The sequence below is a fragment of the Gopherus evgoodei genome, chromosome 2, assembly GCF_007399415.2.
Source record: "Gopherus evgoodei ecotype Sinaloan lineage chromosome 2, rGopEvg1_v1.p, whole genome shotgun sequence".
In the NCBI taxonomy this organism is placed as follows: Eukaryota; Metazoa; Chordata; order Testudines; family Testudinidae; genus Gopherus; species Gopherus evgoodei.
In genome coordinates this window covers 226745147-226813714 of record NC_044323.1, presented here as the reverse complement: position 1 = coordinate 226813714, position 68568 = coordinate 226745147, and the positions used below count along the sequence as shown (strand labels likewise).

The 68568-nt window shown below is 42.2% G+C and overlaps 2 protein-coding genes across 2 annotated transcripts; both read right to left on the bottom strand.

Moving 5' to 3' along the window:
* Nucleotides 1-25637: 25637 nt before the first annotated feature.
* On the bottom strand, nucleotides 25638-27985 carry LOC115645190 (transcription factor SOX-17-like). Its single transcript, XM_030549567.1, has 2 exons — nucleotides 27479-27985; nucleotides 25638-26910 (listed from the first exon to the last, which is right to left on the bottom strand). The coding sequence occupies exons 1-2, from the start codon at nucleotides 27774-27776 to the stop codon at nucleotides 26009-26011; spliced, it is 1200 nt and encodes a 399-aa protein (XP_030405427.1). The 5' UTR covers nucleotides 27777-27985; the 3' UTR covers nucleotides 25638-26008.
* Nucleotides 27986-38332: 10347 nt separating this feature from the next.
* Nucleotides 38333-40761, bottom strand: LOC115645189 (transcription factor SOX-17-like). Its single transcript, XM_030549566.1, has 2 exons — nucleotides 40264-40761; nucleotides 38333-39587 (listed from the first exon to the last, which is right to left on the bottom strand). Exons 1-2 carry the CDS (start codon nucleotides 40559-40561, stop codon nucleotides 38686-38688), a joined length of 1200 nt encoding a protein of 399 aa, XP_030405426.1. The 5' UTR covers nucleotides 40562-40761; the 3' UTR covers nucleotides 38333-38685.
* Nucleotides 40762-68568: the final 27807 nt, after the last annotated feature.

Genomic DNA, 68568 nt, shown 5'->3' with positions numbered 1-68568 from the left:
GGGTGTAACAATTGCAGCGCTGGTGATGCAGCGCTGCTCGTCAAGTGTGGCTACCAAAAGTGCTGTTATTGGCCTCCAGGGTATTAGGAGGTATCCCAGAATTCCTGTCCACAACAAACCGGAAGAATGGCTGAACTCCAAGCTCCCGAGCTCCCCGGAGCTACTTATCTAAAAAACAAACACAGCTGCTCTTTGCTCCAGCGAGCGAAGGCAGGGGAATTGCTTTGGAATGTTCACAGCTGTTTGCTTGAGGGGAGAGGGGAGTCCATGTTGAGCCGCTGCTTATGTGGTCTGAAGGCTATTTAGGAGGGCATACTTTGCATTTAGTGAATAAGAGAGGGATGGGGGAAGGGGTCAAAACTTTTAAAATGATTGAAGGTAAGTGCTGTGTATCTTCCAGTCCCTAGAACTTGCAAGGCAGGGAGCTGAGAACAGTGTCAGCTCCAAAAATCCACTCTCTCTGTCTCCCCCATGCTCCCTGTCACACTCCACCCCACCCCTGTTCTGAAAAGCACGTTGCAGCCACTTGAATGCTGGGATAGCAGCCCACAATGCACCATTCCCAACAGCGCTGCAAATGCTGCAAATGTGGCCACACTGCAGCGCTGGTAGCTGTCAGTGTGGCCACACTGCAGCGCTTTCCCTACACAGCTGTACGAAGACAGCTGTAACTCCCAGCGCTGTACAACTGTAAGTGTAGCCATACCCTCAATGAATTCTTTGCTTCAGTATTCATGACTGAGGATGTTAGGGAGATTCCCAAACCAAAGCTGTCCTTTGTAAGTGACAAATCTGAGGAATTGTCACAGATTGAAGTGTCACTAGAGGAGGTTTTGAAATTAATTGATAAACTTAACAGTAACAAGTCACAGGAACCAGATGGCATTCACCCAAGAGTTCTGAAAGAATTCAAATGTGAAATTGCGGAACTATTAACTATGGTTTGTAACCTGTCCTTTAAATCAGCTTCTGTACCCAACAACTGGAAGATAGCTAATGTAAAGTCAATATTTTAAAAGGGCTCTAGAGGTGATCCTGGCAATTACAGACTGGTAAGTCTAACGTCAGTACTGGGCAAATTAGTTGAAACAATAGTAAAGAATAAAATTGTCAGACACATAGAAGAAAATAAATTGTTGGGCAAAAGTCAACATGGTTTCTGTAAAGGGAAATCGTGTCTTACTAGTCTATTAGAGTTCTTTGAAGGGGTCAACAAATGTGGACAAGGGAAATCCAGTGGATATAGTGTACTTAGATTTCCAGAAAGCCTTTGACAAGGAAGGTCTCTCACCAAAGGCTCTTACATAAATTATGTTGTCGTGGGATAAGAGGGAAGATCCTTTCATGGATTGAGAACTGGTTAAAAGACAGGGAATAAATGGTAAATTTTCAGAATGGAGAGGGTAACTAGTGATGTTCCCCAAAGGTCAGTCCTAGGACCAATCCTATTCAACTTATTCATAAATGATCTGGAGAAAGGGGTAAAAAGTGAGGTGGCAAAGTTTGCAGATGATACTAAATTGCTCAAGATACTGTACATATTCATAAGCTGAATATTTTTGGTAAAAAAGTGATGCATCAAAGAGCGGGGGTTGCTTTATAAACGGGTCTACACCAAAATTTGATGATTTTAAACTCTATGGAATCATTGAATTGAATATCTAATACATTGTCATTTTGTTTACCTGGTGTGTCTGCAGGCATGGAGCCCCCCAGCTCCCAGTGGCCATGCTTTGCCATTCCCAGCCAATGGGAGCTGCGGGAAGCGATGCGCCAATTCTCGCAGCTCCCATTAGCTGGGAACGGCAAAGCACGGCCACTGGGAACTGGGGGGCTCCATGCCTGTGAACTCTCCAGATAAACAAAACGTCCAGGCCTGCTAGAGGCTTACCCTAACGGGCCAGGAGCCAAAGTTTACCAACCCCTGAAATATAGGGTCAGCTTATGAAAGGGTCATACAGTTTTTGCTATTTTTACCTAACCATCTTGGGGGGTCGTCTTATAAACAATCGGGCTAATGAACGAGTATATATGGTAGTTAAGACCAAAGCAGACTGTGAAGAACTTCAAAAAGATCTCACAAAACTAAGTGATTGGGCAACAAAAAGGCAAATGAAATTTAATGTGGATAAATGTAAAGTAATGCACATTGGAAAAATAACCCCAAATATACAAACAATATGATGGGGGCTAATTTAGCTACAACTAATCAGGAAAGAGATCTTGGAGTCATCGTGGATAGATTTCTGAAGACGTCCACGCAGTGTGCAGCAGCAGTCAAAAAAGCAAACAAGATATTGGGAATCATTCAAAAAGAGATAGAGAATAAAATAGAGAATATCTTATTGCCCATATATAAATCCATGGTTTGCCCACATCTTGAATACTGCATACAGATGTGGTCTCCTCATCTCAAAAAAGATATACTGGCATTAGAAAAGGTTCAGAGAAGGGCAACGAAAATGATTAGGGGGTTGGAACAGGTCCCATATGAGGAGAGATTAAAGAGGCTAAGACTTTTCAGCTTGGAAAACAGGAGACTAAGGAGGGATATGACAGAGGTATATAAAATCATGAGTGGTGTGGAGAAAGTGAATAAGGAAAAGTTATTTACTTGTTCCCATAATATAAGAACTAGGGGCCACCAAATGAAATGAATGGGCAGCAGGTTTAAAACAAATAAAAGGAAGTCCTTCTTCACACAGTGCACAGTCAACTTGTGGAATTCCTTGCCTCAGGAGGTTGTGAAGGCTAGGACTATAACAGGGTTTAAAAGAGAACTAGATAAATTCATGGAGGTTAAATCCATTAATGGCTATTAGCCAGGATGGGGTAAGGAATGGTGTCCCAAGCCTCTGTTGGTCAGAGGGTGGAGATGGATGGCAGGAGAGAGATCACTTGATCATTACCTGTTAGGTTCACTCCCTCTGGGAAACCTGGCATTGGTCACTGTCAGTAGACAGGATACTGGGCTGGATGGACCTTTGGTCTAACCCAGTACAGCCATTCTTATGTTCTTATGTCAGCAGCTCTTATAGCTCTCAGCGCTTTTGAAAATTACCTCACTTAGGGGTATGTAAATATAGACTTAAGGGCCTAACAGTAAGCTATTATTATTGAAAATCTTGACCAGTCTTATGGAGTTTACATATTGTTTATTGGTGAGATATTGCTAACAATTAAAATAAGAAGGTACAACCCAAAGGCTATTAATACCACGGCTGCTGTATGACTGTCAAAAAATGTGTCCAAACGGACACATGAATGAGTGGCCATACCCCATGCACTCCCTCCAGGCTTGGGGTCAACCCAGGCAACCTGCCTCAGTTTCTTCCTCAAGGGGCTTCTTTAACTCCACACCCTGTTTGTCCATTCACAACACCCCTTCCCGGCATCTGGGTTTATTCAGATAAAAATAAACTCAAAAATAAAACTCAAAGTCCCAAAATAAAGTCTATTCATTTTACCCTCTTGTGTCACTCCCAGTTCTTTCCTGTCTATAGTCTGCTGGAGCCTGCTCTCTTTGCAGTCTCTTATCTCCTTGAGCACTTTCCCCTTCACTGCAGCCTCCTCCTGCTCTTTATAGGGAAATCACCTGATCCATACGCAAGTGTGGCTCCTTAGTAATCAGGATTGGTTGGCCCCAGGCTTCCAGCCTTTGAGAGGCAAGCTACCCTGTTACAGGACACATTTTTTACTGACAAAATTCGTAATGTTCTGTGAGTGCTTTCAGGAAGCAGAAGGTGCATGGATTTGAAGCATTCTGTTTCCTTTCCTCAAATCTTTGTTTTTAAGCACAAAGACTCCTAGCCCTAGAATTACCAGTAAAGACATTGCATTTATATTTGCATTACATCACGATATCATCATTATGAGCAAATAACGGACATTTTCTATAATCATTTTTATAAACCTCTCACTTTGGATATGGAAAAAGATCCCCACACTTGTCAACTCGTGACTCAATTTCTGTCATGCCATCTACATCAGTCTCCCACAATCCTTCTCTTAAACCACTTCAATGACTCCCATACTGCACATACATTTATGTGTAGCCTCCCTATTCACAGATCTCTCTTTTCTTCCTTTCACTCCATTGACTTAACCATCTGCAACACTGCTTTAGAATTTTATCTTACATGTAACCCCCTGAACTGGTTCTTCCCTATCTGCTTCCCTTCACTTCAAGTCAGACTCTATGCCTTCTGCCTGTTTGCTTCCTTTGTTCATCTTCTTTCCCTTTGTTGTATTTCTCCCCGTGATTCATGTCTATATAATGTCTTTTATTTCTTCTAGACCCAAATGTCTGGCACTTTCTTCTCCTTTCTTTTTATATTTCTGTTTGTCATTTTAAGACCTATATCGAAACCTCTCTCTTTGCCTCTTCTGAATGCTGCTACTCCTAATGATTTGATGACTCCCCTGTTGTGTTTTTAAAAAAATAATATTTTCTTCTCACTTAAAGACGTTTTTGTCTTTACTGTTGGTTATTGTTATATTTTGTGTTAATTTTTTGTCCTTCTGTTAACCTTCTTCATTGCTTTGCACGTAGAGGGCTATTAATGCAATGTTTAAATGCAGGGTTGTTTTGCGGTGGTATATTGGGAGGGAGGGAGAATGTGTTGTACAAATGGGATTTGCCAAGCTCTGACAGCAGCAGTTAAAACTGACACTGTTTGCCTTCCTGCTGTCAAGGGTAATGCAGAGAAATTTCTGAACTGTTTCCTTTCCTCTACTTTAAAGTGAATCATGAGAACTCAAAGATTACTGATTCTGCAAAAGAAAATGAGAATTCCTGGATATAATAGTAGTTCTAATTTAGGAAACATGAAGAATCACACCAAAGTGATATGTTTATATGGAACATCACAATATTGTTATTGTTTTTCATCACTTGGCACAAGAGAAGCTTGGATTATTTCCAGAGGATACATGCACTCAACTAATTTCACATATGGGGCCAAAGTCTCAGCTGCACGAGAGCTCTGCTTGACACAGCTGAGGGAGTAGAAGTAGTCTATGCAATGTGGTTCAGGCCCAGATGGAACTCAAAAGAGCCGCAGGACTGCTCTAAATGCTGCTTGCTTTGGAGTTGTTATGATGTTGGCTGAGGAATGCCAAGTAGAGCACACTCTGGCCACAGGCTTTCCTGGTCCCAAAACATCCCCAACTTGACTCCTAGTCAAAGGGAGGAGCCCATTAGGCTGGCTGGTCCCACAGGATTCTCCAGTTGCCCCATCGAGACAGATTCCCACCCTCTGCACCACCTAAATGGCTGGTATAGCTCGGAATGGGGGGAAAGACTCATGCATAGGCTACAACAGGGATAGGCAACCTATGGCACGCATGCCGAAGGCGGCACGCAAGCTAATTTTCAGTGGCACTCACACTGCCCAGGTGCTGGCCACCGGTCCGGGGGCTCTGCATTTTAATTTAATTTTAAATGAAGCTCCTTAAACATTTAAAAAACCTTATTTACTTTACATACAACAATAGTTTAGTTATATATTATAGACTTATAGAAAGAGACCTTCTAAAAACATTAAAATTTATTACCGGCACACGAAACCTTAAATTAGAATGAATAAATGAAGACTCGGCACACCACTTCTGAAAGGCTGCCGACCCCTGGGCTACAATATGACCAGCTGAAAGGCTTTAAGGAGTATTTCAAATTATGTTAACTAATTAAATTTAACTTAATTCCATTTTAAAAGCACCTTTTTTTAGCCTATTGCTAGTCTAGCCTGGTCTGGTAGGCCCAGGGACAGTAGTGGAAACAATAATATAGCAAAAGCAGAGAAACTTACAGGTCTCTGCAATTTTAGCCAAGGTTAACTTGAAAACCCCTATAATGCCACTAATGCAAGAAAAAGTGTATCTGCAGTGATTTCATGGTTCCCATTAATCCAACTTTTCATGTGGGCCAGTATTAGTATCCTTTACCTAGACTAAAAGATACATTTACCTCATTAGCTAGTGGTAAACATTTCTCCAAGATCAACCTAGCCCAAGCCTACCAGTAAATGGAGATTGAAGACAGTGACAAAAAGTTCTTATGATTAACACACATAAAGGCTTATTTCAATAAAACAGGATAGTTTTTGGAACAGCATCTACACTCAGTGTTCAGCAGAGAGTGAGGGACCAGGTATCAAAGGATATTCTTGGCACTTGGTGTTACTTGGACAATATACTGGTCCCAGAAGCTGACATTATGACCCTTGGGAACCTCTATAAGACATTTGCAAAGCTGTCTAAGTATGGGCTTAGTGCCTGCAAGGAAATATTTGAATTTTTTCAAAAACTCAATGTGTTGTGGCCATACCATTGACAAAGATGGCTTGTGTAAATCACAAGACAAAATTTAAGTGATCCTTAAGGCACCCTAAACACAAAATATGATAGTTATGTTCTTTTTCTGGGGATGGTCATTTATTACCAGAGGTTTTTGCCTAATATAGCAACAGAGTTACATCCTCTAAAAAAAGCAAAAGCAAAAACAAAACAAAAACAATGGACAAACATGGTGTTGGTCCACACACTATATCAGGGGTAGGCTTTTGAGGAGGCAAAGAATCTTATAGCATCTGAAAAGGTCCTTACATAACACAATGCATCATTGCATATAAAGTTTGCTTGTGACATTTCCACATGTGGAATAGAAGCAGTAGCATCGCATGCAGTGGAAGATCTTACTGAAAGGCCTACTGCTTTGCTTCTAGATCTTTTACTTCAGCAAAATTTAACCACATTTAAATTGATAGAGAAGCTCTAAGTGTGGTCAGATTAGTTTTATATATATATATATATATATATCACCAGTATATCACCAGATATATATATATATATACATATCACCAGTATCTATGTGAGAAATGATTTACGCTGGATACAGATCATCAACCTCTAGTTTCAATTTTTAACCCAAAGAGGGGAGCATCAGTAGAGGTGACACCACAATTAGTCATTCTTCTTATTATACTGAGTTCAAAAGTACCAACCAGCATGTAAATACAAATGACTTGTCATGCTTGCCATTGGAAGGCACAGGTAGGAATACTGAAGTGGAACCAGAGACAGTCAATATGTTCTATATGGCACAAATTGAACCAGTGACAAGTGTCATGGTTTGACATAAAGCTAATGACAATCCAGTGTTGGCTGAAGTGTATGACATTACATAGAATGGATGGATAGAATCAAACAAACATCTCTTTCCAGTTTTCTTTCAGCAAAAAGGACAGCTAAGTGTAAAACAAGGCTGTGTGATCATGTGTGAGTTTTTCCTCCAAAACTCAGCTCACAAGTATTCAAGAATTGTATGAAGGCCATTTGGAAACTATAAAAATGAAATTTCTTGCCAGGAGTTCTGTTCTGCGACCAGGGATTGATATACAAATAAAGAAAATGGCAAAACATCAGGGTTGTCATCAAACACAACACTTGCCTAAACAAGCTCCTTTGCATCCTTGGAGTGCCCAGCTACACTGTGGCTGTGATCCACACAGACTACACTTGTAATGTCCAAGAGTCAGGCAGGTCAAAGCGCAGTCTCAAACAGCGGTCAGAGCTCAAGCAAGAGGTCCAATTGACAGGACAGCTAATCCAAGGAAAAGGTGCAGCAAGGCTAGGTTAAATGGGTCCAAGTAGCAACTAGCAGGCAATAGCTTGTTCCTCAGACAAGGCCAGAACTGAAGCAGAAAGTTTATATATAATCACCAGCCAGTCAGGGCCAAGACCATGTGGCCAATGAGGAAGCAGTTCGTGGATCTCTGGATGCTAGCCCACCCAAGTCTGTGAATTCCCAGGTAAGCTGATGTGTTGGTGTGGCATGATAGCCAAGGTTGTTTCCTAAACACTTGGGAAGCCTGTGTTTGAGGCCGGGGGCTGATAATACTGGACCATTTACAGGAGATATGTTTTTAATTGCAGTAAATGCCCATTTTAAGTTACCTGAAGTATTCTGTATGAATTCAACTAGTTCAGCACAGATGTTGGAAGAGTTAAGACTAAAGCTAAGAGACTATTCAGTGGCCAAACAGAAAAATAGAATAAAAAAATTATTTCAAACGGAAACTGAATGTTTTGGTTTTTCTCACTAAAACGAAAATCCCAAAAATGTTGTTCAGATCAAAATAAATATTTTGAATGTGGATTCAAATTGACATGTTGTTTCAAAAATGTCACTTCAAAATGAAATGTCTCATTTCTGGGGAAAAAAATAGCGGGGGGGACAGGGGGATTGCGAAAACTGAATTCACAAATTATAGACTCATAGACTTTAGGGTCAGAAGGGACCAATATGATCATCTAGTCTGACCTCCTGCACAAAGCAGGCCACAGAACCCTGTCCATCCACTTCTATAACAAACCCCTAACCTATGTCCGAGTTATTGAAGTCTTCAAATTGTGGTTTGAAGACCTCAAGCTGCAGAGAATCCACCAGCAAGTGACCCATGCCCCACGCTGCAGAGAAAGGCGAAAAACCTCCAGGGCCTCTGCCAATCTGCCCTGGAGGAAAATTCCTTCCCGACCCCAAATATGGCGATCAGCTAAACCCTGAGCATGTGGGCAAGACTCACCAGCCAGCACTCAGGAAAGAATTGTTTCAGAGCCCCAAAAATGCATTATTCAGAAAATTTACTAGTTGCTTGATAAAGCTTCACCCAGATCTAGATAAGACAATTGCTTTCAAGGAGTCCCTGAAGGGATTGTAAGTGACATTAGACCTCAATTCACATCCGAAGTTTCAATTGTCTGTCAAAAGAAATGATATTCAACCTATCACATCAGCTGTCTACCATCCTGCCAGAACAGAGTAGTAGATTGAATGTCCGGATAAATCTAACATGTGATTTGTGCTATGGCTCATACTAGATAATTTATTACACAAGATTGAGAATTTTCTATTGATTTATAGAAATGAAGCCCATGCTACTACAGCAATGTTGTTTATGGGATGCCTGGACTTGCCAAACCCTGATCCACAAAGGAATGTTCTTAAGAAATATTGTGATCAAATAGCCACAAATAGTCACACCTAGCTGCACAGCTTTCACCTGGGTGAAAGCGTCTTACAGTCAGAGACTACCAAGGTAATTTGTGAGTGATTACATCACAGACTGAACCTCTGTCTTATCAGATAGAAATGGCACCAAACATCTTATGGAGAAGACACATAAATCAGCTTTTAAGTACAAGTCCATCAAGACTTCAACACCAATATGACACTTACTGAAAAAAACAACCCTACAGTCCAGCCATAGACAGCAACTTGTGATAGTAACAGTGAGCCTCCCGTCCCTATTTCCACTACAAGTGATCCAACAGAGGAGCAGGAAAACATTGCTATTTCTGCTACACCAGAAAGTAGAGAACTGTTCCAGGTACTATTGAGATGCCTATAAGACATTATCCAGAGAGAAGTTGTAAATCACTGCTGAGACTTAATTTGTAGCATGCTGTATATTTAGTGATAGTAGTTTTGATAACATGGGATTTGTCACTTTTTATGTCCTTTACATTTAAGTGGGAGATGTATGTAGTGCAAAGAAATTGGTAGCATCATTTTAAATAGTTTGTGAATCATGATCTACGTTTTGAAAGCTGCCAGAACCCAACCAGCACAGCAATATGTATATTATCGGGCCTTACACATTGTATATGTTCAGTAAACACAATGACATGGACCCCCACTGAGACATGTGGTTCCTTCATATTATATTTGTTGTGTAAAGAATAAAAGACACAACAAATGAGTTGTGAATGTTACACTCCCAGACCAGAGACAGTTTTATAACTAGGGTTTTATTAAAATTAATATATAAAAAAACAGATACCACTTGCACAAGTCTCATTGCTGCTCTGTTCTTTCAGAGTACATACAGCTCTGCTGCTGCAATCTGAGCTGTCCCCTTTTTGACCTCCTCAGCACACTTTCAATCCTTAAAAGGACATAGCACAGGTAAAGCTAATCCTGACATTGCTTTATGAGTACTACACAACTCCCCTTATAAATGTAATATCATCTTGACATTTCTGGTGACAAGATTTAACATACAGACCATCCATTTGGCTTATTATCAGTAGTTCATGAATTCCACAAGATCATAACTCTCATTCTCATTGAGGCTTTGGGGCTCTCCTCTTTCACAAGTTGCGGTATCAATGACTGAAACTTCTGCATCTCTCTTCAGTTATTTCACATTAAGCAGAAAGTTTCTGTGGCAATTATAGTTCCAGTATACACTATCCAACTGAAAAGCCAGTTCTGACCAGTTTAAATTCCCAAACACATTAATGTCTTGTGAAATAACAGTTCCTAGATCATCAGTGGTATAATCATGTAACTCCAAGTCACTGAGCAAGCAATTTAGAAAAAAAAATCTACTAAATTAACATAATTACAAACTATCCAGAATTATATAATGCTTAATTTAAAGCAACATCCAATATCACTTTGTTTACTCATATTACAACGATCTTGGATAGAATGCAGGATGAGGTACAGAAATAAGTACTGAATATGGAATGTGACAAACATGAGGACAACCCCATGGTTCATTCACCAGTCTCATGGTTGGATTTAGACACCAATAAGTAGGTGTCCATAATATTCATATGCTAATGTCTATGCAGTTCACCCCTCTCTATTCACACAACCTTGCATGTCCAAAGATTGCTCTGGTGATCCGTCCTCTTGTGCACTACTGGTTTCAGGCTACTTGATCACTTTTTGGCATTATGACTTGCAATGGTTTGTGTTAATATCACATCAGTCTGATCAGCAGTTTCCAAGTTTATAGATCAACATCATCCTCATTTCCCAGATGTGGTTACAATATTCCTGCCTCTAGATTCAGGGTCTCTGTGCCATGGGCAGCATGTGATACCAGCATACAATATAGTTCATCTTCACTCTCACTGTCAGAATAATGGGAGTCTGAATTCCTGTCCTCATTTTGATCTCTTATTATGCTAGTTTGTCTTGTTCCCTATGTCATCTGCTGTGGTGGTTTAAAGGGTGGTGTTATATCCAAGGGTCAAAAGTCACAAAGTAAAAGATTGCAATCAAGAACTGTAATACAGCCTTTTTCATCTTCTGCTTTTACATCATAGACTGAACTTTCTCCTTTTCTTTTAAGTATTAAATGAATTTTATCTTCCCAATAACATCTTAATTTGCTTGGTCTGCCTCTCTGAAAGATTCTGGACCAGTACTATGTCATCGGGTATGAGAGCAACACCAGGCACTTTCTGATCATAAAAAGAACAGGAGTACTTATGGCACCTTAGAGACTAACAAATTTATTTCAGCATGAGCTTTCGTGAGCTACAGCTCACTTCTTCGGATGCATAGAATGGAATACACAGACAGGAGATATTTATACATACAGAGAACATGAAAAGGTGGAAGTATGCATACCAACAGAAAGAATCTAATCAACTGAGACGAGCTATCATCAACAGGAGAAAAAAAAACTTTTGAAGTGATAATTAAGATGACCCATAGAAGGTGTGAGGAGAACTTAACATAGGGAAATAGACTCAGTTAGTGTAATGACCCAACCATTCCCAGTCTCTGTTTAAGCCTGAGTTAATTGTATCTAATCTGCATATTAATTTGAGTTCAGCAGTCTCTCTTTGGAGTCTGTTTTTGAAGTTTTTTTGTTGCAAAATTGCCACCTTCAAGTCTGTCACTGAGTCGTTAGAGAAGTTGAAGTGTTCTCCCACTGGTTTTTGAATGTTATGATTCCTGATGTCAGATCTGTGTCCATTTATTCTTTTGTGTGGAGACTGTCCAGATTGGCCAATGTACATTGCAGAGGGGCATTGCTGGCACATGATGGCATATATCGCATTGGTAGATGTGCAGGTGAACAAGCCCTGTATGGCGTGGCTGATGTGATTAGGTCCTATAATGGTGTCACTTGAATAGATATGTGGACAGAGCTGGCATCGGGCTTTGTTGCAAGGATAGGTTCCTGGGTTAGTGTTTATGTTGTATGGTGTGCGGTTGCTGGTGAGTATTTGCTTTAGGTTGGAAGGTTGTCTATAAGCGAGGACTGGCCTGTCTCCCAAGATCTTTGAGAGTGAGGGATCATCTTTGGACAGGCTGTAGATCTTTGATGATACGCTGGAGAGCTTTTAGTTGGGGGCTGTAGGTGATGGCTAGTGGTGATTCTTTCCATGAGCAGCAGATTTCTGAGGACATTTTGATGCCAGTTCATATGCTTCTTTCACCTGCAGTTTCCATTTCTCTCTGTCCCCAGGTGCAGATTCATAGTTTACAGGTAAACCAAATGCAATGTCAATGGGCAAATTTGTTGATTTTCTATATAATGATTATAAGGGTGAGAATCCTATAGTCTCATTTCATATATAGTTATAGGCTTACATGACCTTATTAAGGGAGTACTACCATTTTTTTCCATCTGGAAAGATTCTGAACATAGTCAGCAGAGTGTGGCTAAGTCTTTCTACTTGACCATTGCCCTCTGGGTGATACAGGATTATGAGATGTTTCAATTTTACCACAGTGCTGCAAACTTCTGAATATATTATTTTCAGACTCTGCCCTTTGGTCATGACAAATCCTTTTGGGAAAACAAACTTTTAAAACAAAGTCATTGAAGATCTTGTCTGCCACAATCTTGCCTTAGTCATAGGGTACGGTAGGCTTAGGTAAACATACCAAAGTGATCCACTAGGACTAAAATGTATTCATATCCTCCTTGGCTTCTTTCTAGATGCAAGAAGTCTATTGATACAAGCTAGAATGGCTCTGTTATAATTATATATATTATTTAGTGGACCTCAGATAGGTTGGTTGTGTTTCTTTTGCTTGAAACATGTACAGAGCCTAGCGACATAATGTTTGAAGTTTCTCTTCATCTGCAGTCAATAAAACTGATTTCTTACAAGACTGTTTACTCACTCAGCTCCAAATGTCCAATCTCTTCATATATGTCTTGCTATACTTGCCTTTTGTATTGTTCAGCTAATAGCAGTTGATTTCATAACTCAATTTTCTGACAAAGTATTCCACCTTTATCCATATGCAGCCACATTCACACACCAGGGTGGAGATCTTACCACATCTTCCTGTGTTCTCTCGGTTATTAAATTTGTACCCCAAGGACTTGAAAAAAGGGAGAATTTTAACAATAACTGTATCTTCCTTCTGAGCTGCCAAAATGTCTTCTTGAGGAATCTCTTCTGTGCATTCTGTCATATATTTTTACATATTGAAGAGTATCCTGAATAAACTATCTGCCTCAACATTAGATTTCCCTGGACAATATTTAACTTTGAAGTTAAAGTCAGCCGCAACCCACCAGTCTGCTGTGATGTTCAGAGAGGAAAACACGTTAATGGGTTGTTATCACTATATACCATGAAGGATTGTGAGCAATAGACGTAGTTATAGAATTTTTTAGTTACAGCCTCTTTCAACATTAGAAACTCCTGCTTTTCTGAATGAAGGAGATAATTCATCTCAGCTGCAGTTGGTGTTCTTGACCCACAACTGATAACTCTAAATTTGCCTTCCTGACACTGGTATAAAACTGTGCTTATACCCTTATTGGAAGCATCTATATGATAGATAAAGGGTAAAGCAAAAATCAGCATAGGCTATTATTGGTGGCTGTATTAGGCAATCAGCTGGTTTAAAACTGTTTGGTGTTGCTCAGTTGAGGTAATTGGCAGTTAGGAGGGTATCCATCCACATCATTTCCCTTGACTTTTGGCTTTCCTCTTTTTCCGAGTCCAATGGAACAGGCAAATCTTACAGTGGCTTTGCTATTGGAGAAAAGTATTGAATGCACCTTCAATAGTAAATAGGAGGCATAGCAGCTTACAGAGTTCCCCTATGGTGTTTAATGGTTCATCTACCATGAACAAGAAAAGCCAATATGTCAGCTGGATTCATTTTATAACCTTCAGCAGACACTCAAGTAATGTACCTCTGTCTTAAAGAGATCACATTTAGAAGCTTTCATTTTAATATCATGCTTCTGTAACTGTTGCAACATTCTTCTTATATTCTCCATGTGTTCTTCAAAGATGCCACTGTACATAAAGACATCATCCAGACATGGAATGCACACCTCATCCCTATGTTCCGCAAGGCACTTTTCTATACTTCACTGGAAGTCAGCAAGTGTATTTGTTAACCCAAATGGGATTCTAACCCATTCATGTAGACTCCATGAAGTAATGAAGGTTGTGATATGATGACTTTCTTCAGTCATGAAATCTTGGTTTTGGGTCTTCTCTTGATCTAAGACTGAGAACCAAGATTTACCTCCTCATCCGTTCAGAACATCTTGGATTTGAGGAATGGAAATCTGTCTGGCATGGCTTTTCTGTTAAGTTCCTGATTGTCTACAAAAAGTCTTAAACTACCATCCTCTTTCTAGACACATACCACTCGTGACAAGTACCATGACTATAATCAGGCCCCTGTTTAGGGGATTTTTAAGCCATTCCTTTATTTCTTTACATAGTTAATGGGGCACTGAGAAGTCAGTCTTCTAGTTGTTGGTTGTGTACATCTGCAAACTAGAGATCTTCCTTGTGTCTCCATCATTTCTGGATAAAGCTTTGGACTCTTCTTTTTGCCTCTGCTGGGCCATTTTCCTTTGAATCTCTGACAAATGGCTCATGTTCACTGCTGGTTCAAACAGATCTAGGTCATCCCCTCAGTTTGAAGCTGTTCTCTTTACTGGCTTAGTCCTGGATCCTTGGTACTCCCAGCTCTGTCTTTTGACACTGATGCTGCCTATAACTATTTCATATGATGAATACCCCCTGGGAATTTCAGATTTAATCTGCTGTAAATTTCCTAGCACAGTTTGTCCTTTCAAAATGATGGTACATTTTGATGGGTTATTGACACGGATATGGATCTGGAAAGATTATTTTTGAGGTATTTTATGTCCAAACCTTCAGGCCAGTGAACAGCAGCATCTTGTTCAAACACTGCTGTCCAACTTTCAATATCTAGGCCTGTATGAGCCCAACAGTTTAAATTAGTGTTTTTTCCTTTGGGGATAATTACATCCCTTCTCTTCATTTTAAGAATGCACAGATTGTCTGAATTGCTGTTTTGATGAAGTTCACAAGCGTTTCCACTTTTGCCATACCGCCATAAGGAAATATACATTTCATATTGCTAATGAGGCTAGGTGCTGGTGCCTCATCAGGTGAATTACAGCAGTGATTTTTTACTATCTCCTCAATTGTAGCCAATGATCAAGTTCTCTAATTTGTGTGGAGTGACCAGCAACAAAACATTTAAGATGTCATCATATTTGCTTAATTGAAACTGGACTTCAATCCTTCCTTTATAAGGGGTTTGAGGTCCATTGATAGCTTTCAACTCCCATCTTCTCTTTCCAGTAGCTCTTCAAACTTTCTAAAGTATGTCCTTGAGCCCACATCCAGACTAACCCGCAGCATCGGCGGGTTAAAATCGATTGCTCGGGGATCGATATATCGCGTCTAGTCTGGACGCGGTGTATCGATCCCCGAGCGCGCTTACATCGATTCCGGAACTCCATCAACCCGAACGGAGTTCCAGAATCGACACGGAGAGCCGCGGACATCGATGCCGCGCCGTCCAGACGGGTGAGTACCTCGATTTTAGAAATTTGACTTCAGCTACGTTATTCCCGAAGCTGAAGTTGCGTATCTAAAATTGATTTTAATACCTAGTCTGGACGTGGCCTGAGAGATTATTTTCCACTCACTGACTCAAACCAGGCACACCTGTGCACGTGTCCTACAGGGCTTGCGTTTTGTTGATTAAACACATCACACATCTCTTTCCAAATAAATTAGCTACTCTGGTTTGCTACTTAGGTATAAGATGGCAAATGCAGGCTGCTTCTGGTAAATCAGATGCAGTGACAGCTTTGTGTCTGCTCTCTTGTGATTTTCCTGCATTACTTCCTGGCACATCTGAAACTGTGGTCAAGTATTGCTTCTGCCAGATAGCCTGCAGCTAGCACATTCCTTTCTCTAGCATTGCCCAGGGGTGCTTTTGTTACGTCTGGACATCTTGCTTTAATATGTTAATTTTGGCTTTCACACCTTTGATTTCATTAATACTAGCCTTTAGTTCCCTGATTTCATTCATCAATGAGTCAACTTTTGTTTCTTACTTTAGTGTGCAACTTCTCCAATAAGGCCTCACCTGCAACCTGATTATCTTTTAAATAAGGTTGCATCACAGCCTGAATATTATCATTCTGCAGTCCTGTTAGGATTGAATGGAGAAACTTGCTTTGTACCAAGGCAGGATCAAGGGTCATATCTCATAGCTCAGAGTCAACTTCTTGTGAGGCAAACAATATCTTCTGTCTCAAATCAAATGTTCAGACTAGGAAATCCTGAGGTGCCTCTTTTGGCTCTCGTGCTGCTCTTGAGAGCTGCAGATAAAGTTCAGTTGCATATTTTTCCTGGTAACAAAACCATAACATGCTCCTCAGTTTTGCAGGCTCAGATTAGATTTTCCCACCAAGTAGCTCCTGAGGCTCAGTCATGGGCAAACTGCTTTGATTACAGCTTGGGTTTATCTTGCCTCTTTCAAATCCCGCTTTCAATTTGATAAATCAAACTGCTTAGGCTTAACCAATCTTTTTGCAGAGAGTTCTCTCTCTGTCCTGTCATTTTAAAGTCTTCTTTTAAAATGAGTTCTATTTTCTGGAGTGGTGTGATGATTTTATACTGGGGTTTATCTTTAAATTTCTTTCATGCTTTCCTAAAACGATATGTCAAGAAATTTTAATTTGTCAGCATATTGTTTCTGAATTGTCTCTACTTTGTTTCAGCTGACTCCTCTTTTTCTGTAGGAATTAGAGGCAAAATCTTATCTTTTAATGCTAGCAGCGTAGACAATCCCTGATCTTCTAACTCATCACTATTTAAATAGCTTCTTATCCATTTGATTAAAGCAATTATTATTATTGTTATTGATTTTCCTTCAATTTGTCCCAAATATGCCCAGACAGTAACAGGTATCAAAGCTCCCCTTCCTTCAGGTGAATGGTCTTTAATTCTCTCCCAGCCATCCTGCTTGCAAACAATTCAGTCTTCCCTGGCTCCTTTTCCTGGAACAGTCTGCAGTCACTTCTAGGTAGGTTTGTCTCACAGAGAGGTCAGATCATTGTAATTGAGCCTCTCCTGCCTGTGCTCACCAAATGTTATACTCCCAAGAGCAGGGACAATTTTCAAACTGAGATTTTATTAAAATTAATATAAATCACCCCAAACACAACTTGCACAACCCCCACTGCTACTCGGTCCATGCCTTTAAGTGTACATAGAACTCTGCTGCTGCACCCAGAGCTTCCCCCCTTAACCCCTTTGCAGACCTTCAATTCCTAAAAGGGCAGAGCACAGGTAAATCTCACCATGACATTCCCTTATGAGTGCTACATGAACTCTACTTTCTCCAGACTCCATCATTATGAAGGGTGAACTTTGAAGTGTAACTGGGGCCATTGGGCTTCTTTTACACTGGGAACATTTACAAAAATTAATTCACTTCAGCTACACTGGTGGTAGAGCCAGTGAGAGCTGCAGTGTAGAGAAAACTCCCAGAGTCAGATCTGTTCTTCTATGACACTCATCACTGTAGTACCTCACAACCATTAAAATACTTTATCCTCACCCATCTGATATAAGGTTCTGTTATGTGGGATGGGGAACCAAGTAGATTAAGTGACTAGCACAAGGACACACAGGAAGTTTGTGGCTGAGCTACAAATGCAACCAGGATCTTCTAAGTCCTATCCCAATGCCCTATCCACCAGACCATCCTTTCTACCTCTTTCCCTTACTACCATTTCAACTATGCTTGCTCTTCACCAGCAGTGATGAAAACTGATCTGACTGCTGAAGCCTCATTTACACTAAAGCTCCCATCAGTTCTAACACTGTAAACATGTTGCATACTGATTGGTGTTGTAAATTTCCCCGCAGTAGGCATGAGCTTTAAATGCTAACTTGCACAGGCAGTTTCTTTTTCTCTCCTTTCCCCCCATTTTCTAAAAAAAAAAAATAAAAATAAAAAGCCAAATCAACAATAATATCTGAGTAAAGGAGAAAAACACCAACATGAATACAGAGCTAAAGTTACACGCATAAAAATAAGTCAGGGAATAAAAAAGTTTATTTATAGGCATCCATCACACCTCTATCTGGTAGTAACATTAACTAGCTCATCCTGCACATATAAAATATTATCAATAGCCAGTTAAGCTACTAAATATCTGACTTCAATGGAGTAACAACAGGTGAGGATCTGATTCCATATGTCCATGCTGGACAAGTTTACTTTTGCAAGCCCTGACTCTTCTGTATTTTAAAATATAATTTTATGGTTGTAGTACATGGATTTCCATTTATAACATATATAAATCTTGTTCCAATATTGTGAAAACCTTATTCTTTCTGCTTTCCAGGGCTTGGAAATTTCAAAAGAAAACCTTTCAAGAAGTGGCAGAATGGATGGTGCCCCAGAAATTAGGGTGATTTTCAATGTTTGAAGTGTGAGGATGATTTGGGAAGACAAAATTCATTTTCCCAACTCCTCCAAGGTAAAAGGCTGCAGAACACTCCCGTACACAAACACACCATATTGCTGCGTTGCCATTCCAGCCTATTGTCTGGAATTTCTGGTAGCTACCCTCCATGCCAGTTGTATACATGTAAGGGACACTGTATCTGCCCATGAATTAGCAGGTAGCCATTTTTTAACTAAAATCAGAAATGATAATACCACCATGGCATTTCAGGGGCATTTAAATTTATAATCATTAAAGATCCCATTGTACATCTCACATAAAGGTGAAACTCACTGCCCTTTCATGCAGAAACTAAGAGGGCTTGAGGAAATGATGTAATGGCTCTTTTGTGGACACTACTTCAGTCTCTGGCTTAGAATGATGGTGCTCCTCCTTTGCATCTTTGATGGTTGTGGGGTGGGGGATCCAGATTTTGGATTTGAGTAAGCACAGAAACAGTAGTTTTGTCCCCTCAACATAGAACGGCCCTCTCCTCCCTTGTGTAGCAGTTATGCATGTGTCTCTCCCATCCCCCTTTCCAAGAGTAATTGCAGTGAAAATAAGGTGGGAATTTCAATCAAGAGTAGAGGTGAAAGCTCTTGTGTCCTACAAATCCCTGATTAGGTGATCACATTTTACCTATCTAAATATCCCTCTGTAGCTTTAATTGGAGGACTCTCTTAATTTTCCATCACACATCAAAAATGTTTGCTGGTATTGAACTGCTGCAATATTCCAAATTAGCAGTGAGTTAAGTGGTTCTGTGTAAAAACTCTCTAAGAAGTGTATCAGATCATTCTGAAACAAAATTTCTATGTAAATACAAGATATTGTTATTAACAGTTGTTTTAATAAAATTACACTTATATATCCAATAAGTATTATATACCCTGTTCATAGGTATTATAAATGAATAAATGTTTGCCTTACTCTTGCAAAGTTCTTGTTGATTTCTGTTGCTTTCACATAAGTAAGGTGAACAGGATCTCACTCCCTGACAGAAGAATATTCTCTGAATATGCACACAATGCACACAGTCATGGAAGTTTTCTCTAATTCGTGCTAGCTTACAAAAAGCCCCAATATTCTTGTGTAAAAAATTCAAAAGGTAAAACAAAATAATGATGGCACAATATGAGTAACACTAAGGCCCAGTTTGCAAGTGAGAAATAACAATCTATATATATGAAATAAAAAATTGCATCATGCCAAACGATCAGTTCATGAATCCACAAATATTGGTTTACCTTTTTAGCTAATCAAGATGCAACCTTTAGCTGCAAAAACATATTCTAATATTCTTTATCTTTGTTTAACAGAGGAGAAAAATTTGTTTTAAACAGGATGTGTGCAGAATAAATTTTGTTTCTAAACTGCCATAACAAGAAGCTTTAAAGTAAATCAGACACTGTAAAGTAATTCCACAATGCCTTGGAAAGAGCCCAAGATTGCTGGTTCCTAAATATATTCTCTATGGGTAAATGGAGCTGCCACCCTTTACATGAACAATAACTATATTCCCTTGATAACTGCAAGGAATACTCCATGAAACAAGTTTTTACTCTGATAAGCAAAGGCGTGGAATTATATTTGACTTTCATTGAATTGTTGTTTGTTAAAGTGTTACAGAAGATGCTACACTCCTACTTCTTAAAACTATCAGTTGGGTTGTTCCTGTTTTTTAAAGCTGCAAGAACCTAGTTTCTGATAACATATATTTTTAACTTACTTTGACATTTTCCTGTGTCAGACAAAATAATATTACAAGTACTATATATACAGCTGTGATAACAAATATATGATTTTATTTTGAAAAGAGGAGTATTTGAAATCTAAGGCCTGGTCTACACTGCCTCTTAAGTTGATGGAAGTTACATTGCTCAGCTGTGTGAAAAAATCACTCCTGTAAGCAACGTAGCTTAGATTGACCTAATGTGGTGTCTATGCCGTGCTATGTAGGCGGGTAATGCTCTCCAGTGGACTTACCTTCTGCCTCTTGAGCAGGTGGTGTACTGAAGTCAACAGGAGAGTGAGTTCCCATCAACTCATCACATCTTCACCAGATCCACTAAATCAACAACGATGCATCAATTACAGTGGCATCAATTTAGCCTGCAGTATAGATAAGCTTAAGACAATGCTGACACTTTCAGTTCAAGCACCTTTACTCTAATGATTAGCTTCAGTATACGCTGTTCACATGTTCCAATAATGAATGTTGTGCTCAAATCATGGCCTTAATTTTTTTTAAGTTACTCAGGTTCTCCTCTCAGTTCTGCCACAGCCTTTGTCTGTGATCTTGGTCAAGTCCTTTAACCTTTCAATGCCTCAGTTTCCTTCTCTGACATAGCTATTATGCGACAATTCATTAATATTTTTTAAGTCCTTTGCTATCCTGAAGTGGAAAGTACTATGTAAAAATACAGTATTACTATATCCAGAAGCCACTAATAACTACACTTCAAAGCTGAATCTGATCTGAAATTCTCAATAGCTTCTTCATCATCTTATCCCATCAATCGGGATCAACAGTCTCCTTTTTCATCTCCAAGTGTTCTTGTCAAGTGTGTCTTCCATGCTGACACCAACCTTATCCATGTACTCAGCATTTCAAATCAACTTTTTCTAGGTTGTCCTTGTGGTCCTTGTCCCGTGACAACTCCTGTATTCTCTGGCCTACATATCCCACATCTTGTCATTTCACATGACCCAACCATCTCAGTTGATACTGCCTCAGCTTTTCTGTGATGAGTATTACTTGCATCATGGCACTTACTGTCTCATTGCAAAGTCTATTAACTCTTATCTGACTCAGAATGCCCCTAAGCACTGTCATTTCAGTAGTATGAAATAGTTGTGCTTCTCTCTTCCTCCCTGGCCACCATTCTGACCAATACATCATGGAAGAGTCTAATCAAGATATTTATCACTTGGCTGAAATTCTCAATATCATGTGAGAAAATAATGCAGATTTATTATTTAAAATCTCTGAGCAAATGCCTGTGAGGACACTCTTAAACTGATATTTAAAATATGTATATTGATTTAGCTTAATTTGGTAAGCGGTCTACACACAGAAGGCACACTGCCTCAACTAAATTGGTTACTAATCAATTTAATTACATGGGTCCAACACCTTTATCAGAAACCTCCTATTAATTTGATGTTTAAAATCTTCAGTAAGCTAAATTGATTTTACACAAACCTGTTCATAAGTGTACACATAAGACCACCAATTTGATTTAGAAACTAATTTAATTAAATCAATGTGTTTTCTGAGTAAACCCATCCCAAGGAATTAACTAACTAAATTAATATAAGCCATTTTTAAAAATGATTTAAGATCATCTACACAGAGGCTTGCTCAGTTTTAATTAAATTAGATTTAAATAGATTTTAGTTAAACCAGTGCTAGTTTGTAGGTAGGCAAGGCCAAAGTCATTACACTGAACTAGTACTACAAGTAGTGTAGATAGCAACACCTCTAGTTATAGTTTGTCTGGCACTCTGCATTATAAGACCCTATTTTCAGTCACTAATACTCACTTTGAAGATTTAAACAATTTGGGCTGAAATTTTCCAAGGCAGGTGCCTGCCTCAGGCTGAAGTGTTTTGGATACCTTCAGCTAAAACGGTTGAGCCATTTCCAAGAATTAAAAGCCAGGGAGTAAAACATTATTATGGCCATGTTAAAGCAACTCTTATAATCATTTTATTCTACTAGAGTCTTTGGAGCAGTGACTTTCAGTTTAGCAGGGGTAAAGCTCAGTGTCGGGGACATGCCTTTTGCTGTATCCATAAAAATTTGCTGTTTGGCCATTGTAAGTCTGGGGCGGGGGGCTTAGCTTGAACACGCTCAGTGAAGATTTGTTAGAATTTTCTGATGATTCTGTTCGTATTCAGCAAGCCCCATATCCCAGAGATGCAAGGGCTGAGCTGCGTTTTCACTGCAATTGCTCCTTCTACCATCTGGGAGCCACTGTGGCACTGAGAACTGGAACAAACAGCAGGGAGACTCTCTCTCCAGTGCTCTCAATGGTCCCCCAGCTGGCACACTGGCAGTGAGGAGGTGGGAGTACATCAGGGAAGGGAAGAGATGCAGCAGGGGGAATAGGGGTAAGAGCTTGCAGGGAGGGGAGATAGAAGCCTGTGGGGGAAAGAGAGATGGAGGGTAAGGACAGGAACAGAAGGAGGTGGGAGAATAGAAGCAGAACGTGGGCAGAACCAGAGGTAGGGGATAGAGGAAGAAGCTTGGTGGGGACATGAGAGGAGACAGGGGCAGGAGCTAAGGACCGTGGAGCATGGTGGGCAGTAGCTGTGGATGGGGGGAAGGCAATGAGATGGGTGGTATCAGATGGGATTTGAGGGGAATAGTAGCAGAAGAGAACAGAGCAAGGCTTGGGGATTGGGGAAGAAGGTTCTGTGGTCACTAGAAGATACTTCCCTGGAGAACTTGGAACTGAATCAATTATTCCAGCAACTTAACATTGCTTTGCTATTTAAGAAATTCCTGTGAACCCTAATGGCTAGTATGTGTCTCCATCCACACATATGGTGCCATGTCTACATAGTAGACGTTAACATCCTACTTCTGCAACCAGTTATTCATTACCTCAATGAGACATTCAGCAATTACTGCCTCATTCAGTGAGAAACTGAACAGTGCTCTGGGAATGAATTGGGGCTGTGTAATGAATGAAGCTATTCTCTGTCGGAATCCTATCTCATGTGTTGTAAAAGTTGGAAGTGTGATATATGAGGAGTGGGCTGCAGCAGGAGACAGGATAGCCTTGTGGTAGCCTCCTATGTGATGCTAGGCAAGCCATATAAACCAACATTTTTCACAGGTGGCCTCTATGTAGTCCTCATTTTTGGGATACCTCAGCTTAAGACAAACCTGGGATCTGGCTTGCAAAAAAGTGCTAGGTACTCACAGCTGCAACTGAAGACAATAGGAGTTCTGCTCTGAACACATAAAATGATAAGTACTCTGAAAAAAAAAAATCAGACCCCCGGCATCTCAAGTGGGATACCCAACTGGACACTTTTGGCTGTAGTCTATGCCCCCATATGTAAAATGGGATAATACCACTGCTTTACCTCATGGGTACTGTGAAGATAATTCATTGTGTGTAAAGAACTAAAATATTATGATGGGAGCACAGTAGAAAAGCCCATGAGGAAGTTAATAATTTTGTATTCATTCCAAGGCTTGGCTGGCATGCAATAAAAAAAAATGCCTGGGGCCAAACACTGAATGATGACGATAAAAAGCAATATTGAATAGATACCCATTTAATAAACACCATTCATCCTATGCACTGAATGAAGCAGGGATCCTGTGGGGAAAAAAGAGCATGTGATCATGTAGGTAAAGCACAAAGGGACTGAAAGAATTAAGATTACCTTTGCAACCTTAATTCTAGCACTTCCTACTTTTGAGTGTTTAACATCACAGTCTTAATGTTATTTAATGTAGAGGATTCATATATATAAATTTGTTTATTTAAACTGCACCTGTACCATTTACTAATGTAGCAGTAAAATTTTAAGTTTTGTGATATCTACAAGAATTTGGGAGAAGAAAAACTAATACCAAAAAAAGTGTATTATTGCATTATACCTGATCATTCTAAATTCTGTTTTACGTTGGTTTCATCACCAATGGTACCTAAGATAAACTGCCATAGTGTACCATGTTTGCCTTAGAAGAATGCATGAAAGTACATACCTAGACCACATTAATGCTCTTCATCCCTAAAATTTACCATTCCTGCTACCACTCTTGCCCTGCTCTGTTTTAGCTTGCCACTATGTTCTGGAGCATGGGTTCTGTGCTAATCTCCACTGATGTTCCATTAAAAGCTGTAGAAAGCACTTTAAAAGAATTTGATCCAGATTATGATTTCAATTAGTGCATGTATTATCTTGAATAACTCCATGGAAGTCTATGAACTAGTCAGCTCCACTGATGTCAATGAGTTTACTCAGGCTTTATGCTGGCCTAGATGAGGTCAGAATTTGGCCTCTTGAGCACAAGATACCACATAAAATTATATTCTCTGCTTAATACTCACCATCCCATGCGTATAGAGTATTTATTTGAAATTAAATTAATCTGCTTGCGTACATTAGGATATTCCCAGTGATCTGAAGTTGAGCTGCTAACACAGGCCAGAATTGTAGTTATCTTTGTTGGTAATAAGCAGTAATGGCCTTCCTAAATTGTCAGGAAAAAGGTCAGTTATCCAGTCTGAGATTCCAGCTCACCAGAAGGTAACAGTTTGTTCCATGAAGACTCATCTAGTATGTAGGTACTTGTTACGTTTGGTATTTTGTTTCCTTGATGAAATATTTCATCAGACACTCCAATCAAAATCCAAGGTCCTTTCTAGAAATGTCATTTGGCTTTGTGTTTTTACAGAGGTGATTTTGATGCATCTATTTTTTTCCTTCTGGCGGAGACGTATCTAAAGAGGAATGTTGAAGCTGAGGGGAAGTTCACATTTAAAGTTATTTGCTAGGCTGGGATTCACTTCTAGTAACAAGCACCTTACCTTGAAATCCTGTTTGTTACATTTCCTTCAGCAGCAATGGCTTCTGAGGCCCTGAGCAACTGCCATAAAAATAGAATAATCTAAACCCAGCTGAAGGATCAGCATGAATCAGGTATTATACTATGCCTGAAAAGGACCCAAGAACAACACGGAGAAAACATTAGGCCAAAGGATATTAGTTTGCTCTTCCAGACTGGTAAGAAGTACTGTTCACAGAAGTCAGTAGTGTGTCCCAAACAAAGGTACAGTAGGTCTGGTTATTTCAGCACTAAGAGTCCAAACGTGGCAAGTAAAAGCCTTGTTTCATTCCAGAGATCCTTTGCCCAAATTAAAGATGGCAGGAAATCACTCACAGGCCAAGTAATTACATTTTTTCCCCACTCCATGATTTCTCTGCTTAGAGCACGATTGACATTGCCATGGTCTAAAAAGGAATGCTACTAGTACAGAAAAACAAAAGCATAAGAAATCTCAGTGATTTATTTTCTAAAAAGTACAAAGTAAGTCAATCTTTTAAAGGAGGCATTTCTAAAAAGTTTAACTAGTAAAAACATTTTGCGCAAGAGGCACCACTTTTATCATTACTCTTACAAAAGAGACAGACATTGACATATAAAACAGATGAACCAGTTGCAGGTCAGCCAGCCATAGAAGACCCTTACCTGTATGTTATAACAACCATGTTTTATCTCAAACAGATAAGAACTTTTTGACCCAGGTTGGCTGTCCGATACCTCCAGTGAAGATTCCAATAAATTACATAAATAGGGGCAAAGCACACACCCTTTTGTACAAGGTTTCCCATCACCAGGGGGTCCGCCAAAGACTCCCAGCTACTTCGCACCGCGAGAGCGCTGGGAGTGACCGTGTCTCTTAGGCATCTGGGTAAGTGCAGTAATACACAGCAGTACTCGCATCCGAAACCACCGAGGAGATGGGCCCGTGGGCGTCCGGCGCGGCCAGGCCGGCGTCGTGGCCCGGGAAGTGGAGCCCTAGCTCGGGCTTGCAGGCGAAGTGCAGGTACTGCTCGAACTCGGTGCGATCCACGTCGCCCAGCAGCTCGTCCTGCGACAGGTGCTCCAGCGGCTCCCTGCACTGCTGCGCCTCGGGCGGCGGCGAGGGCTGGCAGGGCTGCGGCAGCAGCTGGGGAGCGCGGGCCTGGCCGGCGGGCGGGCACAGCTGCCCGTAGTAGGCGTGCAGGGGGCCCTGGCAGCCCAGCAGGCTCTGCAGGGAGCTGAGCTGCCCCAGCGGCTCGGCGCGGGGCAGGAGCCTGCGGTGCGCGGCGCTGGCCTGGCTCTCGGCCCCGTGCGCCGGGTACTCGGCCGCGGCGTAGCCGTAGGGCGCCAGCTGACACTCGTCCTGCAGGGGCGGCGTGAAAAAGGCCGGCTCGCTCTCCGCCGCGTCCAGCGGGGACGGGTCCGGGGTCGGCAGGTTGTAGCCGTCGAAAGCGGCAGCCAGGGGCTGGCAGTCCCGGTAGTGGCCCAGCGCCGGGGGCAGCGCGCTCTGCACGGCGGGGTAGCCCTGCTCCGGGTAGGGCAGCGCCAGGCTCTCCACGCACATCCTGCTGCCCTCGCTGGGCAGCCCGGCGCCCGATGCCTCCGCCAGCCCGTGCGCCAGGAAGCCGCTTTCCACGCGCTTCAGGCGCTTCACCTGCTTCCGCCGGCGCGGCCGGTACTTGTAGTTGGGATGGTCCTGCATGTGCTGCACCCGCAGCCGCTCCGCCTCCTCCACGAACGGCCGCTTCTCCGCCAGCGACAGCGCCTTCCAGGCCTTCCCTGCGGGGCGACAAACCGCGTAACCCTGCGGCTCTTCCGTGCGCCTCCCGTGCGTCCCCACCCAGCGCCCGGCCGCCTGCGCCTGGCGGCCTCCATCCCCCCAATGCGCCCCCACCCAGCACCTGGCCGCCTGCGCCCGGCCGCCTCCATCCCCCCAATGCGGCCCCCCAACGCCCGACCGGCTCCATACCCCACTACCCACCCCGTGCGCCCCCACCCAGCGCCCGGCCGCCTGCACCCCCGCACCCACCCCGGGGACCCCCCCCGTAGCCCTCGGCTGCCTCCATTTCCTCCACCCCCCGCCTCGAGCTCCCCTCGCTAACCCAGTCCCCGGGCGAGAGGCATCGGCCACTCCTCCCAAACCCTCTGCCCCCAGCGCACCAGCCCCGGCTCCAGTCCTCGCCCGCGGGGCAGGTACCAGCAGCACTCGGTAATTTTCCCTCCACGCCGCTCGCAGAGGGCAGGGACCATCCCCCACTCCGCAGCTCCGGGCCAGGCTGGGGCAGGTGGGCGGAGAACCCCCCCGGCCCGGCTCGGCTCAGGGGCCGGCTCGCTAGCGGACACTCACCCAGCATCTTGCTGAGCTCCGCGTTGTGCAGGTCCGGGTTCTGCTGCGCCAGCCGCTTGCGCTCGTCCTTGGCCCACACCATGAAGGCGTTCATGGGCCGGCGGATGCGGGACTCGCTTTTGGCCCGGCTGCTCGCAGCCCCCGCCGGGGCCGCCTCACTCTTCACCTTGGCGTCTGCCAGGGGGCTCAGGGACTCTGCCCACTGGCACGGGCCCAGGGCCGGCATCATGATGGGGAGCGAGCACCTTGCCTGCGTCTGGTCGTCGCTGCTGGCGTATCCCGCATCGGGGCTGCTCATCTCGGGGCAGCCGGGCCGGAGCCACCGGGAGGAGCCGGCCTCACCCGGACCCGCCTCCGACCCCTCCCCGGGCAACAGCTGGCAGGAAAAGAACCGTCTGCTCCGAGCAGCCCCCGCTCCCCTGGCTCGGCTGGGGCAGCAGGGACAGCTCCCCTGGCAGGCTGGGCGCGGGGACGCCGCTGATTGAAGCAGGGACTCAGTGAGGGGGGGGTGGCACAGGCTCACTGCTGGCAGCTGTCAGAGCGCGGCCCTATTTACCCAGAGCCGCGGCCAATGGCCGGGCGGGGGCGGGGTCTGGGCTGGGAAGGTGACGGGGGGCTCGATGCTCTGAGCAGGGAATGGAAGAGTCCCAGCCCCGCCCCTTCCAGTGACTCTTTACCTGTGCAGGTTACAAGACAGCGCCTGGCGGGGACGGATTTTTCTAGGATTCAGGGTACGGGGAATTGTTCGGTCAAGCAATCGTCCATGTGAGCAAATTATAAACCGATACTTAGCTGTAACCTTAACTACGGAAACACGGGAGGTGGATGTATAACGGCAAGCATATCAAGAGATCTTTTATATGAATTGTTTGTATTGGCCCTGGAGATCATCTCATACATGGACTCTCGTCTGTGTCTTAGCTTGACAAATCACCTGTTTCATGTTTGGTGTACTCTTATTAAAAACTAAGCAACACTCATTTTATTTAACGTGAAACGTGTCCCTGGTTGTGTTTTATATCGAAATGTGTATAAGTGACGTTAAAATTATACCAATTTCTGAAATAAAATATCGCATTTTCTAAAAATTGCCTTTTAATTGTTTCTTTATGAAAGATTGTTTTTAAAATATGTTATAATTAAATATATCAATGTTCCCCGAAAACATCAAGTGTCCTTAAACATTAGATTGTGAAAGATTCTTATTTAGATAAGGAAGTCTGGACAGCTCTCGGCAAATAAATTAATATTGAATGAATGAATGAATGAATCATGCTTTAGGTTAATTAAGTCCATCTGGCAAGTAAGCGCAACACTTTCCCCCCTGATAAAGTATGCAACTCTTTGTCAACTCCTCTCCACCAAATAGCTGGCAAGGGTGAAAGAGGAAATCACTGGATAATGTTAAACATATGCAGTGTTATGACTGGCTGCAGTGCCCAGAACCTTAGAGTTCAGGTGCCAAGTACCCATGATGACCAAGAGGATTGTGCATTCTTTTGTTTGTGGGGGTTTTGGTTTTTTGTTTTGTTTTGTTGTTGGGTTTTTTTTGTTTGTTTTTGGTCGTCGTCTTCTTCTCTAGAAGCAAATGTACTAATTACTTTGGCTTCTTTAGATTTCTTCCCATGCCTGCGTTTCAAATGGTAACATGCAAGCAATTTTGTGTATTTCTTATCAAATAAAGTAATTTAACCCATTAATTTAGTCCTTAACCTACCACAAAGGACCCAAACCATTAGCAAGTGAGTAGTTTAACGACAGGCTCCACAAAGAGAAACCATTCCATCGAACCGTTTGCCGGGGAAAGGGTTTGGGAATGGAATACACACTGGTCAAGAAGGATCAAGGCCAGCAGTAATTGAAAGGTGTCACTGTCGGCTTGTTTAGCAGATGTTACAGAAACCAATGCAGACCAAACCTATTCTTTTATATATATATATATATATATATATATATATATATATATATATATATAATCCTTGAACTGCAGAGTAGATTTGAACAGCGATTTAATCTCTCCACAAATCATCTATATTCTTTAGATTAACATTACTCTAAATGACTCAAATCAGGCATTTGCCCCCTTTTTATATCTTGGGGCATTGTAATCAGCAATGGATTTTTTTTATGTACAGAAAAATTCAACAGCTTGACAAGAACAAGAAAAATATTGTTATTTCACAGCTCAACATTGTCTCTACATTTTCTGTCTCTCCTGGTTTTGCAATGATTTCACAGGACGGTTATATTACATGGAATATAGAAATGAATGGTACAAGCACTCCGATTATGCTATTGATGCTGATACTCAATCCCGTGTATTTTACCTTGCCACTAAATTTTCAAAGGCGGCAGATTTTGTAGGGGCAAAACATAATTGCATCTTAGAAATGACCTGGGAGAGCTGGAGGTTTTGACATGCTGTGGGGGAGCTGGTGTGCTGTTTTTGCCCTCTAAAGGTAGATGAAGATTTTCCTAATGGGGTTGGGGTGATCCTCTTGTCTCCCCAGTTTCTGCCTGTCCTAAGAATGGGTGTAGATCTGACTTTCATCTGGGGTAGACTGAGTTTCTGCATTCCTAGATAGCAATATGTGTCTGCCTCAGTTACAAACTTTATCTTCACATTTCAACATTGTTTTGTTTAAAATTGTAAACAGAATCTGCTTCACAGTTCTGCAGTGCAAGAACTGCAGAATACTTGGGAGGCTGGCTGTATAGCCCGGGGTTCTCAAACTGGGGGTCGGGATCCCTCAGGGGGTCGCAAGGTTATTACATGGGGGGTTGCAGGCTGTCACTCTCCACTCTAAACCCTGCTTTACCACTAGCATTTATAATGGTGTTAAATATATTAAAAAGTGTTTTTAATGTATAAGGGGGGGTCGCACTCAGAGGCTTGCTGTGTGAAAGGGGTCACCAGCACAAAAATCTGAGAACTCCTGGTATAGTCCCATGGAATTTACATACACTTAGGAAACAGAAACTTTGGAGTAAAATCATAGTTGTATTTACGGGCCAGCGCATTACTTAAGTCACCTTTTGGTGACTACAGGCCAAAGCCTGTCATTCCTTCAATGTGCTCTGGGCACTGCTGGTAACAACTTCATAGGATTTGATGCTTTAGCAGGCTCCAGGTGCTGAAATCAATGCAGAGGGCGGAGCTCCTGTTCTGGATCACCACCACCCTTCCTGTATATTAGTGATATCAGAGCACCAAAATGTAGACAATAAAAAACGACACAGGATCTTATTGGGGGACGGGTAGATATGCCATATGCTGCCTCCAAAATATACAAATAAAATTAGTTATTCTATACACATTTTAGAAGTAGTATATTATAAACTTACCTTAGTCACAAGGGATGTTGTGAGGCAAAATTCATAGGCATTTGTAAGCACTTTGAGAGCCTCATATGGAAGAGCCCTGTACAGGAGCAAATAATGTATTATTAATTTAGTATAGATACTTGCCAGAAGCAAGATGACTTTATGCAGTTCCTTCCTCTAATGGCTAGGCACTAGGGAGAATGGGCCAATAACTCAATTGTACATGGATTTTGTGTGCACAGCTGAATACTTTGTCGTGTACACATTTCTGGGTTTTATTCCCACTATCAACTTTTTTCTTCTTCCTGTAAACATATGATGAAAGAGCGGCTTGGACAGCATCTATACTAACAGAAAGTCACTCATAACTTTAAATGGAAATACTGAAAATGACATGAATAGTTAAGGCACTAGACCAAGACTTAGCTCTTGGCTCAGTTCCTGGCTCTGCCATAGACTTCTTGTATGGCCTTGGTAAGTCACTTAGGCCCAAACATTTAGACAGGTGTTTAACATTAGGCACCTGTGTAGTCCCATTGACTGGAAGTTCCAGCTGCACAGTACAAATAATAGGACACAGTCCCTGTCCTGAAGAGTATTCTGTTCAAACTGACAAAATAGAAAAGAGGTGGGGGAAAGAAAGTAACATTATTTTCATTTTACAAATGGGAAACTGAGCGAAAGAGTGACTCCCCCTCCTCAATCTTGGAAGCACTTAATTATTCCTGTGGTTAACGTTAAGCTTGTATTTGTTCACAGAATTGGGGCCTCTGGTCCTGGCTCCAGTAGAATTTTCAGGAGTGTAATTACATTGAGGTAGTTGATCATTTTTCCTCCTACCATTTGTCATTGTTGTTGATTTAAATTATAAACTCTTCAAAGCAGGGACTATCTCTTGGTATGTGTCTGTATGATCCTCCTACAATGAGGCTCTGATTAATGATTATTAATGATATTTATTATGGTAGTACCTAAGGACCAACCAAGAATGGGACCCTCTTGTGCTAGGCACTGAACAAATACAAGGTAGTAGATAATCCCTTCCCCAAAGATCTTACAATCTAAATAGATGGACAGACAGGATAGGAGTTGGAGGAAGGGATAAAACACACTGTTCTGCCCCCACAGCTTGCCTCAACTGCTACTGGCCCTAACCTCCCATGCTACCCCATCCCCATACCTATTCCCTGTCCCAGCTCCTTCTGCCCTCTACACCAGCTCCTTTGATCCCCATCCATTCCCTTAACTCCTACTGCTCCCATCCCCTCAATCCTACTCCCACCCCAGCTCCTCTTGCACTTGCCCCATCCTACCCTCTGCTCAGCTCTCTGCCTTTCCTCCCTCCATCCCCCAATCCTACCCCAGCTACCTCTGTCCCTGACCTCTCAGACCTGATGCTGAGCTCAGATGCTGCCCATAGAGGGGGCGGACAAACTTTTAGGCCTGAGGGCCACATCAGTTTCCGAAATTTTATGGAGGGCCGGTTAGGGGAGTCTGTGCCTCCCCAAACAGCCAGGAGTGGCCCGGCTCCGCCCCCTATCCAACCCCCCTGCTTCTCACCCCCTAATGCTTCCACAGAACTCCTGCCTCATCCACCCCCCGCCCCCCGTTTCTTAACGGCCCCCTGAGCCCCCTACTCCTTTCCCCCCTCCCCTGACTGCCCCTGGAACTCCTGCCCCTGACTGCCCCGTGGCCCCATCCAACCCCCGCTCCTTCCTGACTGCCCCCCGACTCCTGCCCCCATTCAACCCCCCTGTTCCCCATCCTCTGACCGCCCGGACCCTTATCCATACCCCCGCCCCTGACCATCCCCCGAACACCCCTGCCCTCTATCCAAACCCCTCCCCCCCGCCCCTTACCCCGCTGCCTGGAGCACCAGTGGCTGGCGGCGGTAGAGCCGCGCCTCCCAGAGCACCGGGACAGGCAGCGGAGCCGCCCGGCTGCAGCCAGCCAGGCAACCGCGCAGCGCAGAGCACCGGGTCAGGCCGGGCTCTGTATTAGTAAAATAATAACAATTTTAAAATTGTGTTTACACTATAATAGCCCCCAGAAACTTTCAAGAGCTGAACAGACATATAGGAGGGCTTGGTCCCTGACAGAAAGAGTTTACAAGCTTAGACCTTGTCTATACGAAAAACAAAGTTGCTTTGGGTGAAATTGAATTGATTTTAAATCTACCTAGCTAAATCAGTGCAAACCCCTGCTGTGGACCCACGCAAACCAATGTAAACCTGTTTATATCAAATTAGCTTAATACAGTAAAGTCTGTAGGAATTGTGTTTAAAGGATCGGAGCCTTTAATCTATAGCCCCCATAAAATCATCTCACTGATTTATATACTCCTAAAGTGAAGACAGATCTGATTTAACTGTTCTCCCTAACATGGTTCTATAATTTAGATTGAGCCTAAATGTAACAAAATGGATAAGTCTGCGTTCAAGGTCTCATCAACACGGGAATTTTAATAAAAATGTCCCATCATTGCTAATCCCACTGCAACTACACCAATATTAGCAAAACTGGTGCAGACGGGTCTCCAGCTCCAGCAGCCATTTTCAGCACCTGGCTGATTTAATTGACCTGGTGTGGTTAGAGCCCTCTACACTAGAGATTCCACCGTTTTTACAGGGGTGCAACCTACACCTTTGTATTAGTATAACTGGACACTATTATTCTGCTGAGAGTAGCTTTTTGGGGTGAAGTTAATAAAACCCCTTCCCAGGCAACATAAATAAAACTGTAAAAAGGCTTTAAGGCTTGTGAATTTAAAGCAGAACAGCTATTCCCGATGTGCGTATAGAGTTATTCAGGAATAACTAGTTCACTTTAAATTGATACCCTATCTTAATCCACATTTGTTTCTTTATGTAGACAAGATATACTCTTGACAATTAATTCGGAGTAAAGTAGATTGTGGATTTAAAGTGGATTAGCTATTCTGAATAATTCCACGTGTGGATGTGCTTATTCTGGAATAATAGGAGTGCCCTTTTCCCGATTACTTAAAAGTGGATTAAACTAAACCAGAACCAAGCAATTTTATTCTGGGATAAGAGAGTCCACACAGGCAGTTATTCCTAAATAGTTATTCTGTAATAACTCCCTGTGTAAACAACCGTTTATACTAGACAGGAGTGTTCACACAAGGGACAATCCGGTATAACTATATTGGTTTAAATTCACACCTTAGATTATACCGCCCAAACCTTCCTATATAGACAAGGCCTAAATCGTTTGGTTTTTTCTACCGATTTATTGAAATCTGTGCAGAACTGGGAGTACACCAGCTCTAACGGGGAAATTGGTAAAAAAATGTCAAGACTCACATGCACTCAACTACATAACACGGTATGTGCTCTACTGTGCCACGGAACTAGCGTGCTGTGATTGGGAACCTCAACAAGGTAGTTTTGCATAGATAAGTAATTAATTACTTGGTGTGGGATTTTTAAATAGGAAGAAGCCCAACCTTAATAACTTTGGGGTTTAAGTGGTCTTAATTAAGTTTCGAAATCCTACGACAGAGGTCACACTTCGTTTAAATAAATGGATTTAAGAAACTGACTTGCTAACGCTATTGTTTAGCTGGAGCCTTTTTTGTTCTCCAAAGGTTAGGTTAACCTGATTGCTGTATCTTTGCAAGTGAAAATATGAAAACTTCAAATTGCTAGATCTTTTTTCCCGGGCCGGGACTTAGTTCTAATCCTGATGTTAAGGCAGTAGAGGGGCCTTTGTTTGTCTTTGGTTAGGAAGAAGGAGGAGATGGTCGGTATGAGCAGAAGACTGTGTATGCTTCAAGAGAACATTTAACATATTCTTTATGTAAATTGCTCCCCTGTCAGCAGGAGATCTGGTGTCTGACAGGATGGACCTTGAACTAAAGCAGGACTTGTCTTAGTAAATTACAAATCTGTCACAAACGCCTTCAAAGCATGATAACAAATGCTTAAGTGGTTAAATGTTAAGATCTTTCAACAAATTGTCCACGAACATTGCTCTTACCAATCAGAACTAAATTCACTTGGGCTGTTTTCCTGGGCTTTCAATAGTCACTTTCCATAAATATCCTAGAGAACATTGTGTAACATTGTCAAAAGTGGCTACGTGATTTAGGAGCCTAATTTAAGTCTAATTTCTGAAAGTCAAGGCGCAGGAACTGTTAGAAATGTTAGGCGGAGTGCAGGGGCAGTTCTCAGACATGCTATACTTTAAATTAACTTGACCAAATATTCAGAGTCAATTTTGAACTCCTAAAAGGGAGTATTTGGCGCTAGAAACCCGATTCTTACTCAAACAGGGAAGAGGAACTATATCAACTAAACCATGTATCAAATCGAATTAAAAAACAAGTCCCAAATTTCAGATGTCAAATACTCTAATTGAACTGTTGAGAAATTATCTACATACCAAAAATATTCATAGACGCTATCTGTCAAATGTTTGATTAGTGAATAAACATATTCATAAACTGTATACAGTTACCCCCACCTACTCCTCCCTCCAAAAAAAAAAGGCTAAATTTATCAAATAACTCTCACCAGTAATTATTCCCAGCTCTATAATTGTTATGTAAACTTTTCTCACATTTGGTCATGGACATAATTTAAGTACATGACAAATATCAAAGTTAACCCAATTTTTTAACTATGTGAAAAGGCGGTGGCAATTTTAGGGAGGAGGTGGAAACAAGGAAAGGGATTCAACCCAGACCTCAAAAACAGCTAGAGATGTTGCTCCCAGTTTCCAAAAAACACAAAGCCACCTATTTATTTCCAAGCAATTTCAGACCCAGGGAAGAACCAGGACAATTTCTGCCAAAAACGACGGGTGACAATTGATTACTTGAAACTATTTTTCCATGCCTAGCTGCGGCCTGCATTATTAAAGGCACGGTACTTTTCCAGTATATTTGAGTATCATGTATATCTGTACTTAGGGACATTTCTCTAAACGTGATTTTTGATCAGACATGAACATCTGATTTTCTCATTGAGATTGCGGGGAATTTGACTGTTTTTACTGAATTTGTCTGAGTCGCTGAAATATCTGTGCAGGTTAAAAGCTCTATTTGCTTTTGCATTTTTATGCTGAAGTTTGCATGGGATCAGGGCATCCTAATTTATACTGAATTCTGCTCCTGGATCTGCTTGGAGAGCTGTTGAGTTGATCGCAACAGTCATGATTCTATCAACTCCAGCAGGCGCTTCAACTTGTATTATCCCTAGCTACTTGTGAATAACATGTACGCGTCTTGCTCTAGATAGCCAGTCCAAAATGGACTTCCTGCTAATTTCTTTATCTGACAGAAAACATTCAACGATATTTGGCTAAAATTGCAAAGTCTATATAGCTCATTCAATATAGTCACATCAAAAACTGCAATAAATAATCCTCCTCACACACACTTAATGTGAGCTAAGGACATTAATATCCTTCTGTAGTCTAATGATAAAACAGGTCCGCTATATTTTGCACGTACACAAATAGAGCAAAAAAAGGCCTGGATGCGCCTTTTCCAAAAGGCAGCATAGGAATAATTTGACATGCTTTGAAAATGTTACCATTTTGGGTCCTTTTCACTCAGGACCATCATCTAGACATGGGGCTCTAATTTTTAGAGTAAAGCAGAGTGCCACTGGATTGTAAAGTAAAGCAATGAAAAGTAAAGTAATGCATCTTTTAAGAGTAGACTTTTTCCTTTCCCTCAAAGACCACACTGATTGGTGCTGAGCAGAGATTTTGCAGAAACATAGGCAATTTAGAATATTTAAATCCAACTGCCCACACAATCGAGTATTTAGAGGTATAAATTATCTAAATTGTGCCTGTAAATTCCAAAAAATGTAGGCAAATGGTAACATCTGAAATCTGGTCCTAATTAATCTGTTTGAAAGGGCTTCCCCCTAATGATATGTACCAAATTGTGTTATTACTCCTAGGCAAACCCTATGTCCGATGTGATATTTTTGCTTATATTAGGACAAATTAATTATCTGTAGAATTCCAAACACAAGGGATCTGCTCTCAGCTAACCTGAGTGAGGAGACACAGAATGGTGTGGAGTAAACAGCACACACAGTCACACCACTACTGCACAGTGAAAAGAGCAACAGGGAATGATGCCCACTATTTTAGGAATCTTGAGAGTAGAACATTGTACAAAGAAAGTGAGCTTTGTGTTCTAATTCAAAAGTTGCTACTATAATGAAGTCATATGCTACATTTCAGACATAATAACACACAACTGCCTTAGGGCCTGATCCAACATTCCTGGATCAGGCACTGTCTGCATCAATTTTCAGGTAAAGGATACTATTTCATTTCACTGTCCAGATAAAAGTCAGGTGAATCATAGGATAGCTAGACCTTCCCTCTCACCCCATCTCCAAGGGCTCTACTCTGCCACTCATGGCTGGGGCAGTACAATACTTAAAATAGTGCCATTGATTTCACTGGGAGTGAAGTGTTAACTTAGGATAAATAAAGGAAGCAGAAGCCTGCCCCAAAACTGAATATGAATTTATAAATCCAATGTCACCACTTGGTCCACCCCTACTTCCTCTTAGTTGAAAACATTTTCTGAAATTAAACATTTTAATCCTGTATAATTATGCATGTGTTTTTAACTTAACACTGGAATGACCTCACGGAAAGGTTTTTCTATTTGAAGTGGCACTGACATATTTGCAAGGTCAGACCTAAATGGAGGAGTAATGCTTACCAGTAGGAACACTAACGTCTAAATGCCCGTTTTGACTTATTAATTGAATGCTCGGTTGCAAAAATAACAGCTTCCTGAATATTTGGGAACCAGCTATGGAAAAGTGAACTCTAGAAGCCTCCCATTTTAACACACTGTGTGGTTACAGTGTGTTAACTAAAGTACAATGTCAGATTTACACTTGAGGGGACATTGACTCCCTTCAGTCTTTTCCCATAAGTGAATCCTCTTCCACATACCCCGAAGACAGGTGTTCAGTCGCAGACTACATTATTTCTACATGAGCTAGTTGCATTTGTTGGTTGGCACTTTTAAAGAACAATCCTGTTCCCAATGAACTCAAACATCTGGGCTATTCATTAGATGCATGACCAAGAGCTTAAATATTTTGGTGTAATCTTTCCTTTCCCTTTTAACTTCAATTTCACTATATGCATACAGATAACGCAGGTTATATTAAAATTTTTAAGTTCAGTTAGACTCAGTTAGCCTCTCCAAACCAAATCCCTTAAAAAAAAAACAGCATCTGAATTTTCTAAGAGAAAACAATATTTTGAGGGGATAGATATTTATCAAATCCTTCCGCCATTTAACTGAGATAAGACCAGGGGTTAAAAAAAAAAAAGTCGTTTGACATTATCTCCGATTACTTATATTTAAGTACAATGAAGTTCTCTTTACTGTAAAGGCTTTCAATGAAAAGAGGACATTTATCTAAGTCATTAGCTACTAATTACCATATACATTAAAATACTAATCGTAGATGTAAGGAGCCATAAAAGTGAAAACATTTATTATTTTTCCCTTTATTTGTAAAAAGTGCAAAATTAGTCTGTACAAAACCCAAATTCCATATGTATAAAACTGAACAGTCACAGCATTTACACAGCATCGTGAACTCTTCCAGGAGCTGATAAATTACAGTCCAACTGTGAAGCTATCTGAAGTTTAAATAGTTTTAACTTTCAGTTAAGCGTGAAACACTAGAATTGCACCACTTGGGGATCAAATGGAGAGCTGTCTTTCAAACCTTGAGTGGGTCTCTGTCACCTGTCAGTTCTCAAGATTCCAATAAATTACATAAATAGAAGCAAAGCACACACCCTTCTGTACAAGGCTGCCCATCACCAGGGAGCGAGAGCGCTGGGAGTGACCGTGTCTCTTAGGCATCTGGGTAAGTGCAGTAATACACAGCAGTACTCGCATCCGAAACCACCGAGGAGATGGGCCCGTGGGCGTCCGGCGCGGCCAGGCCGGCGTCGTGGCCCGGGAAGTGGAGCCCTAGCTCGGGCTTGCAGGCGAAGTGCAGGTACTGCTCGAACTCGGTGCGATCCACGTCGCCCAGCAGCTCGTCCTGCGACAGGTGCTCCAGCGGCTCCCTGCACTGCTGCGCCTCGGGCGGCGGCGAGGGCTGGCAGGGCTGCGGCAGCAGCTGGGGAGCGCGGGCCTGGCCGGCGGGCGGGCACAGCTGCCCGTAGTAGGCGTGCAGGGGGCCCTGGCAGCCCAGCAGGCTCTGCAGGGAGCTGAGCTGCCCCAGCGGCTCGGCGCGGGGCAGGAGCCTGCGGTGCGCGGCGCTGGCCTGGCTCTCGGCCCCGTGCGCCGGGTACTCGGCCGCGGCGTAGCCGTAGGGCGCCAGCTGACACTCGTCCTGCAGGGGCGGCGTGAAAAAGGCCGGCTCGCTCTCCGCCGCGTCCAGCGGGGACGGGTCCGGGGTCGGCAGGTTGTAGCCGTCGAAAGCGGCAGCCAGGGGCTGGCAGTCCCGGTAGTGGCCCAGCGCCGGGGGCAGCGCGCTCTGCACGGCGGGGTAGCCCTGCTCCGGGTAGGGCAGCGCCAGGCTCTCCACGCACATCCTGCTGCCCTCGCTGGGCAGCCCGGCGCCCGATGCCTCCGCCAGCCCGTGCGCCAGGAAGCCGCTTTCCACGCGCTTCAGGCGCTTCACCTGCTTCCGCCGGCGCGGCCGGTACTTGTAGTTGGGATGGTCCTGCATGTGCTGCACCCGCAGCCGCTCCGCCTCCTCCACGAACGGCCGCTTCTCCGCCAGCGACAGCGCCTTCCAGGCCTTCCCTGCGGGGCGACAAACCGCGTAACCCTGCGGCTCTTCCGTGCGCCTCCCGTGCGCCCCCACCCAGCGCCCGGCCGCCTGCGCCTGGCGGCCTCCATCCCCCCAATGCGCCCCCACCCAGCACCTGGCCGCCTGCGCCCGGCCGCCTCCATCCCCCCAATGCGCCCCCACCCAGCACCTGGCCGCCTGCGCCCGGCCGCCTCCATCCCCCCAATGCGCCCCCACCCAGCACCTGGCCGCCTGCGCCCGGCCGCCTCCATCCCCCCAATGCGGCCCCCCAACGCCCGACCGGCTCCATACCCCACTACCCACCCCGTGCGCCCCCACCCAGCGCCCGGCCGCCTGCACCCCCGCACCCACCCCGGGGACCCCCCCCGTAGCCCTCGGCTGCCTCCATTTCCTCCACCCCCCGCCTCGAGCTCCCCTCGCTAACCCAGTCCCCGGGCGAGAGGCATCGGCCACTCCTCCCATACCCTCTGCCCCCAGCGCACCAGCCCCGGCTCCAGTCCTCGCCCGCGGGGCAGGTACCAGCAGCACTCGGTAATTTTCCCTCCACGCCGCTCGCAGAGGGCAGGGACCATCCCCCACTCCGCAGCTCCGGGCCAGGCTGGGGCAGGTGGGCGGAGAACCCCCCCGGCCCGGCTCGGCTCAGGGGCCGGCTCGCTAGCGGACACTCACCCAGCATCTTGCTGAGCTCCGCGTTGTGCAGATCCGGGTTCTGCTGCGCCAGCCGCTTGCGCTCGTCCTTGGCCCACACCATGAAGGCGTTCATGGGCCGGCGGATGCGGGACTCGCTTTTGGCCCGGCTGCTCGCAGCCCCCGCCGGGGCCGCCTCACTCTTCACCTTGGCGTCTGCCAGGGGGCTCAGGGACTCTGCCCACTGGCACGGGCCCAGGGCCGGCATCATGATGGGGAGCGAGCACCTTGCCTGCGTCTGGTCGTCGCTGCTGGCGTATCCCGCATCGGGGCTGCTCATCTCGGGGCAGCCGGGCCGGAGCCACCGGGAGGAGCCGGCCTCACCCGGACCCGCCTCCGACCCCTCCCCGGGCAACAGCTGGCAGGAAAAGAACCGTCTGCTCCGAGCAGCCCCCGCTCCCCTGGCTCGGCTGGGGCAGCAGGGACAGCTCCCCTGGCAGGCTGGGCGCGGGGACGCCGCTGATTGAAGCAGGGACTCAGTGAGGGGGGGGGTGGCACAGGCTCACTGCTGGCAGCTGGCAGAGCGCGGCCCTATTTACCCAGAGCCGCGGCCAATGGCCGGGCGGGGGCGGGGTCTGGGCTGGGAAGGTGACGGGGGGCTCGATGCTCTGAGCAGGGAATGGAAGAGTCCCAGCCCCGCCCCTTCCAGCGACTCTTTACCTGTGCAGGTTACAAGACAGACAGCGCCCGGCGGGGACGGATTTTTCCAGGATTCAGATCAGAATGCGAGGGGAAAGGGCGCCTATGGGTATATGCTCTACTGTGAGAAATCCCTTTTTAAAACTATGTAAACTCATTTGTAACACAGTTGAATGTATCCTAGTAATAATTATTATGTCGCTGATGGCTTGAACTGGGACCAAACAAGAGCAGCACCTATTGGATAGGCATTGTACGAACACTGAATCCTAAATGCTCCCCAAGAACTTGTAATATAAATAGTCAAGACAGAGAAATATTAGGAAACGGGATAAACCATAAAAGCAGAGCCATCAATATGATGGGTCAAACTTCACGTTAGCTCCACCATTTTTAAATTTTAGGTAGAGTTTGGGTGGGAGGGGATTATCTAAATCATTAGCAAAATTTGATACCTCTTTTCTCTAAATTTCGTAACTAGCACAGAAATTTCCAGCTTAGTAGCCTAGGGAAGGAACATCGTTCACATGTAGGCTAAAGGGGCATCTCAGTACTTTGCATCCAGTGAATAGCTCATTAAATTAAAGCCTGTAACCTCACATCAATTTTTCCTTCTTATAGTCCGTACAAACAATAGATTTTCAGTGATGTGTTTTCAATACATACAGCCTGGACGTGGTAACATAACGCCCAGTACTTGTTTTCACTTTACAATAATCCTTTCACAGTATTTAGAAGTATGGTGAACATACCATGTTCCTAACATGAATATATGAGGTAAATAACTGTGAAGTAAATATACATCGCTGGGTATTTTGCAAACATAAACATAAAATCAGATCACATAGAGATATGAATTATATAGATTGTGTGTTCCTGTGGCATACAAGGTCATCAAAATTACAACTTTTTCATAAAGTCTCAGATTAATGTTTGCATTGTTATATGGCGCTATTAAATGCATGAATGCTTATCTTAGAACAGCGCCGAGCTTTAAACATAAGATCAAAGAGGCTTATTTGGTTAAGGACACCTTTGTTTGGACAACAGCTATAGGCAAATAATCTCACACTACATGAATCCTCTCCTGAATTCATGAATGAACTCAGCCTCGCCTTTAATGAAATCCAGCGTTTTATTTCATGTTTCCTGTAAAATAAGAATCTATTCCTTTAAAATTGAAATATCTAGTAGAGATTCAAGAAAGCAATACCTTGAGATGCCCTACTGTGACCGAAGTAACTAACTTTTGTGATTGCCTTTTGGGCCCATTCTTGGTTTTGTATCCCCTTTTCTAAAGCCATAGAAATGCTTAGATTTCTCATGTATCTGTTATAAATTATTGTGTTAGGACGTTGTGTATTTCCCTGTCGCAAAGATTCCAACCCTTTACCAAAGGGCAAGTTTCAGTAACATCCTTACACAGAAAAACACATTTTGGGCATCCCCCATCTGAATGTTTATGCGAGCCGAGAAAGTTCGGGAACGGAACAGACAAAACTGATAAGTATCAAGGGCAAGATTTTAAATGTATCTCTGTCTCTTTGGCTCGTGTGGCAGATGCTACAAAAATTGTTACGAAAATAAGCTGCTTTTTATAAATAGCCGCAAACTGTTCCAGTACCAAAATAATCTTTCCACATTATATATTTAAAATTAGTTTTAAAATAGATTCAATAATCTAGATATTTTAATTTTGCCCGCAAAAATGCTTTATTATAGTATAATTGATTACAACAATCAGAAATGCCTATTAGAATTAAAATTTCAAGCGTTCAAATAGAAACTATTGCGCTAACTCCCGTACTCTCTCCTTAAGCCTTTCTCCCTTCGTGTTCTTTTTTTTTTTTAAATATGGTCATCATCCATTTGTGGCTGCGACTTTAATATTGTGCCCAGTCTGGATGTGCTGGTGACCCTGGACCCCTCAGAGTCCAAAGCTAGGAGTTTAGTAGCTTCTCAGCAATGAGTCACATATTAGTGGAGTACTGGAAAAAATGGGGAAAGATATTTTTTATCTGGATTAAATTAACGCGACGGGAAAATGTACACCCCTTTCATTGCACATTGGTGAATATTCAAAGTAGGAGTGGAAAGCAAGATAACTTAAAATTAAAAGAGAAAGCGAACTATTAGCTCCCAACTGATCTGTTGCTGATTGTATTTCGAGGACTGATTTAAAACCTTTTGGCGTGAATAGTATTCCATTGACTTCGGATCAATCGACACTGCATTGGGGCCCAGTCCTTATGATTTAGTTCAGACGAAATTCCTACCTTCTGCAGGATCTGACCCCTGGAAGAGAGTATATTCAAGCAATAATTTTCAAATTCAAGGACAGCACAAGTACTTTGGGGAACATCCAACTTCAAGAGGAAGAAATTCTGCGCAGCAAACATTTTAATAGCTCTGCAAATTTAGTGAATGACTATATATAAAATTCACGGCAGCATTTCTGCAATTTCTGCAATTCCTATGCTGCAATTTCTAGCGTAGGCGAAAACGTCTATTCATATAATGAACATGAGGTCATGAAATAAGCAAACCGCCGCTGACTTTGCTTGGGAGATTTGTGCAAACAGTTTCTACAGCTCGTTGATCTGGGATCAAAGGGAATATAAAGTGTGTTTTGAATCCAAGCCGAGAAAGTAAAAGCTTGCTGATTTGTATGGAAAATTTGGCAGTGTGTGACCCTTCCAGTGCGTTTGGTGTCATGGATAGATTATCCACCCCCACCCCCCGTTCTGTTTGACTGTGTGCATGGTTCATTCCTGAATTCCAATCCCAACCTATTTACACCAAACCATCCTGACGACTGAGATTGAATTGAATTAGAAAACATCAAGTTGTGCCCACTGCTAAACTTCGTTTTCCTTAGGAGTTACTAAAGCAGCCTCTACTTGTGACTATGTGCATCCCAAAACCTTCATCCTCACGCGAACCGGGGGCGGGGACTGGGGGGGGACGGGACTGTCATTCGTTAACTTTCCCAACCTAACAATGCCACTGAGAGTTCAGCTTTCTGATTTATTGACCTTTTAAACTTGCGAATATAAAAGTGTGTGTGAGGTAACGAACGGGGGTGGGGGGATTCTTCAGCAAAGATGTGTTTCTATTTCAGTTCCATTACAAAATGTGGTGTTGGAAGTGGTGCTCCCAGCGTTATCAGGGTCGACCACAAATGCCACATGAAAAGCAGCAAACATCCGGAGGGTTTCCTGCAAATCGCGCTGTTTCTCAAGACAAGAACTTTGTGTGCGTGCGTGCGTGTGTGTGTGTATTTAAAAGGAACAATCGTGCACATCGGTACAGCACTTACAGTCGATGCTCACAGCAATCAAAGCAACACTGCCTGAACATACTGCAACGTAGAGAAATGCCATTTTGGGGTTGTAGGTTAGAAAAATAAGAGAGAAGACATAAGAATGTTAAAATAAAAACTACAACCATTTGTTCTTTGCTAACCAATGAATAAAGCAGTTGGTTGGTGTGTATCAGTTTAAACTACCAAAGCCGTAATCTCTCTCTCTCACACAGACACAGACACACGCCCACCCACCCAGGAGCTGTCTGTCCATATCCGTATATAGCTTCCAGAAGGAACGCAGTAACGCAGGGCTTGGCCATTTGTATGAATAGACAATAGCTCGGAGAACAAGCTAAAACAATAACGTCCTTGCACACATACAAGTTTGTTGGGTGTGGGTTTTTCCCCTTTTCTTCCTAAAAGAAAGAAACCGTCTCCCCTTCGGGCTGGGAAGGAAGGACCTTTGCAGAGTGTAGCAGTGCCGCACAGATCCGAGGAGGGACTTTCTACGCCCAAGGTAAGCGCACTTTCCCACCCCAGGAAGGACCGGGCTTGCCCCCAGGTACAGCGCTGCACGGTCTGCCCAGTGCAAACCGCTCTCGGAAAGCGGCTCTGCCGGCACTCTGGGTCGGACAAGCCCCGAGCCTTGCGGATCGCGGTTCGGGTGGGTTAGGTGACGCGTTCAGGCCCAGCAGGTACATCTGCACCCCCACAGCCGCCGCCGCCAGAGATCAGAGCTCCAGGAAGCCGCGGCTGGGAGGGCGACGTGCTCAGGCGAGGGGAGGCTCAAGCTGTCTCGTCCCTCTGTGCCCCCCGCTCGCCCCCCCCCCCCCGCCTCGCTGCAGCTGGGGTTCCGGGCAGGACTGGGGGCTGCAGCCCGCGCCCGTAGGCTGGGAAGGAGGAAACGCGTTGTTTGTTCCCGCGCCTCCGCCCGGCCCTCGCCGCTGGGCTGCAGGGTTCCTCCCACCCGAGCCCCAGCCGGCGCTGCGTTTCCCAGAGGAGCCGGGAGGTCGGCTCTGGCCCCCTCTCACTCCGGTGTCACCACTCCCTTGCGGTCCCTCAAGCTGCTCCCGACTGACACCGGTGTGAGTCAGAATCGGGGTCCCCCGGGGAGCGGAGACCCACCCAAGCTGCAGCTTCGCCAGCCCCTAAACCACGCTGAGCCTTCCCAAGGCCGGAGCCAGCCCAGAGCAAAGCTGCGCCCTTCTGCCGCCCACGCCGCGGCTCCCTGCTCTCCTGCCTCCCAGCTTTAATATAAGCCACCCTTGGCCTGGCCAGTTCTCTGCGGTGAGGCTGCTGTTACCAAATGGCAAGTTGCAACCAAACACATTGGACCAGATTTCGATTGCAATTACTGCGGTGTAAATCCAGAGAAATTCCACTGACTTCAGGTGGATTCCTCTGGATTTACACCGGCCCCTCTTTGCATCAATCTCTGCCAAATCCAGTCACACATTAGCCAAGTGTATCTGTCCCATTGGATTTGGTACTGCACCACGGAGATTAATATAATAACCTCCTTCCTCCTCTTGGTAGCATTACACTCCTTCACTGGTAAAGGCAAGGAGTTGGTGGGAAGTGATTTTCTGAAACCTGTTTTGATCAGCTGAAGTCAAATCTTGGGCATTTTGGAAGACTTCAGGTGCCAAAGAGCTTCTCTCTTTTCCTTTTTCTTTGGAGATTTGATAAACTTTACAGTTAATCGATTTTTATTTTTTTAAATGAGGGGCACCAGGTACCTTTTGAAGAAGGGGGTTGATAGAAATGGCTAGGTCCAGGCATTATAAAGCAGAGATAGGACAAATGAGAGAATTTTTCCCCCTGTGATCTAAGGGAAAATTTTCAAGTGCCTAAATGACTTAGCAGCCTAAAGTTCCACTTTCAGAAGTGATTTAAGTGCCTAGATTAATGAGAGTTTTATGTGCTTTTGAAAGTTTTACCCTGATCAATTATATTTAAAGCCAAGGCATGTATTGTATTTGGAGCCAAGGTAGCTCCATGTAAGTCATTGTCAAAACTGTAATTCACTTAATTGTGGGCAGGATCAGGCCCAGAAATAGCAACTCCAAGTTGGTGACAGATACATCTAGTCCCAAGGCCCATCCTTCATTTTATTTTTAAATGTGCCAGTTAGCTCATTCTTGTTCAATCTGACTACATTTTGTAAATTTTCCTTTACCACTGTCACCCCACTGTCCTTCAATTTGGGAACTGGTCTTTGAAAGACTGAAAGGTAATGGAAGATTTGGGGCCCATCAATCAACTTGTATTTTTAAATGCATTTCTGCTTCTGAAAATTAGATTTCACACTCAGACACACACTAAAATGGTTATCAAAATGGATGTATGTCTTAATTTATTAGCCAACTCCAGTTTCACTTAAACAAAACTGTGAAAGTTAGGGGTTTTAAACATTATTATTCTTAATATATCATATAAGTCATAGGCATTTGTGCATAATACAATAAATAAATAATTTTTAAAAAACACAACTCCAAAAAAGTCACAAATTTTAAAAACAAATTAAAAGCCACAAGAATAACCCTTCTCTAGAATCAGTTACACCTTGCAAATCACCACCCAGTAAAAAGTAGTTTAAAACCCCCCACATGTATGGCCATATTCTGCTTGTACTTACACTGGAGCTACTCCAGATTTATGCAACTGTACCTACAATCAGAATCTAGCCCACATAATAGAACTTTTTCAGTTAACAAATTGTTTAGTTTATGGCTTAGAGAAATGCAATTCAAATAACTTTGTGAAAGTGAAAAGTTGATCCGGATTCCATTGATAAAGAATATAGTGTAAGGTCCATGCTATCAAAGAGGAAACTAATTTCACTCAAAAGTCACAAGAATGAATGTTCTACAAAGTTCACTGCAAGGGCTGCTGTACTATTGATAATCCTTTACTGTATGTTTATCACTGCTTTCTTTGGTAGACAGTGACACTTTTACAATATATGTTAAGTCCACTCTGCTGTGTCAAAATTAAATTTTCAACTAATACACAGGGGAAAAGGAAATGTGTTTTGAGTGAAGTAGCTACCATTCTATTATGCAGTTATTTAAATTACAGAACAGGTGATCTGCTGCTAGTATTTTAACTGAAGTTTGTAAGTGATACCAAAAAAATGCAAAATTTGGGATCATTGGTTCAAATCTTTAGATGGTTTACCATCTTTTTTTGTTGTGATAGTCACTAGGACTGAGCATGGGATCAGAAGAAAAAAGAATAGCTCTAAACCTTCAAAGCTAAAACAGAAACAAATCTTTCTATAGTTTGGATAGTATTGAGATTGAAAAATATTTTTCATTTTCCAATAAACCACTGCTTTCTTGGTTCTAAAAAAGTGCTGAAATACAATAATAAATAAATAAATAATATTAATAATAACTAAAAGATTTTCTGGGGTATTTCTTGGTCAGAAATGAGAAATATTGGAAATCTCACCAAAAACCCCTGTCTTTTCATTTCCAGATGAGCTATGTATACCCAAGAGATTTGGACAAGAATCCATTTAATGCTGTAGGCTACAACTGAAACCCAGAACAGATGCACCATGGTTGAGAACATTTTGCTTTTATGTTATGATTCCATTGAGTAATTTAAACCATTCTTAGCCGTTTTCTATATCTAAAGAATTAAATATAGGAGTATGAAAAATCAGAAAGATGTTGAAATTATGAATTTTTCTGTAGTTTTTTGGTAATTCTTAAGTATCAATAAAGTTAATTTCATCTTACTAACTTCAGTATAACTCCCAACTAATAGTTTCCAACTTTTAATGGTTACAGTGAAATGATACATATTGTTAAAAAGGGAATTTACATAATTGCACATGAACTCTACTTAAACAGTAAAATTGATCACATTCCCATTACAATTGCCAAATTCCTACTGATCTCCATGGCCAAACATCTACTGACTTCACTGGATGCAGAGTCAAACCCCATGTTTCTTTACAAAGAACCCAGCATTATTTGCAATGTTCTAAGCATTGTCAAATTTCATTGTCAGTTGGTGCTGAGGCAACGCTACACCTCACAAGATCATGCCCAAAGCAGCCAAAAAGTCTCTCAAAAAGAGTAACAATTGCAAAAGCTTCCAAAATAATTTGGGCCATTGAAGTATTTTAAACTAGTTACTCGTTACTTGAGTTTTAGATTTTTCTAGAAATCTGGCTGAAGTTTGCATCTACTTCCCTTCCATGATATATTTGTGTTTGAAGAAAGTCAGGGGGCTGAAAAACTCCTGTGTCCACTCCCTCCAACATCACCTTTCATATCTGCACAGTGCTCTTTGAAGGGTGTTTGCAGAAGGGATGAGACAGCAATTATCACATGGAGCCATAAGCTAGAAAAGAGGAACATAAACAAAACCCACTCATTAGCTACCCAGAGAAAAAAAAGAAAGATAGATTCCTCCACTCCAAGTGCAAATAACCTGCAAGTAGATTGTCTTTACCCAACTATCTTCACTCAGTTTACTAATTCCAACAAGATAGGCTGCCTGGCTCAAGATGAAACTACTGTATTATCCTCAGTTCAGAGGCTAAGGCACACGATTAATTCACTGGACTTTCAAGTTCTGGTGTTTTAGGCTCAGATCCAATGGTGTCACAAATAAAAATGAATTTGCTGTCAACTTCTGGTCCATACAGAATATAAGTCTAGATCACAAAACTGAATGATTTAGAACAGTTGGTAGTGGAGGTCCCATTGTCACAGATCCGGATGAAGTGGCTTTAGGATAGAATTTACCCAATGCATATGTGAGGTATGGATAAAACTCAGCCCTACATCGTAAGACCTGGGGCACTTTGGATTCACAAAGCAAGGGAGGTAACTGTAGCATTTTAGTCTTTGGCAGTATAGTTGCAGTAACATATATGCTATGAAGAGCAGAGCAGATCTCTACCAATTACTTCAAAGCATCATGCTGTAAACACAGGAAGAAAATAACACCTATAAGCATGAGATCAGCTGAGTAATGTTTATAACGATTCATTTGGCCAGGTAGTGCAAAGCATGGTGGTGAGTTAGTGATGTGAGAGCTGGAACTGAAAAGCATCAAACTCATCTCATGCAGGGCCCAAACATCTATCAGATGCTCCCTCCAAATCTCCCATGCCACCAAGGGGAAACTGCTCTCCATTTTAGCCCTCTGCTTGAGCTGGGGAGACTGCCAGCAGCAGCCCATCTCAGCAATCAAAGAAGATGCATTCCCTCATATGGTAGTTGATAGAAATGTCACTTTAAAGATGCTCTGAAACCATAGGTCCTGTATAAGAATCTAGCCAAGACAAGTAGACAAACCATTCAGCCTCCACCAGAGGGAGCCCACTGCCCCCAACATACTAATCACCCCACAGACAGAGACCAAAGTATGACCAACGAGCTACCAGCAGAGGCCACAAAGCAACCTATCTGTAACTACTACTGCTGCTGAGCAACAGCTGCCAGGTACAGCCGCCATGTAATAAAGTACTGTGGATGGGGAAGCACTGTGGGCTGAATAATAGGAACAGATTGATGGATGTTGGTCCTATTGAAGCACAGGGGATAGGTGGGTATGGGCCCACCCACACCTAAATGCTTTTCCCCCCAGCTTATAGAGAGGAGCCACCGGACCCAGGCATCAACGAGTCACATGGGACAAGAAATGAAAAACCAGGGGCAGACTATATTGGTGAAAAAAGTGTTTTTATAGCAGTATAACAGTGTCTACACTAGGGCTTTTGCCAATATAGAAATATCATTAAAAAAATCTATCTGATATTATATTGGCAAAAGTTTCTTGTGTAAACTTAGCACAGATACTTCTTTGTTGTTGTGTGTTGGGTTTTTGTTTGTTTGTTTGTTTAAAGCAGTGGTTCTTAACCTTTACTGCAGCCTACACCCCTTTGGTTCTCAAAATATGTTCTTGCACCCCTACAATTAGCTTAAAAACTTGAAAATAATTTTTTGTTTGTATATTATATTGCTTGTATATTACAGTAATAGTTAAAAATGTATAATGTTAATAAATACATAGATTTGATGAAACAAAGTAGTTGTACTTATGTTTCTGTGCTTAACTTGTATTTTTGATGATCTACCTTCTAAAAAAATCTGGCTTGTCTCGCACCCCAAGAAAGGGCATCTTGCACCTCCAGGGAGTGTGTGCACCTCAGGTTAAGAACCACTGGTTTAAAGAATGATCGGCCATAAATGCCCATTTCTTAACTAATTATTAAATAACATATTTCTTTAAGGTCTTGTCTATATATTTTGGGATTCAGCTACAGCTGACCAGCAGCCAGTTTAGCTGCACCAGCACAAACCTGCAACATAGACAAGTAAAATCACAAACTTCATTGGTTAAGTTTACCCCAGTTCCAAGCAAAAGTAAGCTTCAGCAGTGCAGATCATAACTTTCCTTGTGTATATTCCAAGTCTGCACCAGTGCCACTACCCCTGTTGTTGGCCACTACTGGCTGATGGTCTAATTCGAAGTACTGACAAGGCCTAAGAAGCAAAAGAGACTTGGTTCTCAAGTCCTTGGGCAACTATTGCACAACTAACTATACCTAAATCTTAGGGTTTGCTGTCCAGACCAAAGCCCATGTAGCAACTCTAAAATACAACACTAGTCAAAACTCACTTTAAGTGTTGTTATAATTAATTCAGCTCTACAGCCATCTTTGGAAAGGTGCAATAGCTGTTAAAATATATGTAGCTTTCACTCATTTCCACCTTAGCTGCCCTACCAACTTTCCAATTCTTTGAGTTTGGGCCCTATGCTGTGCTACTATCTAGCCAGTGCAATCAGTCCCTCACTTTCAGGAGCACCAAATTCATCTGAAATTAAAACAAAAAGATAAGATAAAGTTACTTAGTTACTAAATCACATACAGATCTGGGTAGAGAATGTGGAAAAACCATCAAACATTACTGCTTGTTAAGTTTAAGTCTATGGGCAACTCTCAAGTGAGCTCTTTTTATTCAGTAAATAAGATTGTGAAATATTCGATGGACAGATTTTCCACTGAATAATTAAAATAGAGAACATGTGGGAGTTATTCTTACATTATAGCATCCATGACAATGATCCAAAGCACCATACTAAAACATTTACAAGCTCTATTATTTTGGACAATTCATGTAGAATATTGAGGTGTATTTCTGAGGGAAATGGTGGAGGAGAATATATCCCTAAAACTGTTTTCTGTAAGTTTTTTGAGGGGAAGTAATGTAAAGTGTCATTCTACTCTAAAAAGTGACTTTGTAAAAATGATATAATATCCATGTTTACAATTTCTCAATTATTTTGGATCAAAACTGCTCAGTTTACATGTAGATTTTTTTTCTAGCTGCAAGCCACACAAACTCAGCTTGAAAGTCAAGCTGGGTTCTTTACGATTCATGTACCATCAACAATAAATATTCCAGAACAAGAAATAAGTGAATACTCTGTTGATGATGCATGAGGCAAAATATATTTCAGCTTTCACTTTCATAACGATGAGCTAGCTATTAAGACCGCTGTATGTACTGCTTCTTTTGAATCACAAAAGAAGGCGCAATATAATATAATATAATATAATATAATATAATATAATATAATATAATATAATATAATATAATATAATATAATATAATATACATAGGGTGTTTATAAAATATTGTAGGCTTACTTAAAAATCGAAAACTAACAGTTGCAGGATTTACACAGACAACAGTAGTTCTAAGAACACCTCATTTATAAGATCAAATGCCTCTGCCTCTTTTGACAATTCATTCTGTACCAGGACGGGATAAATACCTCAAAATATATTCAAATATTTGCTCAAATACAAACTAGACTTCACTTAGGCTATGTTAAACACCTTCTATGTTCACTTTCTTCAAATATTGTAGTGAGCAAATTTATTGGCAGAAATGGTAGCAGAAACAGTGAATTAAACAAATTTTAGGGAATATTCATTAATAGAGGATTCTGAATTCAAAGACAAGTATTACATCTGTTTCAAAGAGTTTAGTTCATCCAGTTAAGGAACAGAAGCAACAGTGTGACCACTGTGCTGGGTCCATCAATTAAGCTAACCAACATACTTTGAATTTAGAGTACTGAATGCTTGCAAACCAACTACAGACTTGAAAATATTTGTAGACATCATTTGGCAAATAATTTCAAATGAATAGAATAATAAAACAGAAGCTGCTCATAAACAACTTGCAAATAGAAAAGTGGATAAATTAATCAAGTAAATTATTCCTCATAGATCCTTTGGTCAGCTCTCTGGAACACTAACAACATAACATTGTAGAGAAATGCTTGGAGAGGCTATAGAGCAAGTTATGGGGAATATTCTGATGTTCTTATGCTATTAGGAAATCCTAGCACTACTGAAGTCAATGGGAGCTTTGTCATTGATTTCAATAGTATCAATAAATCTATTATGTGAGCAAAGGCGGACAGATTTGGCCACACATTTATATCCCACTGAGTGCTATTTTGTAGCTAAAGTAGAAATTTACAATCTGACACTTGAACTGTAGGTCCCACTAAACTTCAAACATGTCAAACATATTAGCTGAAACTTGAGACCTGGTATTTTTATTTTAACAAATCACAATTTCCTTAAACTGAAAAAAATATCTGTGCTGCCTATGGTTACCTAGAAATGATTAACACTTATGCCATTACCCATTTTCTTGTTCATCACAATTGAAGTGAAATTATTTCCCCCACTAATAGAGATTTAAAATAAAAAGACTATCAAAAATTGCATTTGAGAGCTACTGAATTGTAGGGCTCTTTGGAATCAGGTACCTTGATAAACACAAGTGGATGATTCACTGAGCAAGCCAGGTAAGAGTATCTGCCAGGCCTGCTATGTATGTACTTGACACAGGTCGTGTTTGTTGGATCAGACCCAGACTCACAACAAAGAGATATGCAATGATAAGAGAGGATCTATGAGAGAAGGCTCAAATTTCCTCATACAGCACTAAAATAAAGAAATATTATAATGTTGCTGCAGTAAATAATTAGGTTGCTGTCATAGAACTAATTAAAAATATATATATACTATGCAATATTAAAATGTGTAGTTGCCTCAACTAGATCATTTGATTAGAATAATGACGCTGTAAGGCAAGAGATATTGATTTCTGATGGCAATAGCTACATCGAAGCATGGATCCTTGCCTGTCTGTAACTATACCAGATAAGTGTGTCAAAGCCAAGTTACACTTAACATGACTCTGCGTACAGTGTAGGTAGGGCCTACAAAAACTATTGTCAAATCAAGAGATCAAAAGCTGCCCCATGATATTTCAAATTATACTAAGCAGATAAAAAAATGCTTTTGAGAGCATTTGATGCCAAAATAATATGAAAAAATTTACTTTATTCAGTTCTCCGTATGTCAGCGAAACACATTTTTAGTAGAGAAAAGCCTATCATTCTGTTAAATATATTTTTGTAAAAAAAAAAAAAAAAGGACTGTTAAATACAATGATGTGATGAATCAGATACTGTACATTGGCACCAGAAGTAATTGGAAACCTCACTGCGAACATCACAAAGTGTTCAAGGTTATGTTTTAATTAGTTGCAGCCAGAATCAATAAATCTATCCTAGTTACTTTACTGTACGTGTTGTACTGGTTACTCACATAAATAGCACGACACACTAGTCTTAAGGAAAGTTGTCTTCCAAGAACCAATTTTTAACCATTATACTGTTGACATTTGAAAACTAAAAGAAACCTGCGTATGTCCTAAAGTCGGATGCAGACTCAGATATATACTTAATTTTTCTGACCATTTCCCAGAAAACAATAATTCCAACTGAAAATCTACCTCATGGGCTGCACAGCCAAAAATACTTAAAATAGGGGTTTTCACTTGGGGTTGGTAAACCATCCTGTTTTCCCCATATTGCTAAATGGGAGAGGTGTCCTGACTAGATCCCAGTTAGATGGGATACGTGTCTGAAGAGATGAGGGTCTCGTTAAGGATGAAGTTGAGAAGATGCTGAGGGGTACAGACCCTACTCTGAGGCAGTCACACAAGCATTATATGGTGACCATCCAACCTCATGCCCTCCCTAATGCCTAGATTAGAAGCTCCAGGTAGCTCAGCCACCTATATCAGGTACTGGGGCATGATATCAAAGGAGGCAGAAACAAGTTTTCACATTCCCTACCTGATGTCCCAGCAGAGTGGCAAGTTCCTCCCTAGTGACTGGATGGGCCACACAGTGTGAAGACTTCTCTGAGGGACTTCTCTGGAATGAATTTATAATTCAGAAAGAGACAGACACCAAATTCACTTAAATCTACCCCTCTTCTTCCAGGTAAATGAGGAGGTTCACAAAGAAAGAACCCATTATGACTCCCTCCAAACACAGCCTCCACATCCATCATCATAATACCACACACTTATACAGTATTTTTCACTTGTCAATCTCAAAGCGCTTCACAAAGGTTAAACATATTTTGCAGATGGGGGAACCTGGGACAAAATAACACTAACTGATATGCCCAAGGTCACACAGCAAGCCAGTAAGAGGACACAGCTCATATGTCTCCGAACCCTGTGACTTGCATTCTATGTATAGATCTGGGTGTGGGTCCCAGGCCTTCCTTCTCCCACCACGCTGGTGAAGCACCATGGAAGTAACTGCATCATTAGGTCCTTCTGGCTGATTTTCTTTGACAAAAAAGACTTTGTTCTAGGATAAACTGGGCCTTAGGCTTCACTAGGAGAAGGTCAGTAACAACACTGGTAATAATGATTTCAGTGAAGTGGAGAATACAGAAGCTGGTAATCCAAGATAAAATTAAAGGAGAGGAAGTCAAACCAAACTCCCAACTTTTACTTTTAGCTTTCATTTTGGGAAATAATTTTTGGTATTACAGCGAAATCTGCTTTTCTTTTGAAGATGAATTTAATTAGTCACTTCTATTTTGACTAGCAGGAGACAATGAAGTGGCAAATCATTCAAAGACAATATACAAATTACTAATTGCTCAAATTGCATTAAAATAATAGGATGTTAATGGAAAGAGTAATAATCTGGAGACGTTTCGGTTCTTCACCTTATCTGACAGTACCAAAGAATTTTTTTTAAGTAATATTTCTTTATAGCCTTGCTTATAATTTTTTGTTTTGTTTGGCTGATCCCTAGCTCAAGGCCTAGTCTCTCAAAGTCCTGTCCCAGAAATTAATATTGAACAAACAAATTAAACAAACTATTCCTAAGAGCTTTTTCATAGTATAACAGGTTGAGGGCAGCATCCAACACATCAAAGGTCCTTTGTATGCTAATTTTATTTTTCTCTTTATATGGCAGCACATTTACCTACAGTTACAGTTTTCTATGAGTGCAGTGAAGTGACTTATTAAAGTATTTTTGCAGCATCTGAAGAAATGACCTTTTCTGTACTGACAGCATGTGTATTAAAACATGCATTAGTCTGACCTAAGCAATAATTGTACCTGACTATTCAATTCAGTAACTGGTTGAATTTGAGTGTATAAAAAAAAGCATAATTGCATGTGTTACACACAAAGGCCATCATTTTTTGGGGTGGGGGGTGTTCCTAGAACTAGGCTTCTAAATCTATATTTAGGCATCTAAATAAGTGGCCTGAATGTCTCTACATGTTTACAAAATAGAAACAAACTAGTGTATAATGCATAATTAACTGTGACTTTTTATACACATTCAACTAATCAATGAGTGGATAAGGTAGGTCAACTTACACCTTTTATTAAATCAACGTGTTTTAATACAGCGTACACACAAAAATACTGTAGAACATAAAACCACTGTCAAAAACAGAAATTAAGAAATATTGCAAAAATGTTTTTAGTGTCCTGAATTTGGCTAACACATCATTTTAAGATCATTTGATAATATATATTTTTTCACTTTTCAAGAATAAGAGTTTGTGCACTGGTGACCTGGACAAATTCCAATTTGAGTAATTTCTACTGCCTTGCTGTAATTTCATTTACAAAGAGTTACACTATTCTTCGTGACTTTATGTTCTTAACTAAGGTGTAGTGTTGCTGCCCTCGATCAAACTGCAACTGTATTCCACCTGTATTTTTGTGGACAGTAAAGTAATTCCTTTATATTGGATTTGCACAGGGTTTTGAAATCCTTCAGGATAAAAATTCCTCTATTACTGCAAATATTATTAGAGATATACAAGATACTTGTAATACCATTCAAAGATCATCCCCTACCCTGCAGTAAAACCTATAGGAAGGAAATTTACATGATGAGTCCTTCATGGAGATTTCCCCCACATTGTCCCATCTGGGCTGAGAAAGCAAAGGAAGATTTGCTTCTGCTAGGAAAAAGACTGCAGGGTCCACTTCGTCCAAACCTGGCAAATCCCCACGGACTTGCATGGATTCTAGGAGCCCAGGATTTAATGGCTGCACCTGCTCTGGCCTCTGAAGTCTCTCTCAGATCCTTGGCAGTGCAGCTTCATTGCTTCCCACTCTCATTTCCCCAGCTCACCTAGTCTTCATCCCTGGCATGGCTTAGACCAGACAGCATCCTTCATGGGTTTCAGAAGTGAAGTTTATAGTGCCGAAGAGATGGCCAACACTCTTCTCCAACACAAAGGTGAAAGCTCCATGCAGAGATGACCCCCTCCAAGTGCAGATTTATTGGAAATGGCCTAAAACAAAACATTCAAATTTTTATGTTGGTGCCAAAATGGGACTATTTTCAGAGAGAATAAGACCATTTTAAGCAAAATTAGGTCTATATCCGTGCAAAGTTGTTTTAATTTCTAAAGTGTTAATTTTCTTGATTTCACATGCTTTTATAGCTGGATTACCATTTTAATAACATTTGGGAATGTGTGGGCTTGAAGGTTGGTGGTACAAAACTGCAGAGAAGGCCACCACAAAGTGTGAACAACTTTTCTGAAATTCTGATTCATCCTTAATAATAAATATTGTTTAAACAGAGTGATAAGAAATATTTTCTCTCTATATATTGTTTCAGAATTTCACTGAAGTCACTGAGCTGATCTTCTGGTCAGTATTTCTTGCACAGATTTAGTAATAAAACCCCACACAGATTTCAAATAAAAATTTGATTCAGGAGGCAAGGAGAAGGTATGCAACTAATCTGCATCATTAGAAAATTTCAGAGAGCGCCTTCTTTTGGGGGGAAAATTAATGAGAAGGTTGTAGCCCAGCAATTTTCATTTCATCTGGAGTTCTCAACTCAGACTAACCCCTCACAATCTGATTTTCAGCCTGGGACACAAACTGCATGAATCAATGACCTCCTTGCAGACGAAAGTCAGATGTCCCTGTTTATTTCATACAAAGCAGTCAGAGACCAGGATGTTTCTGATTTACTATATAGAGCAGATCTAATCACAGCATTATCACTAGCTATGCATAAATAGAATGCTGTGTGCCAACTACTATTTGAAACTGTGAGGAATGAAAAAGCCTATTTTTCAAATATTTTTCTGATTCAGAGTCTAATAATTTAAACTTGAATCCAATCTTAAGAAAAAAAAACCTACCTGAAGCTGAAGTTCTAAGCAAGTTTACACATCCTGTCAAGTTTAAAATTTTTAAACACCTATAACCACCAAGTCCTACCAAAAATTCATATGACTAAATTAGCCCGTTGCAATGCAGAATTTTAAAACCATGTTCCAATGAATAATTTGCTTCATTATCAGACTAGAAATCATGTGGCTAATATTCAGTGATTACACTAGGTGGAAGAGAGGGTGTCAGAAGATTTGTCTCTCACTGTTACTCCTGTTCATACAAGGTGAGATTTTCCTCATGAATTCAGCACAATTACTGATGAAGAATTGAGCCCTCTTTACTGGATATGTGGAATATATTCAGTTCTAGTAATATTGCAGATTATGTATTCCTTACTCCATCCAATCTTAAACCGAATTTCGCAGCCCTTGATAATCTGTATGTTATTCCCTGATAACCAGAAATTTCTATGCTTAAACTCTGTACCATTCACTTTTTTTAAAAAAAAATCATCTTAATACATTTTAAAAATCTGTTTGCTTTTCAACTCTCAAATCATGGTGCATTAAGCTTAGCTTTATCATAATGCCTCTTTTAGCAAACATTTGGACACAACTCTGCTCCCACTGACGTACATTATAGATCAAATCCCATTCACTTTATTCACACAAGTATTCCCACTGGATTCAGTTGTCTAACTAGTGTGAGTACAGCGATAAAGATTTTGCATGATCAACTCATGCAAGTTATCCTTACAGTCAGGGGTGGTGGAACTAGGGGTGCTGGGATGCTGCAGCACCTTCTGGCTTGAAGTAGTAATAAAAGCCAAATACACGGTTTCCGCTTTCAATGCCCCCATTATAAAAATTGTTCCAGCAACCCTTCTTACAGCATGAAAAGAGATATGAAAGGGACAAAAAGAGAAAAATGGATGCGTTATATTGACCCTGCAATTTATGCTGAGGTATATGACAGATCACAGGTGATTAACTTCTCTCTTAGCATCTCAAAGCAAACAAGGTTCTGCTTTAAGATATTCTGCTGTATCCTGGATTGCCCCTTTAACCCTCACCCTCTCACCCCCCAAAAACTTCACCAAAACCTCACAAAGGTAAATAGTTGGGACAATAGCCAATGAGGATTGAATGAGTGTAAGAACATCAAAGCTTCTCTCAGGGAGCTGAACTACAACAGAGGCTTTGAACCTGGGTTAAAATGTCACAGAGGGGCTACCTGAGAACTGCATTTATCAGCTTAATTCCTTCAGAATCAACAAATAAACTTTGGGAGAAAGAAGATAAAGAAAAGTTGCAGAGTGCAGTAGGGTCAGTGTTTCCAAACACATTTTTGGTTCCTGAAAGTATATTTAAAGTTGCTCCTAGTAGTGTGCATTACCATGTTGAAACCCCATTTAAAAAACAATGAAAACTTGCTTAGCAACATAGCAAAAGGGTGCAATCATATTTGTTCACAAAATTATACAAAGCAAAAAAAGGTGCATTTTATGGAAATGCGGAATGTCAGCAAAAATGGTGGCATTAGGGGGAAGTAAACTCCATCTTCCTACTTACACCATAACTTTCTCTTATTTAGAAGAACAAACAATGACAGACATTCCAATATACTTCACATTATTCAGATTTCATATAAGAAAAATCATTAGCTGAAAATTAACTAACAAGCTAGCACTACTGCAGAAAATTCATAGATTTCTAGGGAAACATTTTCGGGAATCAGAACCTAAAGTTGAGCTTCTAAATCCAAATTTAGGCAGCTAAGTCCTGGTTTACATAGAAAGTTGTACCATTTTAAACAAACCAATTTAAGTTAAATCGGTGCAATATCTATGTGTGTAAACCCCTATGTAACTGGCATGATTTTCAGAAGTGCTGAGCATCCTGAAGTTCCCAAAGGCCACAATGGAAGCTGCTGAGTGTTCAGCATTTTTGAAAATCAGATTTCTTACTTTAGGTGTCTAAAAAGAGATTTAGGAGCTTAGCTTCAGGTTCCTGGTGCTAGATTATTCCCTGAAATAATGCAGTGTTCCAAACTCTGCCCCTTTCACACAGTGGAAGGATGGGCAGAAACAGCTCCAGCAATTGTTCCCCCTCTTCCCTGCATTTTGCATGACATTGTCTGAACTCCAGCAGATAAGAATACCGGCTTTTACTGTACAATGAGGAGGGTGAGGAAAGGGAAGGTTAGCTTGCTCATGCGTCCCATAATTAGAAAGATCAAGAGCAAGAAAAGTGCAGTTCTTGATGTTGTTTGGGATGTGCATTTGTAAATTAACAAAAGTTATGATTATTTTTAAAGGAAAAAGGAGGGAAAAACTAGTTGCATAAAGACAACATTTTAAAATTCAGCAAATATATGCACAGTATTGAACCTCTTGTCAGAAGACTTAATGAGACAAAATTTTCCAAAGTGACTAGTGATTGAGAGGACCCAACATAAGACACATAAAGGGGTCTGATTTTCAGAGGGTGAATGTTCAGAACCTTCTAAACAGGAGGCCCTTTTAAGATGACTCAAGCAAGCACCCAAAACCTGATGCTGTCTACACTAGTGCGGTAAGTCGACCTATGCTACTCAACTCCAGCTATGTGAATAATGCAGCTGGAATTGACGTACCTTAGGCTGAGTTACCGTGGGGTCTACACCACAGGAGGTCAATGGGAGAGTGAACTGCAGTCGATTTGGTGGGTCTTTACTAGACCCGCTAAATCGACCGCCGGTGGATCAATCTCAGATTGTCGAACCCAGCTGTAGTGTCGATCTGGCATCTGATACTCAATCACTAATTACTTTTGAAAATCTGGGCAATATTCCCAACTCTCAGGACTCAGCTCTACCCTTCGATATATACATTCATAGTGCCAAAAAGTAGAATAAACTATTAATTGCCAGGCTAACAGCTATCTCTTTGCAAAACTGTTGCTTTACTGAGACCTAGTCTACCTTGGAGCGAGAGGGGGTTCGATTTAAGTTATGCAACTTCAGCTATGTGAATAACGTAGCTGAAATTGATTTACTTAGATCTACTCACAGTGGTGTCTTCACTGCGGTGAGTCGACTGCTGCCGCTCCCCCATCAACTGCCTGCGCCTCTCGCGGTGGTGGAGTACAGGAGTCAATGGGAGAGCACTTGGGGGACCCAATAAATTAACCCCTGCTGCCCGCCGATCCGGCAGGTAGTGTAGACTACCCTAAGATACTGAAGTTTTTCAAAGAGAATTACACTAGATATGAATGTCTCAGACATCTGAGTCTCCAACTAAGCTAAAATAGGGAAGTTTAAGCCTTATACAACAGTTATTATTCAACCAATATCTGGACTAGGCATGCCCCAAACAAGTTTCTGGGATTCAGTTTATTTCACACCATTGCCGAGATAAATACCAGATATGTTGCTCCTGAAGTATGCTCTATAAGGAATTGTTTGATTGCATGGCATTTTACAAATTCCAGTTATTCAGAGATCAAGTGCAAAATCCAACATGCAGTCATCTGTATTTGTTCTTAGAGAACTCTTGGTCCATATACAAATTAAGGCCCTTATCCTGTGAGGTGCGAGGGCCTTGAGCACGATTGGAGAGGTAATTGAAGTCAAGGGAGCTCAGCAATTCAGAGGATCAGGCCCTAACAAATTAAGGCCAGTATAAGGACTGCATGGAACTGTACAGCTCCTCCCAATCTGGGGTTTTGGGGGCCACTTCAGTACAGGATAGGGCAAACTGACAGCTGCTCTAACTTGCACTTCTTGCTACCACAGCCCCCTTATAGGTGTTGCATCAGTGAACAAGGCCAATGCAGAATTCTTTACTAAGGAACTTTAAAAAAGAGGAAAACAAGGATTTAATTTCCTTTGGAGAGAAATAACATTCACTAGATAATTCTCCCTAATAATAGTGGGGAATTATGGAGTTAGACTCACAGATTGTAAGAACTTTGGGGCAAGGATCATGCCAATCAAATTAAAATCAAGAATCATCATTCATGTCTTTAAGCATTATTGCAATAAAAATATTACTACTACTACTGATCTATTCCAACACACACACAGTGTTGGGAGAACAGATCCCCAAAGCATACCTCCATAAATAGCAGGGCTGGTGTATTTCTAAATATCGAGCAGTTTGAATACATGGTATGATTTATATTATTAAAAATCCCTGAAATTTACTCTTTCCCAAATCCCTTATACATTGGGTTCTTTCAGAGAGACACCACTGAGCTTTAACCTGAGGAGCTTATGAATGACATCATATATGTATTGTTTGTATTATACCTGGCAACAAGACTGTATAGCAGCTCCAACCAGACAGTCTTGTGTAAAAGATAAGCAGATGTAGCCACACCTGCCTTTATCCAGCAGTGGAATGCACCAAAAAGAATCCTGAAAGACTTCCGACATCATACATTTATCTGTTGATTTTGGAGCATCTATACCAATAACAGCAAAACACATTGCAGAGGTGCTACCTGTTCCGTCTGCCATACTCCGTTATAAAGGAATGTTTTGCTTTTAGACAGAGAATGAATAAAATAAAAGGAAATGAAAATAAAATGTCATAATTAGTTCCAAATGATAAATTAAATTCCTTTTGTCCACTCATCACCAGCTACACGGAGGAGTTCATTTTATCTCAGTAACAATTCTAGGATGTTGTTCTGAATTTTCTACTTTTCTAATCCTTGAAAAGATGGAAATCGTCTCTGTATATGGAAAAAAAAAAACCTCTGTCAATACCAGTCCACAGATATTCCTGAATCCTAACCTTATCTCAGAATTTCTTAATTGCAATGTTATTTAGGGAAAACTGATTGTGAGTATTAACCACTTTAAAGACAAGTAACATTTTAAATGGGAGCTCTATCTACAAAGCAGCCAAAAGAGTACAAAATATCTTGTCTGACTGACTGCTGGGGGGAGGCAACCATGGGCTGAGCAGCACCTACCTCGACTTTCCAAAGCCTCAGGGTCAGCTACCAACTCTGAACATGACACCCCACATAGTGTAAAGATGTGTGAAAGGCAGAGGGAGCTGGAAGAAGCCCCAACCTCCCCATTTCCCATGTTCCTCCCCACACGAAAAGCCTGGTGATTTAATCCCGAGTCGTGCAATATTTGGTCTTTTACTTAAAGCCCCAGCTCCTTAACACAAGTGATTACAAGAGAATCTGAGCTTTCATTTATAAAACAAGCCCATTTCTTGCCCTCAGAGTTGCAGAGAACAGCTCAAAAATATTCACCGATCAAGCATGAAAAGACAGCATGCCAAGGCAGTGCAACATTCAGATTTTAGTCCTTTCTCCACACATGCTGTTCTCTCTCCTCTATAGCGGCCTCTAAGTTCCTGCACCTAATCACGCCACCGCACCCCCTACTGTGAAGTTATTTATTGTAACATCACTTCTCTTACATTTATCTGAGATAGCAAAGTTAAACATGAATACCATAACTGGCTTACATAGCCAACATTCCATTATACCCCCATGCACTCTATAGCATCATATATATAACTTGACACAAATTCTTTTTGTTTTTAATTTACAAATTCTTAACTTGCTTGGCAATTAAGGTAATTTCCTCTGTGTTTGGCAGACTTGTACGATACTAAGGCATGAAAGAAAGACTTGCATATACCTTGCAGGTGCTTTGATGTTGGAGCAAGTGCAAGTCTTCGTTACAATAGGTGTGGTGTTTTGAGAGTCTATTCTGACATCTATCAATCAGTCGTCGGCATGAATTCCTTCCGCTTCCTGCTAATCAAGCCACTGCATATTTTACCATCCTTCACATCCGTGTTTTTGACTTGTTTGGAGCAGGCAAATGTATTTGCAGTTTAGGTGAAATATATGCCCACTCAATACTATGTTATATAAACAAGGATTTATCTGTTCAATACATGTAGCTTTCTTCCAGTGCAAAATTAGTTCTAAAGAAATAGTTTGATCCTGACAAGATCTTCCATTTGTACTTCTGCAGCATGTCCTCTTGTGGCACAGCATGGCCCTGTAAGCATGATGCCCTGAGTTCCCTCCTGCTTCTCCTCAATAACTTGTTTGCAGCCCAAATTACTTGAAATAATATGCCCTTTCTTGGAGTCCAATTTCTTAAATCTTTATTAATATTCTATCTCCTTTGGCCCCTTGGGCCCAACCCCTTTTCCCTGGCTAAGGGATTCCACAGCCCTCCCTCATAGCTTCTCCTTTGTTAAGGGCATTCCACAGTTGTCCTTCTAGGGGCTGTGCAATAGTTGAAGCCAGCCTTGCTTCATAGCTCTGCTTCTTAGGCAAGACATTGTATGTTTTCCTCTTCATTCACATCATAGTGTTTCAGGATGGGATAGCTCCTTGATATGTGTGACAGCTGCATCATGTTGAGGTAAGTATGTCCATACAGCATCTTTGTCCAATGATCGCCTCAGGAGGTTGCAGATATCTGAAAGGCTTCAAATAAATTTTGTCAGATAGTTCAGAGATTATTAGGCTTTGTAAACTGACAATGTCTTTCAGGGTGGGTATCTGCTGTATTGTCTCAACCTTTTCAGATCAGGTTGTAGCCTTTGGCAGGTCAGCATGTGTCCCATGCATAGTATTGCAGTCAATAAAAACATGACATTGCAATTTGGTTTAGATTTACTTCCCTGGCTCTTTCTAGCAGATAGATGAGGCTGTGGTCATGAGCTGCTGCTATGCTGTCTCCATGTCTTAGGCTAGAATGTTATCAGTTATGCCACTGATTCCTGTGAGTGCCATTAGTAAGCTTTTCTGGTTGCACTGATATTCTTCTGCCACAGGCTTGATCCCAGATGATGTTCTCAACATCCAAACCTACCTGCTGGTTCCAAAATGTGGTGAGGCAGCTGCTTTCCTTATCCAATAGCAGCTGTTAATATCCATCCTTGGCAACAAGTACTACGAATATTTTTGCTTTTGCCAAGTCAGGTAAGATTTCTTCAGTATTAGATATTTGGTAGTGAGCTCTTTTTAGGACTTTAAGTTGCTTTGATCTATGCAAACACATAGCTTACCTGGCTTCTCAGTGCTACTTATCAAATTTGTGAGCTCTATGACTTTAACAAGGATGTCTTCTTTTTCAGTTGGCTTTATTGCTCCCATTATTAATTCTCTTAACGCAATAAGTAGCTGCTGTCTCTGCCTGTACATCAGAATGTCATCAGCCAGGGCTTTAAGTAAAAGACTAAATATTGCAAGACTCACAATTAAACCCCCAGGCTTTTCATGTGTTTGTGAAAGGAACATGAGGGGAGGCTGGGGCTTCCTCGGGCCCCCTCTGCCCTTCACACACCTCTTTACGCTATGTGGGGTGTCATTTTCAGAGTTATCAGCTGGCCCTGATGCTTTGGAAAGTCAAGGTGGGTGCTGCAGCAGAAGAATACCAATGCAATCAACAAGACTTATTAACAGGAGTCACAGAGATCAGTGTTATAGCTGATGTCACATAGCTTTAGGAGCCAACTCGCATATGACGCCACGTTCAGTATTCAAGCATAGAGAGAGAGAGAGAGCCAAGACAGTGCATCATTTAGGCTTTATTACTTTTCCACTGATTCTGCAGAAAGTAGAGTTCTCCAGGTTCCCAAATATAATCATGTTACAGTGCTCCCTATTGGGAAGTTATTTATCATATTGAACATGATCGAAGTGTGCCCCAACGGCTCAAAAAAACAAACAAACCCCAAAAGCAAATAAAAACACCACCAAATGTATTTGTTTAAATGTCCTAATTTTAGGCAGGGAGCTATTCATGATTCTTGAACATTGAGACAGTGCTGTTGTTCACACTGAACTCTCATCCCTGGGCCCCTCTCTCCACCCATTTCCCAGGGAGCTGCTACTGCTGCTCTTTGCTCTTGTGTGGAATTTCCACAGGCAGGCTAGAGTTCAAGGAAACCCAATCAAGTTAACAGCAAACTCCTTTGTATAAGTTCCCTGCCTCTTCTAGATCTCCACAGGGCCTTTCCACTCAGCAACCAAGCAGATACTTCATGTCCTCTGTCACACCAGCATGCCCAGTATCAGGATTTATCAGCCCACTGCAGAACTCCCCTCTACCTATAGGACTGAGTCCCCCAGACTTCAAGATTTAACCCTGAGTCTGTACTCTCAACATACCATTATGAAATCTCAGTTCACATCTGAGAAATGACTATATAAAAATGGCACCTTCTTACTCAGCAATCTGTCTCTGTGTGTATATTCCATGTAATTACTGAGGATGTTAGTGGCAAAAATAAGTTGGTACTGATTTTTACTCCTGTAAACCCAAAACAGCTAAAACAGACTGAGCCAACGCGTCTAATCACCAAAGGGTTAATTTAGTTCCAGCCACTTACATCTGTGCAAATCAACTGAAGGCAATGCATAGGTGTCATTGTGGACCTAACGTAACCAGCAGAACCTTCACTACTGATGAATAAGTGAGATGGAAACAGGGTGACCAGATGTCCCAATATAAATGAGACTGTCCTGATATTAGAGACTTTGTTTTATATATGCAACTATACCCACCCACCCTTCCTCCCCCACAACAAAGTGTACCAATTTTTCTGGTCATCTTTGAAGGAAAGAACATATGCTGAGTTTGCAGGTCTGGAAGTTAGGTGGGTTCTAACATATCTTTTAAAGTGAGAATTGAGCACATTTAAATGTGGAAACAGTTGAGATACAAAAAAGGCACTCGACAATATCCTTGTAGGAAGGCAATTTTTTGGGGAGCAGAACTGCACTTTATTTTTTCCCGGAAATACAACCACTTATGAATTTGGCTCAGGAAGGGATCAAGAAGAAAAAAGGACATTTGCATCCTTAGCCACTGACTCTCCATGAGCAGCCACTGTACAACAGCCACATACACTTTGGCAAATGGTACTAATTGGTAATTAATAAACCAATATACACTGGAGCCCTAAGGGCCCATTAATGCCCTGCTTTCACCACTCAATTCCACTAGTCCTCTGAGTGCTATACAGATGAATAATTCTGCCAGCATCATGGGGAAGAAAGAAAAACAGGCCCTGTTAAAGGGCTTGATCCTGCACCCACTGGTGTTAATGGCAAAGCTCCCATTACACTTCAAGGGTGCAGGATCAGGGTCAACTCCAGAGAGCAGTGGCCTGCCTCCCAGCAGGGGGAACAGAGCAGCCCCTTGTGACGGAAGGTTGCAATTGCAACTGCCACCTCTCCACTCAGCCAAACAACTCCTAGGCAGAAAGGTCACACTGCTCCCTCCTGCCTTACCCCTTCCTCTCAGCAGGGGGAAGAAACACACCGTGTAACCAAGCTAAAATTTGGTGTGGGGGCTAGAGGAGAAGCCTCCCCATCCCCTAAAATCAAGCCTATGGACCCACACACCATCTTTCTGGCTGACGGTCTGGATGGGCTAAATCCACAAACGGACTTAGGCATCACAACAGTTAAAAGTTAAGTGTCTTGCCACCCACTGGAATTCTCAACTCAGAGTTAGGCACCTCAGAAAGGGATTCACATGGACTACGTCTCCCCTGCGCAAGGGGGGTGGGGTACCCTAACCACAGGGCTACAGACTCAGTCTCTCTCTTTTGCTCTCTCTCTGGCCCAACAAATCTTTAACCATTTCATATAAAATGGAACTGTTTCAGCAGAAGAGATTGCGCAAGACATGGTGCAGCATAATCAGTAGCCTAGTAATTAGGGCCCTCCCTGAGGCTGTGGGAATCTCAAGTTCAAGTCTGTGCTTTACATCAGGCAGAATTAGGATCTGAAAACAGGTTTTCAACATCCCAGTACACTGGGGAATGCCTGCCTGAAAACTTCCTGCCTATCTTTTGTGCGGAGTAGGCATGCTCTGACCATGCCTACTGGACCCAGCCCAAATAGGTGGAGGAACACCCGAGTGAGCTAGGGCATCAGGCAGTTCAACGGCATTAGGACTCAGGAAGTTTTGCATGTACCCAGTGGCAGAAATAGGCACCTCAGGGACTTTACCTGTGGAAATTTAAATGCCGCCAGGGTAAGGTGGCTGCTGAGTGGGGGGGCTTTGGGGATCAGTGGTTCTCAAATATTGGACTTAGGCAATGAAAGTGTCAGTTAAGTGCCTAAGTCCCTTTATGGGTGAGCCCACTAGGGCTTGTCTACATCAGAAAGTTGCAGCGCTGGTGAGGGAGTTACAGCGCTGCAACTTTGAAGGTGTACACATCTGCAGGGCACCACCAGCGCTGCAACTCCCTGTTTGCAGCGCTGGCCGTACTCCCGTTTTGTCTCGGGTGTAGAGGATCCAGCGCTGGTGATCCAGCGCTGGTAATCCAATGTAGACACTTACCAGCACTTTTCTTGACCTCCGTGGAAGGAGGAAGCCTCTGGTAATCAAGCTGGTCTCCTTTCCCGGTTTGCTCTCTCGTTCCCGGAACCCCGAGCAAGCAGGTCTCCTTCCCTGCGGTTTGCTGGGTGGCTCCGGGAACGCGAGAGCAAACCGCGGCGAAGCTGGTCTCCTTTCCCGGTTTGCTCTCTCGTTCCCGGAACCCCGAGCAAGCAGGTCTCCTTCCCTGCGGTTTGCTGGGTGACTCCGGGAACGCGAGAGCAAACCGTGGCGAAGCTGGTCTCCTTTCCCGGTTTGCTCTCTCGTTCCCGGAACCCCGAGCAAGCAGGTCTCCTTCCCTGCGGTTTGCTGGGTGGCTCCGGGAACACGAGAGCAAACCGCGGCGAAGCTGGTCCCCTTTCCCGGTTTGCTCTCTCGTTCCCCGAACCCCCGAGCAAGCAGGTCTCCTTCCCTGCGGTTTGCAGTGGGGTTCGGGGAACG

Bases quoted from the DNA above. Each gene is read 5' to 3' on its own strand.
- LOC115645190 (XM_030549567.1), bottom strand. From the start codon at position 27,776: ATGAGCAGCCCCGATGCGGGATACGCCAGCAGCGACGACCAGACGCAG. The intron at 26,911-27,478 runs GTGAGTGTCCGC...GTCGCCCCGCAG, and splicing joins GGAGCTCAGCAAGATGCTGG to GGAAGGCCTGGAAGGCGCTG.
- LOC115645189 (XM_030549566.1), bottom strand. From the start codon at position 40,561: ATGAGCAGCCCCGATGCGGGATACGCCAGCAGCGACGACCAGACGCAG. The intron at 39,588-40,263 runs GTGAGTGTCCGC...GTCGCCCCGCAG, and splicing joins GGAGCTCAGCAAGATGCTGG to GGAAGGCCTGGAAGGCGCTG.